The 57,391-nt window shown below is 40.6% G+C and overlaps 2 protein-coding genes and 1 long non-coding RNA gene across 3 annotated transcripts; all 3 read left to right on the top strand.

The window, feature by feature from the left end:
• The first annotated feature begins 9,735 nt into the window (after positions 1–9,735).
• On the top strand, positions 9,736–13,008 carry LOC136714917 (serine/threonine-protein kinase N2-like). The gene is made up of 9 exons (XM_066692544.1): positions 9,736–10,014; positions 10,303–10,394; positions 10,608–10,784; positions 11,147–11,209; positions 11,484–11,560; positions 11,658–11,800; positions 12,239–12,346; positions 12,638–12,715; positions 12,811–13,008. Exons 1-9 carry the CDS (start codon positions 9,742–9,744, stop codon positions 13,006–13,008), a joined length of 1,209 nt encoding a protein of 402 aa, XP_066548641.1. The 5' UTR covers positions 9,736–9,741.
• Positions 13,009–30,850: 17,842 nt separating this feature from the next.
• LOC136714862 (uncharacterized) lies at positions 30,851–41,614 on the top strand. The gene is made up of 4 exons (XR_010805062.1): positions 30,851–30,965; positions 33,610–33,765; positions 38,543–38,691; positions 39,877–41,614. It is a non-coding gene; the product is annotated as an uncharacterized LOC136714862 (long non-coding RNA).
• A 4,775-nt stretch (positions 41,615–46,389) lies between these two features.
• LOC136715007 (serine/threonine-protein kinase N2-like) lies at positions 46,390–51,045 on the top strand. The gene is made up of 11 exons (XM_066692673.1): positions 46,390–46,614; positions 47,319–47,446; positions 47,778–47,853; positions 48,145–48,236; positions 48,476–48,652; positions 49,086–49,148; positions 49,452–49,528; positions 49,638–49,780; positions 49,975–50,082; positions 50,336–50,416; positions 50,514–51,045. Exons 1-11 carry the CDS (start codon positions 46,390–46,392, stop codon positions 50,718–50,720), a joined length of 1,377 nt encoding a protein of 458 aa, XP_066548770.1. The 3' UTR covers positions 50,721–51,045.
• Positions 51,046–57,391: the final 6,346 nt, after the last annotated feature.

Raw genomic sequence — 57,391 nt, 5'->3', positions numbered from 1 at the left:
ATATATATATATATATATATATTCCTTTTTTTTATTTTTTTATTTGACATTGAGTAACTTACAACCAGGGGCGGATCTAGACATTTTCACCTGGGGTGGCAAGCGGGTGGCAGGAGATAGTTGTAGGGTGGCATGGAGGCGTGGAAGAATCCCCACACAATCCAAATCAAATTGACGTTAGTGTCTTCTGATGGGAGATGAACCAAAAACAGATCAGCCAGCCTCAATGTTAATCACTATATATACTTGAAAATAGATTTGCCACATATAGTTAGACTGGATCGATGCCTCGTGCAGCTACAATATCTGCTGGAGAACGGACGATGTGCACTAAAGGACACACAAGTATGACAATGACGGTGATTAAGTAAGATTAAAACAATGACTGCCTGGATGTTGCTCATTTCCCTATTTACATTTTGTGGGGAGACAAGAAAGCACAGTATAATAAAGTTAATCTGAAATAGACCGGTATGTAGAATGCATGGAAGAGTAGCATACTCTTTAATCTCATTAAATCACAGAGATTTTGTAGACATGAAAATATTTACATACAGGAGCCTGTTTTCTTCAAACATAAGATAGCCTTTTTTGATGACGTAAGTCAAGGAAGGTCTAATTACTAGTAAAGCAACACTTTGCTGTAAATAATTCAGTCAACTAAGGCAGATATCTCAGCCTAATTGTTATCTAGACCACAAACAACAAACATAGCATGTGGTTCAGCTGCACTTGGGGCAGGCATGTCAATCTGTCTCTGTCTCCCTTCACTTTCCACCTGTGGGTTCCTGTCTCTCTCTTTATCGCTCTCACTTTCTTTATCCATCTCTGTCTTGATCGTTGCCTGTCTCAGAATCTCTTTATTCTCTGGCGCTGCTCATTCCATCTCCATGTCTCTTGTCTTTATTTCTGTAGCTCAGTTCACCATCTCTCTCCTGTCTCTCGCTCTGCTCTCCTTCTTTCTCCAACTCTCCCTCCTTGTGCCCCCTACACTGTTTTAGGGGAAGGAAGAAGCGGGAAATGTCCCCACTTTTAAATTTCCTTTTCATTTTTTCCCTACACTATTCAAGATGCAAGAAATAGATTTAGGTTCATCTCCGTCATACATGTTTACAGCATGATTCATCATTCATATGTTGCTGTATTGTGAAATAATCATACAAGAAAAATGTAGCTAGCAGTGTGAAAACACCTTGACGAACACTACACACAAATGTATGAAATAAAAACAAATGACAATTACCCCTAAAAACGTTATTGTCAAAATAATGGATTTAGTCATTGGGGACTCCGGTCCTGGCTGAGTGCCAGAAGGTAGAGAGCAGCCTTGAGTATGCCTGGGGGGGTGCGGTCTCCCTGCTCCTGCACTGAGCACAGCAGTGACATCACTGCCTGGAACAGAGCCGTCCCGGGACCAGCCTGCAGAGAGAGAGAGCGAGAGGGACATTTATTAATGTACTGAATTATATTATAATACAATGAGAGAAATGCCCTACTGTGTGTGTTCAGTGTGCACTGTATAATGTACAGTGTGCAGTATTCGGTGTGGTGTGCACTGTTTGTGTAGCGTGTGGTGTATGATGTGTAGCGTAAGTATTCAGTGTACAGTGCGCAGTGTGTGTGCAGTATTCAGTGTACAGTGTGCAGTGTGTGTGCAGTATTCAGTGTACAGTGCGCAGTGTGTGTGCAGTATTCAGTGTACAGTGTGCAGTGTGTGTGCAGTATTCAGTGTATAGTGCGCAGTGTGTGCAGTATTCAATGTACAGTTTGTATGCAGTATTCAGTGTACAGTGCGTAGTGTGTGTGCAGCATTCAGTGTACAGTGTGTGTGCAGCATTCAGTGTAATTCACTGCAATATTGGCTGATCACATGTTCACATATGCATTTAAAATCTGGTTGTGTGCCTTTAAGGCAAATACCATTGAATTTATGAATGTACATTATATTGCTAATGATTAACTATGATATTGTGGTATATGTTGTGTTGGACTTACAATTATTACAGTATATCACATTATTTTACATGTTTTACACATTTAAACAGCTGGGCTGTACTTGCATATAATTTGGTACCCAAACAGGGACTTGAACCCTGGAACCTCAGATCTTACACTTGTATTGTATTATTGCATTGTCTTTGTATTTGTATGTCTTTGTAGTGTATCAGTGTATCAGGGCATGTGGTTTTGAGGAGGATGTGTATTATCCACAGGCCATGGATGAGTCTGGAGTTAAAGAGGAGGGTGACCTCCATCTCCAGTGACTCCTACATTGGGTAATATGGATGAGCAATGCATTTGCAACATTTCTGGGAAACAACCTGATTGCTGCCTTGTAACGTTGGCCGTGCACCAGCTCTGGAGCCCGGAGCCATCTCCAGGACCTGGAGCTGGATCGGAGCTGGACAGATTTTGTAAGTTGTGCTCTGGAGCCGGAGCGGAGCTGGAGCTGGACTCAGGCTCTTCAGAGCGCTCCAGAGCCTGGAGCCAGAGCTGAGGCCATGGAGCTGCTTCACTCTCTCCCCTCCATTAAATCTCCCACATATTAAGTCATGTTTTCTTGAATTAGCAAAATATGTAATGTCATAGGTATTGTTGTGAGCTGGGGGTTATAAAATAAGATCAGTTCTCACTCCAGCTATTATATCATATATGTAATACATTTTTAATTACCTGTAACTCTATGATACGTTACTTTCTCAGTTGAAGCAGTGATTCTATCATCTCAGGGCACATCTCTTGTAAACTACTTGCAAGTTACAGTTTGAATTATCTCCAAATGATTTCATTATAACCAAATTCTCCATCAAGATGAGAAGACAAAATGAAACCTCCCTAATACTTGGCACACAAGTAGCAGAGAGCCTGACCTTTCCATTACATTTGTGTGAGGTTTTGGATGTCCTCCTAATACATGTTTAGCCAGTTTTGGGATTTGCCATAATAACACAGACCAACTTTTGGAAGATTTGTGATCAAACAAATGTACAGTTATTGTTAATATCCTGAGTTTAACCTGAATCTTACTATAGCTCCCAACCCTCCCTGCACAACTAAAATATAGTCTTAAAAATGACTGTGTCTGTGTTTCTCTCAGCTCTAGGCTGTTCATGACCGCTGCTGCCCTCCCCTCAGAGGTCACACTGATGCTGGTGCATAGGATGATGCAATGCATGCTGGGACAGAGGCTGTGAAAAGGTGAGACTGCACACATGAGCCCCTGTAAGACAGGACTAGGACACAGTGTGATGATGACTGGCAATTTGTGGACAGACTAATCGTTGCAGGTGTAGGAACAACTGTCTTATCTTAAGTCAAATATTGCTCCTTCTAAAGCTGCCTAGGAATCTGCAGTTACAACTTGACAAGCTGTCTGCTTATTGCAAGGATTGTTGATCCTTCTGCCAGTGAGTGACTTTAGTCCCAGGGTGAGTCTGGTGTACAGCCCCTCCTGGTGGTAGCAGTGTGTAACGGCACAGTGTATTTGTGGAGGTATGGCGGAGCAGAGCCAGGGGACAGGACCATGGTAAGAGCTTCAAAACAGCAGATGTACGGTGTGTCTGACCCCACTCCCTGGGCAGCTCTGGGGCTGTGGGTGCTGGACCTGTACACAAAGAGCTCTGCTGAGGTTTCCTTGGCTACACGTGTCCTGAGTCTGTCTGCACACTGATATTGTTCAGTGTGGCCCCCTGTTCTTACCCTCACACTCTCCTCAGAGTGCCCTGCTCCTCTTGCTGCCTCTTGCAGGCCTGCTGTGAGAAGTGGAGCACTGCTTTCTCTCTCTGTAACCAGCACTGTGGCTCAGTGTAGTTGCTGTACTCTGTGTGTATCAGTGTTAAAGCCCTTATCCCTGTGTGTAAGTATATGAACCCCTTCTCTGTATCGGTGTATTCACCCCTCTATTCTTTCTTCACTTGTCTGCACAGCTGGGTGCCCTGGGCTCTGCAGTGGAGGAGTTGAGCAAACTGTCTTCAGTGCCGAACGATGGAGAGATTGCAGTGCTGCAATGTGCTGTGGATGTACATGGGTAGCACCATCTCAAGGCACTTGATAAAATGAGGCTGTGAAAGGGCCATTAAAGAGCCACTAAAGCAAAACCAAGTGACACATTTGCTTAGTGACTCAACACAATGCAATTCAAATCAATGTGATAGTGTTACTCAGTGTAACAAGGATTATCAGCCATTTATATACTTTGTTCAGACCAGCAAGGGGTGCTGTTTGGAAATCCATCCGTCAACTTCCACACTGCACACTCACAAGGGAATGAATCCATGTAAGCCAATCACTGTCCTCAATCAGCGGGGGCTGTGCTGGGGAAATGCGTCTGGTCTGTAGCTTGTGCCCGTGTGAACAGCGAGTTTATTCCTGGTTCAAAATGAAAGCATTCCTGACTCACTCTGGAGTGATCATTACTGTGCCGCTGTGTGTGTCTCTGTATTTGCATGTGCACGATTGTGAGTGTGAGTGGCCTTATTCAGCCGTGCTGCTCTCGTACTGATTTTACAAACCCTTCAACACTGGACTTGCACATAAAGCCAAATGATGACAGTGAAACATACATAGTGATGACATTATTATTACTCTTTTTCATTTTCATCAGATTTCTTGGATTAAATGGAAAGCAACTATGAATAAATGCATGATAGTCAGCTGAACTCTATGATTTGACTAAGCAGTGGGCACTGAAGAACAATGCTAATTACTGCTTTAAACAATGATGAGCAGTGCTTACTACAGCAAGACATGTTAGCAGACCTATCTGTTTATTGTGTTATGTCACCACAAATCAATAGTAAACCATATAAAATCAGATAAGCTGGAATTTGTGGAAAAGCTGGGCACAAGCTCTGAGACTATTAGCAAATTTGTCCAATGTTTATTGTGTCTCTTTAGAATGGTATAGTGTTCTCATTGCATTGACCCCCACCTGGGACCCCCAAGTGGCACTGCATTACACAAGAGCCATTCAGTGGGATTTAAGTAGGGGCAACGCAGACTGTCAAGAGTACAATCTATAAACCAATGTCAAACACACGCTATGACAGTCTGATAAATCAATAGGAAGGGTGCTGCTGTGCAAAATGGGTCACTGGACTGTTGTGAAATGACATTATGCAATTTGTGAAGTTTCAACTAATTAGAGAAGTCAACACCCCAGTCAGATATCTTTTTAAACCCCTACTGAGTGTGAATCGACGTGCCAGTCCACAGCACGAGAGACACCTCTTCCATGACTCGATACGTCAACATCCGTCCACAGACGACTGTGAGAGGACCCCACTCCTGACAGCGTCTCAGCAGCCCATGTCCAGCTCCTTATCATCTCATTCACTTTAAGCACATCTCTTTCATCTTATCTGCACTAACTAGCGTTGTTTGGGCTCTATGAGCTATACATGCATAGCTATATACATGCATGCATATACATGCATATACCTGCTAATTCACATCAGGTCTAGGTGGTCTGATCGAATCAGGCCTCACTCTGGTGGTCACACTACGAGCTGCAGATGGCGGTCTCGGTCTAGGACCTAGCAGGACACCATGGTCCTCAGACGTGAGTCGTGGGAGTCCACGCTTGTTCTGGGTGGCTGGTGGTGCCCACTGCCCCAGCTGCATCTCTGGCCATTAAGGTTGCTAATGCGCTCTCGAAACAGACAGGGATTGTTTTCCGGGCCACGGCTCACTGGGGTCAACAATGGTGTTGTTGCAGTCACTGGCCCACGGGCCAAACTGTTTACATATATATGGTGAGCGCTGCTCATTGTGATTGGATGCATTGAGTGCATCTGTCTTTGGTACTACTGATTCAAACCTAGAAACTCATGCGTATTCAAGGAGCGCTGCTTATCTGTCAGAACAAATAAAAACCACGAGCAACAAGAGTGTCACCATTGGGCTCCAACCCTTCTCCAGCCGTAGAATATTTGCATGCTGGTTCACAGTTTCCGCTTGCAAATACATGATTCAATCTCTGAAGGGTGCCATGCAGGCGTTCATACGAGGGCTTCAGGGAAGACGTGGACTTGGGCATTCAAATATCTCAAGACTTTGGAAGGGCATAAACACATTCCCTTGCTCGCCTTACCTGTAGTCAAACTTCTATATGTTCAAGGCCTTTGTCACTGGACTCATGATGGTAAGACAAACTGATGTACAGCAAAAACACAACTTTCAAAAACGGTTGAAGCTCTGTTGTTGTTGCTGGCTTTCAGGGACACTATTTTTCTACTGTAGTAATCAATGCCACCTTGAATTTTTATCCTCCAACTATAGGCCATACAATGCAATATTAACACAGTACAAATATTAGCTTTTTTGTACAGTTCCTACTGTGCCTGTGTATCCTGGATTTAAGATGTGTTATAATAATTATTTTATTGTCATTATTATATCTTGACACTCTTTTATACTATTAGGTCATCAGTACAATTGGATCCAGGGAAGTGGCTATTGGTATTGGAATTTAGCCAGGAGACTGGCTTGATACCGCTACTCTTTTTTTACACGTGCCTTGGGATCTATTAAATCCAGGCATAAGGTTTAACATCTCAGCTAAAAGACTGCATGGAACATAGTTTGGAAATTTACCACAAACTATAAAAATACATTTTACAAATAGTAATATTTCCATACTTGGACAGTATGCTTTTAACAGTATCCACTGGGTTGAAAAAGACCTGTATGTCTGTGTACACATACACATGCCTAATGGAAAATCAGACTGGGAAAAAATGACAATGAAGGTCAGCCATCATTCAATATATCCAAGGAACAGGTTGAATATCTCTTAGAACAGGACTTCACCATTCCTGAAATATCATGTGTGTTGTCTGCAAGTGTGAGACCCATCCGGAGGAAAATGATACGCGATGGACAGTTTGTAAAGGAAACATAACAGAGACAGCTCCGATGATGGACTTCGACGTCTGGTCATGGACATCAGTGCAGAATATGCAGATTCGAGATATAACAAGGTGAATGGAGCGTGGCAGACAGGTAGGGTATTTCTTACACATACACATGCCTCATGGAAAGTCAGATTGGGAAAAATAAAGGCATTTAGGTCCTGAATCATTTGCGCTAGTGGTTATAAAAATAAATAATGAAATATTTGCTATCCATACTATAGTTACAGTCGGTTACAATGCAACTTGAGTATTGTTTGTCTGGTGTCCACTATAAAGAAGATTTACATGTCAATGAAAGTCTGAAATGCCAACGTGAATCAGAAAGCAAAACCTGATATAATAATAATAACAAACCCACTATATATGTATCCCCACTGATCAATTATGGAAATTCCACTATCAGCAATGTGTTGTAACAGGAGAGACGCACACTTTTGAAGCACCACATAGGCTATCCATGCTCATAACTCATGCAATCCACTTCACTCATATTAACTTTGAATGATTTGGGATTTGACATGTCAAAAGCGCTCTGTGGCTCCCTGCGAAGGGCGCTAAACAAATACAAATGTATTGATTGATAGATTTCTGATAGTCTAGTAAATTAAGTTTAAAGTAAAGGTATATTTTTGACCAAGCAAAAATAAATATTGCTCGTTTCCACAGCAGTATGTATGGACTGGTTATTTCATGACTTGGGAACACTGATACAAGTGCAAACATCACCTTAAAATCTAGTAGGATTTCACTGTATTTTTATTGCCTTCAGAGTGAGTTTGAGCTCACAATCTGAGTGCACTACAGGTTTCCATTCTTCATTTCGGTAATGTATCAATGTATTTTAAACGTCATGTTTTTACCACTGGATAGAAATAGACTTACCATGGCAATACACATCATTCCCACTAGATGGAGAAGAAGTATGAATTTCATTTTAAACCTGTAAGACTTACACTTCTGCACCATCAGGCGGATATTATGTGAACTGCACTGGAATGTTTTTGATTTTGTATTCATCTTGGAAAGGCTTACAGTTGATGAAAAACAAAAGCAATCGGATCTTTATAGGTTATAATGCCAGTGCACTTTATGATTCATACTGCTACTTCATTCCGTACTATCACCGTGGGATACGGTGCATTGTGTCATCACGCAGTTGTGACGTCACAATGGTTCAAGAGTTCTAGATCGCTCTACTTATGCCATCGTATTCAGTTCCAGAGCAAACCCACAAGAGAGCGGACATCCCTTGAGTTTGTGGAAACGTCATAGCGAAAGCGGTGTTGTCAGTGTTTTTAGAGTTTGACATCGCTTGACTACAGCATAACGACAGTTGTGTTGTGTCTGTTTTTATTGGTTCGTGTGGAGGAGTGAGCCGGAGACAGACAGACAGACAGACAGACGGACGGACGGGTGTGCGTTGTTTCTGCATCGGCCCCTCTACTATTGACAAGACTACTGCGAAGCGTGAGTATGACAACTCCTATCGGGATGATAACTAACTGCACAGGGGAGTTTTCTAACGGAGACCAACAGACTTTTGCGTCCTGTATCAGGAACTGAAAACGTGTGCTTGTATGTTGTTGTCGGTCGTTGGTGCACATCTGAAACCCAAAGCTGGCCGCTGTGCCCCGGTGGGTTTGGGTGCTGTGGGATGTCACAGGAGTAAGATGTGTGGATGTGAAAGTGTCGCCGCTGACACTGCAACTCATTGGCTCATTTTAGAGGTTACTATTGTAAATGCAGCAGCTGTGTGTGCTGCTGTATGACATGGTGGGCAACTTGATCAGCAAATATACACGGACCCCTCCGTTATCATTACCGAAGGTCCGTTTGGCGCAGATGTCCGCAGTTCGGTGCAGGTCTGCAGAATCCCAGCGCTCCCATTGGTGGAGCCGCGCAGATCCGCGCAGAGCAGCGGAAATCTGCGCTACACGGACGCGTCCTTTGAACATATGAAACGCGCTGTACTGTGCGTTGATGGGTTGTAACTTTAGAAATGTCAGTCTTGTGCATTGTGTTACTCTTTTATTAAATACAAATGTCTAATTGTTAAATGTTTATCATCCAATCAATGCCCCATGTGTCTCTACATTTTTTGACACCTGTTTTACAAAGGATGTAACTGTAGCATCAAATTGCTCAGACTTCTGCATCCTTTGCTTGGCTATATAAGTTCTAAAGACTGCAGCAACACTGGCAGAACTTAGTTTCTGATTTGATCTACATCAGAATAAAACCAGTTACTTTCCATGATTGGAATCATAAATGTCAAAATGCAAACTATCCCCATTGCCCTGAGCCATGAGGTTCTGAAAGGTCAGTCCCTTTAAACTGTTCACGGGAGCTTTATTTGAAACTGTGTAAGTCATTTTATATACAATTTAAGTGATGCTCTGTCACGTGTCATGATGAATTGAATACAAAGTCGGGCTGTGCATTGAGCAGAATGACACCTTTTCTGTTGAATCATTGATCGTTTCCTTACCTAGCCTTAGAGAGCCGAACAGGTGGTAATATGTTGAGTGTTTGATCAGGATGCCAACTTGCCATTGCCATGCAGTATGTAGTTACATGTATATTAGGTTTGGTGGCATTAAATGCTATGCTTTAAAATGCTATTGATTGGCTTTGCACAAATGCTGGCTGCCCACAGGGTGAGCTGTAGGAAGAGGGTTCCAGACACTGTGCTTAAATCTTTTGAGGAGGAAACAGAGATGGAGAACTGAAGTGTGTTTGACAGTTTGATGGAGCCCATTGGAGCAGGATGTCTGTTTGATGTATCTAATCTCCTCTTGCTTTTTCTAACTGCTAGGGTCCAGAGAAGATGGGGTTCAAGTCATTCTTGAGGCTGTCCTACACATTGCCTACAGTGCTGGGGCTCATTTGCTGGCGGTGGTGCACGTCTTGCTGGAAAGAGCGCGGCACCAGTCACCAGGCAGAGGAAGGTGCTGGAGTGGGGCTGCCTGAGGCACACAGCCTCGCTCCCTCTTCCAGCCACGGCATCGAGGAGAAGAGCAGCAGGGGGCAAATGCAAGTGCATTCTGGTCTCGAGGACTTTGAATGTCTTGCTGTTCTGGGCAGAGGGGCGTTTGGAAAGGTAAATCCCAGTAATCAAAGTCATCATGGTTATTATGTGGGGCAGTTCCAACAATCAGTAGTTCAATAGAACATGTGAAGAAGAGATATCTGCTGGACACCAGTTTTCCTAAAACATATATTTGTGGACAATTAAGAAATTCATTTTTAACCTTTAACAAAACCTTTGTGTGTGACTTATTAAAGTACAGCATTAGTGAGGATGTGTTACTAAATGCTTGTGTTGTGAATGTAGATCCTGGGGTTGGGAGTGGAGTTTGACCATCTTGATTCTGTGTTGCTTTGATAGGTGCTGCTGGCTGAACACAAGAAGAGCAGAGAAATGGTGGCCATCAAAGCGCTAAAAAAAGTAGACATTGTGGCCCGTGATAAGGTTGACAGGTGAGGCTTCATTTTTATTTTATTTTGTAAGCAGAGCAAATATCAATAAACCTAGTCATGTTTTAATGCTACACACTAATGCACTGCATTAGCAAAGTCTTCATTGACTTTGTACTTTCTTACTCTGCAGGAAAGCTGCCATTTTGTTGCTTCTGCACCTGAGCTCTTTCTAAATATATACTCACATGCTGTCTGTCTTTTGTCTCACCTCAGGCTCAGGTGTGAAAAGAGGATTTTGGAGACTGTCAGCAGTGTGCGGCACCCCTTTCTGGTGAACCTCCTGTCTTGCTTTCAGACGCCACAGCATGTCTGCTTTGTGATGGAGTATGCGGCGGGAGGAGAACTCTTTGTGCACATTCAGACAGCCAGGTTTTCGGAGCCCCGGGCCGTGTAAGTGCAGAATTGTCCATCTCGGTAGAAAAGCTCGCTCTGCGAACAGTGATGATGTCACCTGAGGGGCATTTCAGCACTGTGCAAATTATTATTCCTAACCATTGGCCTCACCTCCACATAACAAAGCAAAGTACAACTAAATAGGCTAATATGATCATGATCACAAAAGGAATGCAGATGTCGTTTTTGGTGTCTGTTTGTAGTGTCTTTCAGATCCGATGACATGGATTGCTGGAGTTCCTGCATGGACAGGAAATTGGCTGGTTTGGCTCATTTACGTTTGAGTGCAATCAGCTTAAAAACCAGTGAGGACAAATATTTGAACTGTGCTTTTGTCGTTGGTCTCTTTTCTTGAACAGATTTTATGCGGCTTGCGTGGTGCTCGGCTTACAGTTCCTGCATGAGCGCAAAATAGTGTACAGGTAAGTTATCAGACATCAGCAATTCTTACCATATATGAAGATGAGAAAATCTACAGTCTCACAGAGATCAAGCACAGCCTAAACTATTCACCGATATCATTTAATTCCTCTTATGTTTTGATTGTTATGTTATGATTTATTGCGACGCTCACAATAGAATGTCCTAAAATCAGTGTGGACATGTACGTGATTGCAAAACGTTTGAGAATTGTGTTTCTGACAAGTTCTCTCTATATTCTGCAATCCAAGTGGTTATACTGTGTTTTTATTGCAGGGATTTAAAGCCTGAAAATTTGGTGCTGGACTCAGAGGGCTATCTGAAAATCACAGACTTTGGTCTGTGCAAGGAAGGTACGTTATAAATCAATTGTATTGTTTTCCTAGTTTGACTTTTTGTATAATTTCCTTTTGTACTACTAAGTGTTTTTTCCCAACTTTTTCTTGCTAGGCATGGGTTTCGGAGCTCGAACTCATTCAACTTGCGGCACTGCAGAGTACATTGCTCCAGAAGTCGTGGCAGAGAGGCCTTACACCCGGGCAGTGGATTGGTGGGCATTGGGTGTGCTCATTTTTCAGATGCTGGTTGGTGAGGTGGGTATTCTAAATAGAACTTCATTTTTTACCAGTTGATTTAGAAAATTACAAATATCCAACTTGACTCACCTAGGAATTTCAGAATACTATACATATCCTCTAAAATACTAATGCCACCTAGGCAAAGTTAAATCTATACCATGAGAGCCAGTTGGGTTATAATTCAAGCTTCGATTACGTAATTAGAGTATTTGAAAATTGAGTCAGGTTAGCTTCTTGGTGGGATTTCAGTTATTGCAGCGATGAACTGTGTGCTCTATCATTTATCTGCTTTAATAAGTCATGTCTAAGGTGTGCACTGACCATTGTGTTGTGCAGTAGACAATATTTGTGTCTGTGTGGCTCTTGCATTCCCATGCTCTGAATGTGAATAATCAAAGGTTTGGCCTGAAGTAAGCCTTTAATGTGCTGTCCTCTCTCTCATTGTGCCTGTAGCGTCCTTTCCAAGGTGTCTTCAGAAGAGAGGTGTTTCACAGAATTGCTAAGGCTAAAGTGAAATATCCTCGGTTCCTCTCCTCAACAGCCACCTCCATCATGAAAAAGGTCTGTATGCCAGGGTTATTCTTTCTTGTGACAAATTTTTGCCTCCAGCTTGTCCCTCTGTATCCTGCTTATAACCGTAATGAATGGATGTCACTGTTATTGAAATGTTGTGGAATTGCAAAAAGACACAGTGATTGTAGCAGTGGAGTGAGATTCACAATAACAACGCAATTCCAACATATGCTCATCTGTACTTCCAACTACAGGAACTTATTTTTAACATCATGTTTCAATTTTAAGTACATTGATGGAAAATAACGTGCTCTCCTTCTTGTTCTGAATCATCTGCAGCTTCTGAATAAAAGTCCCGGAAAGCTTGGGGCAGGGAAGAGAGATGTCGAGGAGGTGAAGAAGCATCCCTTCTTCAGAGTACGTTGGCGCACACATCCGCTCTACAGCCGCTCTTTCACATGAAGGTGGCACCGCCTTACCCTGACCGTCTTTTTATTCGTCTCTCATTGCAGAGTATGGATTGGCCAGGGCTTCTGGAAAAGAAGGTGAAGCCTCCTTTCATTCCTAACATCCAAGGCCGGGAGGATGTCAGCAATTTCAACAAGCACTTCACCTCAAAAGCCCCAGTCCTGACTCCATCTCACCAGCACCGGGTCCTCACCGAGCAGGAGGAGGAGAAGTTCCAGGACTTTGGCTTCACAGCAGATTGACTGCTTGCAAATTACGTTTTTTTTTTAATATGAAACGGCGGCAGTTAACCCGCAACCCGGATGCTGCTCACCCCAGCTGCTCACCAGTCTGCCCTGGAGGTCTCACCCGCGTGGGGGGCTTCTCTGCCAGCTTCCTCTGCACTACAGCCCACACAAGTGTCTCAAGTTTGGAGTTCTGACCAGTGCCCACACCAGCTGGCGCTGACCACATGTGCGCCTCAATTCATCCCCAACAATTAATCCTGTTACAATTCGTTGTCTTAACATCAATTAATGTTTTTAATTGATACATTAATTTGAGACTATAACCCCAATAATTAAGTTTTATGGAATTAGTCAGAACAGCCGGCAGCGAGGCTGCAGACTACTTAAAGCAGGATTCATGTTAAAGTTGTAGAGCAGTTGGTACAGTGGCTAGAGAACAGCACTGTGAACTTGGTGATCTGGGTTTGATTCCTGATTTGTATTTTTTTTTTAAATTAATTTCCTTGAGTTAAACGGTATCAGAGTAAAACGAATAATTACAAGGTGATTAATACAGATTTTAAATTCTCCTAATTAGAATTTTGTTTCAATAACATGGTTCAGGTAACATGAACTAGTAGCAAATCAGACAGCGAGGCAAATTCACTCATTAATATCCAGTTAGACTGGATCATTATTCGAATTTAACCAAGCAATGTAAGAAATCAATATTAATAATAATAATAATAATAATAATAATAATAATAATAATAATAATAATAAGGAATCCACATATGCACTGAATTTAACGTGTAAGTGAAAAAATAAACAAATTAATAAATTATATTTGTCAGAAGGACTGACCCTCCATATGTAGCACTGTATTTTCAAAAGCCTTGTATTTGTTCATTCTACTCTGATAACATTTAACTCCAGGAAATTAACAAGTACTGATCAGGAATCAAACCCAGATCACCAAGTTCACAATGCTGTTCTCCAACCACTGTAGCAACTGCTATACAACTTTAATGTGAAACCTGCTTTAAGTAGCCTGCAGCCTTTGCTGACAGCTGTTCTGACTAATTCTATAAAACTTAATTATTGGGGTTATAGTCTCAAATTAATGTATCAATTAAAAACACATTATAATAAATAATACAAAATAGTTGTGTGTCTGTGTGTATATATTTATTTATATATATATATATATATATATATATATATATATATATATATTGTGACAAAGAGGCTCCCTCAGGTGCTTCTTACACACTCTTGAGCAGGAAGGATACTGTAGAAGCCTCTAGAAGCATCTCAAAGATTAAATGAGAAACAACTAAAATAGAACTAAGACCACCCTTAACCCCCTTCTCTCTCTCTCTGCCTCTGTTGTAAACATATTGAAATGAGTCAGCTTCCTTCCCGTTTAAGGGGGGGCTCTGCAAAGCTGTGAAGACAAGATGTACTAGATATATGTTTGTTTGTGCCATAGATTATTTGCCTTGATATCATTCTCTTATTCGGTGGGCTGGCACCCAAAATATACGGGTGTAGTCCCCTACCATTGGTTAGAGACACAGGACTGTGTGTGTATAAAACTGTATGCTCTCTGAACTCTTTAAGGAAGTTGAGACAAATACCTGCGTGTCACCAGTCGATCTTCCTTCCGAGCGCTCGTAAATAAAGACTCTGTTTAATTGAAACATCTTGAGTCTGATTTCTGAAAATAACTTAGGGGATTCTTCAGAAACTGTCTGTTCAAAGCGGTTTCTGGGTTACCTGGGTCTATGTCTATAATTTCTGCCTTATAAAGCACAAGTCTCATATTCCAATAGCCAGTCCAAAGTTCAGTACACCAAAATAAGTTCCTCCTCCAAACAATATATATCACGCCAGAAAGAAAGTCCCAACAAGCAAGGGTCATACGCAGTAAGGTCTATCCTTTTGTCTTCCAAACAACACACAAACTCTCACACACAGTGTCCTCCTACTACCACACCTTTCCAGGAGCAGAGATCACTTTATATAGGCATTGCATTAGCCCTTAATGCCTGACAGGTGAGTCTGCTGCCCTTTGGAAACAAAGGACCTGGATGCTTCTTGGGGAATGTAGTTTTTTTAGCAGCTATGATTTTGTAGTTTGTAGCTCCTATAATAGCGCCCATCCACTACATGGCCATGCACTTTGCTACAATATATATATATATATATATATATATATATATATATATATATATATATATTTATATAGCCTGCCTAGTATACACTCACCTAAAGGATTATTAGGAACACCTGTTCAATTTCTCATTAATGCAATTATCTAACCAACCAATCACATGGCAGTTGCTTCAATGCATTTAGGGGTGTGGTCCTGGTCAAGACAATCTCCTGAACTCCAAACTGAATGTCTGAATGGGAAAGAAAGGTGATTTAAGCAATTTTGAGCGTGGCATGGTTGTTGGTGCCAGACGGGCCGGTCTGAGTATTTCACAATCTGCTCGGTTACTGGGATTTTCACGCACAACCATTTCTAGGGTTTACAAAGAATGGTGTGAAAAGGGAAAAACATCCAGTATGCGGCAGTCCTGTGGGCGAAAATGCCTTGTTGATGCTAGAGGTCAGAGGAGAATGGGCCAACTGATTCAAGCTGATAGAAGAGCAACTTTGACTGAAATAACCACTCGTTACAACCGAGGTATGCAGCAAAGCATTTGTGAAGCCACAACACGTACAACCTTGAGGCGGATGGGCTACAACAGCAGAAGACCCCACCGGGTACCACTCATCTCCACTACAAATAGGAAAAAGAGGCTACAATTTGCACAAGCTCACCAAAATTGGACAGTTGAAGACTGGAAAAATGTTGCCTGGTCTGATGAGTCTCGATTTCTGTTGAGACATTCAAATGGTAGAGTCAGAATTTGGCGTAAACAGAATGAGAAACATGGATCCATCATGCCTTGTTACCACTGTGCAGGCTGGTGGTGGTGGTGTAATGGTGTGGGGGATGTTTTCTTGGCACACTTTCGGCCCCTTAGTGCCAATTGGGCATCGTTTAAATGCCACGGCCTACCTGAGCATTGTTTCTGACCATGTCCATCCCTTTATGACCACCATGTACCCATCCTCTGATGGCTACTTCCAGCAGGATAATGCACCATGTCACAAAGGTCGAATCATTTCAAATTGGTTTCTTGAACATGACAATGAGTTCACTGTACTAAACTGGCCCCCACAGTCACCAGATCTCAACCCAATAGAGCATCTTTGGGATGTGGTGGAACGGGAGCTTCGTGACCTGGATGTGCATCCCACAAATCTCCATCAACTGCAAGATGCTATCCTATCAATATGGGCCAACATTTCTAAAGAATGCTTTCAGCACCTTGTTGAATCAATGCCACGTAGAATTAAGGCAGTTCTGAAGGCGAAAGGGGGTCAAACACAGTATTAGTATGGTGTTCCTAATAATCCTTTAGGTGAGTGTATATACACATATATGTGTTCTATGGCTCTACAATAATTTGGTTACAAATGATCAAGTGGAGAACATGTAATGATGGGGGCAAATTGACAGGGACAAATTGTCACGGGATGAATTGTCATGGACCCGCTGTCCACCCTCAGGCAACTGGGCTCCTGCCTGCGTCCCAAGGTGCACACACAGCAGACCCCAGTCAGGGAGAGGGCACGCTCTTGCGGCACATGGTTCCACATGCGGCCACCTCACCCTGCCCCCGGAGGATGGCCACGCCTCCTGCACCACACGCCTGGGGCCAGACCACCTGTGCAGGGCACTGGAGGACCCCTCCTGTGTGAACAGACACCACTGCTTGGAGTGCATCTCTGGGCGGCCCTCCTCAGCACATTTTCGTAATGCCAGATTGTGCCAAATAAAGACTTGATGCTTTTAAAACAAACACTGAAGTGTGATATCAAGTTAAAAGTCAACAACTTTCTTGACTACTTTTGAATCTCTAAATTAACCAGAAAGGTGCATTTTATTCTTTCCCCCCTGTTCTTGTATTAAGAACACTAGTAGGGGACCTCAGGAAATAGATACAGGAACAGGGAGTCAAGTCTATTACCAATTGCTGCAGCTTGCGCCGTTCCCCCTGCAGCGCTCTTCTGCGTCTCGACTGGCTCTTGCGCTCAGCTTCTCACAGACTGCGGACCCAGTGTGTCTCCTTTCCGTCTGACTCCATTCCCCTTTTCACTGGTCAGCTCCCTCTCACAGGGCCAGAGAACAGGTGAGAGCAGTCCAGCTTTGGGGGGCACCTGTGATCAGGGACAGGTGCTTGGCGAAGGGCAGAGGACCATGGTTAGTGATAAAACACACAGCACTCAATAATTCGATTACATCAAGAAACACACGTAAATAATAAACAGTGGTAAAGGAAAGGAACAGTCAATAAAACAGCCAGACTTATTCCAGGTCTGAAGGGAATGTCCTACTGAGAGACTGAGGGAACTGAACCTTTTCACCATCAAACCAGAGGAGCTTTTCCACATCAGCAGGGACACACGGACAGAAAACAGGAGACACTTCTTCACACAGAGAGGCGTCACAATCTGGAAAAAACTCCCCAGCGATGTGATTGATCCTGGCCATAATCCTGTCCAGAATATTTTTTTTGCCTAATAACAAACTACAATTCAGTCACATTGAATATGTTATGTAAGTATTTAGTATTTAGGAAGTACTTATGTACTGATGCCTTGTTTGTAAAGCCACATTCAGACAACCCTCCTACAACACCCTGCTTCCTTGGATTCACAGATAAAAATCTTGACAGAATCTTGTCGGATCCTTTACAATCCTTTAGGATCCTCACTTGATGTATTGTCTGTACTGTTACCTATAAGTGGGTTAATGGAAGAAAGTCAAATACATACAGTATAATATTAATATGGTTTAATGTAACATTTATTGTAATACAAATATACTGTAATAATACCTAATAAGTTTAATTGAATTCTCAAATCATGAATAATTCATTTTTTACATGACAATGATCAAGATCCTACACAACTGTAATTTGACAGTTCAGATCATCTTATTTTGATAGTTCGACTAGTTTATTGCCAGTCTGACAGTTGGGTATAAACATTAAGATTCTAAAAAGTTAGCCTCCTCACACATTCTTGGTCAAAGGTGGCTTAACCTGTTTTTGTTGTGGGCAAAACACGAAACCGTGCCCACGATGTGGCAGCGAGAGTCGAGTGCTACAGGTGCATGAGGAAGAATAAGCTACCTCACTCACACCAGATCACAGAAACTAGGGAGTTCAACTGATGATCAATATGATATATTCTTTTAAGTTGTTCCCTAATTGGGAAATCGGGAAATCACAGATAGATCTGTTTTAGTTTAGTATTACACCTGGCTACATTACAACAGCTCTTACTTTGTGTCTCTGCCATGATGGATCCATGTCAATACAGACGCTGGAATTAAAGATACCCTGCTTCCCAAACATCTGGTTTTGATATCCAAGAAGTGTGAAAAGGCTAAAATTCAGAGGGGGTCATTACCCTGGAAATTGGGTTTAACAAACCATTTAAACAAGAGCAATACATACTTGGAGTTGTACTCTAGTTACAAAAACATGTTGAGCTTGAAGAGGCCCCAAATTCCTCGTCCGTACATGAGGTTACCAAAGAGCAAACCAGCTTCTACCGGTTTGTACCAGATGCATCTCTCTGCAGACTCACAATACAAATTTAGTACAGAACATATGTTCTAGTAAAACCACAAGAAGATGGGGAAATGGGCACACGACCCCCCTTTGCCTATCTAGACATGCGTTAGATATGTGTGGAATATAAATAACAAAATGGCTACATATGTCTCCATATTTGGGCATAAACTAGAAAACATTGTTTTAAGCTTAATCAGGAAGATAGTGAGGATATCATAAGATAGGGAGTTGTCTCCCCCTCATTGGTTCAAACTCACCCTGTCCAGGATAGCGCAGTATGTATATAACATCATACAAGCTCTATGATTTTAGGGAAGTAAGGACAGAGAACTGTGTGTGTGTGTGTTTTACTTTCTCCAAGCAGCTTGACTAAAGACTGTGTTTGATTCAATCTACTCTACAGTCTGATTTCTGTTACAAGTAATTAAAAAGGGGATTCTTCACGCTGAATAATGTTGATATATAGATATCAAATTTACAAATTTACATTTCATATGATATATCGAGATTCATCAGACCAGGCCACCTTCTTCCATTGCTCCGTGGTCCAGTTCTGATGCTCACATGCCCATTGTAGGCGCTTTCAGCAGTGGACAGGGGTCAGCATGGGCACCCTGACTTGTCTGCGGCTACGCAGCCCCATACGCAACAAACTGCGATGCGCTGTGTGTTCTGACACCTTTCTATCAGAATCAGCATTAACTTTTTCAGCAATTTGAGCTACAGTAACTCGTCTGTTGGATCGGACCACATGGGCCAGCCTTTGCTCCCCAAGTGCATCAATGAACCTTGGCCGCCCATTTCGTCGGTTCACCGCTTTTCCTTCCTTGGACCACTTTTGATAGGTACTGACCACCGCAGACCGGGAACACCCCACAAGAGCTGCAGTTTTGTAGATGCTCTAAATCATACCATTTGACAATGTATGTGTTGTTTCATACAAATCGATACAAATGCATCAACTATCCCATCCAAATGTTAGACAAGAGTCTTGTACTATGATAAATGTGGTCGTTATTTATACGTTTACTTTTAGTACATTTTAAAACGTCTTTTTAATTACACTAGGTTAAGAAAATCCAAGATGGCGAATTTGTTAAAGAATTACATGTTTTTGGTGCATAAAAAGTCAACGTTTAGTTTTTTTGGTATTGCACATATCTAAGTTAAGGCATAATCTAACCATTAAACTGTATAACAGCTTTAATAATTATTTTTCATACTTGTCCTCATCGCTCCACAGAGGCCGAGGCTCCTTCTTCAAGTCGGACGGGGAGGCAGAGCAGGGATTGCGCTTCCAGGGCGACTGCAAACGTCTGCTCAAATCTTATTCAAAGTTCACTCATTCCTTGCTTTCAATACATTCTGCATTTGTCCACTGCTAGCTGCTGTGGATTAATGACATGCATTTCTTTGTGTTTTGAACTAAAGAGTGAAGAGGACACACTGAGCTAGGCCACAGACACTGTGAATAGGACACACTGTGAAGAGGACACACTGAACCAGGCCACAGACACTGTGAAGAGGTCACACAGAGCCAGGCCACAGACACTGTGAATAGGACACACTGTGAAGAGGACACACTGAGCCAGGCCACAGACACTGTGAAGAGGACACACTGAGCCAGGCCACAGACACAGTGAAGAGGACACACTGTGAAGAGGACACACTGAGCCAGGCCACAGACACTGTGAAGAGGACACATGGAGCCAGGCCATTATGCTGATGGGATTGTGTGCCAGCTTATCAAAGGGGGAAATGGCTCTCTGTGAGTTTACTACTTCACACCCTGGGCTTGTTGGTCCTCTGACCACTCACAGTATATAAAGCTCTGCCCTGACCCTTCCTGCCCCATCCGCAGTTCTGTGATTTTTTTTATTCAGTTTTTACTGGGCTGCTTTTGCTTTTTACTTTGGAGAGAGTCTCCACTCAGTGGATCAGTGACCACTAGATTCACTGACCACATCACGAAAACAGAGTCGGACAATTTGATGCCCCGACGATGCACTAAAACGCAGCTCAAATTGTACAGTTTACTGAAATACCGCCCTCACTGCTGTGAGAGGCTGACCTGCACCAGATGGGCAGGACTGTATGTGCATGTTAGCTATATATTTAATTTGCTAAAAAAAATATCAAATGATAAATATATATTCTTTAAGAATTGAGATTTAGCATTTATTTAAGTTTTTATAAAATAATATATATATATGCTTAAACTACCGATTCTCTGAAACAATGTGTTTAATTGGAGAGTAATAGTTCATGACCTCTTCCTGTTTCTAAATTCCATCCTTTTCAGCCTGCCAGCAAAATATCATTAAAGAAAAATAACAACTTGCTTATTAATGTAAATGTTTATTCGAGTGCTATAAAACAATGTTTACCATATTAACATGACATTGTAAGATAGGTGAAGTGTGTATACAGTGTCTTCATGTCTTTATACACGAATGGGCTCATCTGAGATGGGGGTCTATGATGAATACAACCAGCAAATGCCATTTTACATATCAAAAGAGAAGCAACAAGGTATTTTTAAACTATTTTAGTTAAAGCTTCAATACATTATAGTTTAATGTACTGTATGTATACATAATAATGATTGTGTTTATATATATATATTAATGAAACATACACATTTGTATTACAGTATTACACTTTAATTACACTACATTCCTATTCATCATAATATTGCAATAGTTATATAAGTCTATAGCTGTCATGGTCCCCTAGCGCTCCCCCTCTATCCCCACTAGGGGCCGCCATTTCCCTGCCTTCTCCCTGCTCTCGTCACTCTGTCTATTAACATTCCGGTCACCCATGTGCACTCCTGTTCTATCCCGCTGTTCCCATTCGCCCTGCACATCCCAAGCCTGGTTCCTGCTTCCCTTATAATCCCCTCACTTCCCTCCGTCGGGGCGAAGTGTTGTCAGTTCCAACTGCAATCCCTAGCCTTGTCCCAGTGCCTGTTCCAGTCTTGGTCACGTATCCCTGTCCTCTTTGTGCCTTGGATTTCCCATGTTCCCTTGACTTCCTGCCTGTCTTCCCGACCACGACTCCGTCTTGCCTTTGCCTGTCTGTACGCCTGATCCCACGACCAACGCCTGTTACCACAACCTCGTCTTCGCTCAGCCCTTGTTTGCCTTGCTTTGCTGGTACCCAACCCACGCCTGTCCGACCATCCCGCGATCCAGCACTGCACTGGGATCCCCTGTTCCCGTGCCCCCAAGGGTAATCGTGACAATAACCAATATAGTAAGTAATTTGATACTCAAAACATGACTAACTTATAATTGATTTGCTTTCGATATGGTTTTGCTCTTAATTATTATGGTATTCATATAAATTACCATTTAAAATATGAAATTCATATTTAAAAATTGCACATTTTTTCAGGTGTTTCAAAGATCTCAAAAGCACCATAGGTGTCCCCTGTGGCAATTCTGTGCGGCAGTGCTCCATTGACCCAGCTACTGGTTACCCAATGCAATCTGCCAGTTTTTCCCAGAAAATAATCAAGAGCCTGCCTGCTGTAAGTAGTAAAACTAAGTTTTAAATGTTCTCATACCAATCTACATGTGTGATATTTGACAAGTCCTCAAGAAACAAAATATCTGTCCAATATCATTCCTTGTTTTCAATTAACATTTATTACTTCCTCTTTGGGTAGTATAGCTCAGTGTTCTCTATCATTCCCAGTCAGTCGAGTAGAGATGCCCAACAACTAACGAATTGGACAACTTTCAAAGCTGTATGCTCCGGTGTACAATTTGAAATTTTAGCACAGACGTGAATAGAAATTGCAGGTACACTAATGCTTGTATTTTATAGATAACTGGATTCTGTAATGACAAAAGACATAACACGGAAGCCCAGAACATGCAGAACAGAATGTGCAACTACAGAAGTGTATGGAGTGTGATTGGCAGCTCTGAGGACTTCAGGAACTCTGGTGTTTTGGTCACCCCTCCTCCTGCACCCCAGTTCACAGTGTTACAGAAGGGACAGAGAGAAATGTGCTTGGTGCTGGATGTGTCAGGAAGCATGATTGTAAGTCCTTAAAGCATTATTGTAATATTGAAATCAATTAACACTGAGACGGATGTATCTATATCTAAATCATAAGTGGAGGATAATAAGATGTACCTAGGAGATTACAAAACACCCTACATAGAATATATAACTCCTGCAAAGGCAATGGACAAAGTCTTAAACAGAACATAGTAAACACCAGCCATAAGATTAGCATGTACACTCACCTAAAGGATTATTAGGAACACCTGTTCAATTTCTCATTAATGCAATTATCGAACCAACCAATCACATGGCAGTTGCTTCAATGCATTTAGGGGTGTGGTCCTGGTCAAGACAATCTCCTGAACTCCAAACTGAATGTCTGAATGGGAAAGAAAGGTGATTTAAGCAATTTGGAGCGTGGCATGGTTGTTGGTGCCAGACGGGCCGGTCTGAGTATTTCACAATCTGCTCAGTTACTGGGATTTTCACGCACAACCATTTCTAGGGTTTACAAAGAATGGTGTGAAAAGGGAAAAACATCCAGTATGCGGCAGTCATGTAGGCGAAAATGCCTTGTTGATGCTAGAGGTCAGAGGAGAATGGGCCGACTGATTCAAGCTGATAGAAGAGCAACTTTGACTGAAATAACCACTCGTTACAACCGAGGTATGCAGCAAAGCATTTGTGAAGCCACAACACGTACAACCTTGAGGCGGATGGGCTACAACAGCAGAAGACCCCACCGGGTACCACTCATCTCCACTACAAATAGGAAAAAGAGGCTACAATTTGCACAAGCTCACCAAAATTGGACAGTTGAAGACTGGAAAAATGTTGCCTGGTCTGATGAGTCTCGATTTCTGTTGAGACATTCAGATGGTAGAGTCAGAATTTGGCGTAAACAGAATGAGAACATGGATCCATCATGCCTTGTTACCACTGTGCAGGCTGGTGGTGGTGGTGTAATGGTGTGGGGGATGTTTTCTTGGCACACTTTAGGCCCCTTAGTGCCAATTGGGCATAGTTTAAATGCCACGGCCTACCTGAGCATTGTTTCTGACCATGTCCATCCCTTTATGACCACCATGTACCCATCCTCTGATGGCTACTTCCAGCAGGATAATGCACCATGTCACAAAGGTCGAATCATTTCAAATTGGTTTCTTGAACATGACAATGAGTTCACTGTACTAAACTGGCCCCCACAGTCACCAGATCTCAACCCAATAGAGCATCTTTGGGATGTGGTGGAACGGGAGCTTCGTGCCCTGGATGTGCATCCCACAAATCTCCATCAACTGCAAGATGCTATCCTATCAATATGGGCCAACATTTCTAAAGAATGCTTTCAGCACCTTGTTGAATCAAGGCCACGTAGAATTAAGGCAGTTCTGAAGGTGAAAGGGGGTCAAACACAGTATTAGTATGGTGTTCCTAATAATCCTTTAGGTGAGTGTATATCCAACATACTACTAAGCTACTACCATGGTTTTTTGTTTGTTTGTTTTTTTCACAGACATTATCACACTTACGTATTTCTCCGATAAACCTACAGAGATGCTAAAACAGCCCTGATCCAGCTAATTGTACAGGTCACTCTAAATCACGAATGTCTAAACACTAGAATAAATGTAGTTTGTAATAAGTTAGTTATTAATCAATTTAGCAAGTGATATGACAGTGGAAGCTCTGGTCCCTGGGAGCTGAAAAGTGTTTAGATGTTTATACCAAATTACCTTTAAATTACATAATTCACCAACACAACTGCTAAATAAATCTTTACAAATTGATAATTTTAAGGTGACAAATAAAATCCTTTGGAAAGAGGGGACCAGTGTTGAAAACAATTGCACTTAAATCCTGGCCAGCTGGGTAAACAAATGTCCTGTAAATTAAATAATTGCCAATTTGAGTGTATTAATATATGGGTAATCATCTCTAGCACATTAATATTCAAAAGCTACACTTGTTGTTATGTGTATGAAACTACATCCAGTAATCTATTCCACATACATGTTGCCTGTGCATGTTTCCCCATGTTAATCAATTTTTTAAAATAAATTATAACAATTATAAAAAGAACATAGATTTATTAACACATTTTCTGTTTTATTTATGTATTTTGTGTGTGTGCATGTGTACTGATCTGCAAGGTTGTATGAGTCATGTAACGCTGTATTATTATTTCCATGTTTTCCATTGAGCTACAGTATAACAGAATAACTCGGCTGAGACAGGCTGCTTCACTCTTCCTGAGAGAGGTTGTTGAAGAGCAGTCCATGGATGGGATAGTTCAATTCCATAGTGTTGGTAGCATAATCAAACATTTAACTCTGGTTCATGATGATGCATCTTGGGAAGAACTGGTCAAAGCCCTGCCCACAAGAGCTAGTGGAGGTACAAGAATATTAAATCTGGTTTTGAAGTAAGATGATTATCTAATCAACCTACCACTTAATAGCTGTTGGGGTAAAATTGCCCCCTATGTACTGTATATACCCACTGTATAACTGTTAGAAAATATAAGAAACTTTCCAGAAAGGTACTAGTTAAAACTTATTTTTATTAGGATTTCTCTGCTCACATTATGATTTCTCTGCTCAGACTTATCTGTGTGGCAGACAGAAACAATTTCTGCTGACGTGGAAATTCCTTGGGTAACGAACCAAAATTATGTATTAATACGTTCTTATTAGTACAGTGTGTCCTTGGTACCAGCGCTTCCATAACTGAACTAATTACAAAGAAAACCTTATGAAATTTTGTTTCCTGTGTCTTTGATATCAACGCCTCCCTGCTTAAACTAATTATAAAGAATACCTTATTAATTATCGCTTCCCATGTCTCGGAACTGCCCCGGACATATGCCAAGAAGATATCCAGTTTCGGGAGTGCCCCCAAACTCCTTTGAAATACTGCTTGTAAATGTATAAAAGGCTGTGTGAAACTTTCAATAAACGAAGATAAACGAACAGACTTCAGTGTCTGTGAAGTTTTCCTTCCCGAGCGCTCGTCTCCTGCAGGAAGGTCTCATCCGTTACTGGAAGCATTCACTGGGGTGCCTGATACACTGTACCTTAACAATAGCAATCATGAGTTTAAAACAATGAATGGTTATTATAAATTATATATATATATAACACTTATATATATAAGTGAGGGAAAAAAGTATTTGAGCCCCTGCTGATTTTGTATGTTTGCCCACTGACAAAGAAATGATCAGTCTATAATTTTAATGGTAGGTGTATTTTAACAGTGAGAGACAGAATAACAACAAAAAAATCCACAAAAACGCATTTCAAAAAAGTTATAAATTGATTTGTATGTTAATGAGGGAAATAAGTATTTGATCCCCTATCAATCAGCAAGATTTCTGTCTCCCAGATGTCTTTTATACAGGTAACGAGCTGAGATTAGGAGCACTCCCTTTAAGAGAGTGCTCCTAATCTCAGCTCGTTACCTGTATAAAAGACACCTGTCCACAGAAGCAATCAATCAATCAGATTCCAAACTCTCCACCATGGCCAAGAACAAAGAGCTGTCCAAGGATGTCAGGGACAAGATTGTAGACCTACACAAGGCTGGAATGGGCTACAAGACCATCGCCAAGCAGCTTGGTGAGAAGGTGACAACAGTTGGTGCGATTATTCGCAAATGGAAGAAATACAAAATAACTGTCAGTCTCCCTCGGTCTGGGGCTCCATGCAAGATCTCGCCTCGTGGAGTTTCAGTGATCATGAGAATGGTGAGGAATCAGCCCAGAACTACACGGGAGGATCTTGTTAATGATCTCAAGGCAGCTGGGACCATAGTCACCAAGAAAACAATTGGTAACACACTACACCGTGAAGGACTGAAATCCTGCAGCGCCCGCAAGGTCCCCCCGCTCAAGAAAGCACATGTACAGGCCCGTCTGAAGTTTGCCAATGAACATCTGAATGATTCAGAGGAGAACTGGGTGAAAGTGTTGTGGTCAGATGAGACCAAAAACGAGCTCTTTGGCATCAACTCAACTCACCGTGTTTGGAGGAGGAGGAATGACCCCAAGAACACCATCCCCACCGTCAAACATGGAGGTGGAAACATTATGCTTTGGGGGTGTTTTTCTGCTAAGGGGACAGGACAACTGCACCGTATCAAAGGGACGATGGACGGGCCATGTACCGTCAAATCTTGGGTGAGACATTCATTTTTGCAACTGACTATTCTCCCCCCTCTCTCTTCTGCAGGGGGCAGCGGCTTCTGGGTTCTGGTGTCAAGGACTATAAATCTGTTGCTGTGCTGGGGAATGGCACTTTTGGGAAGGTAAATCCCAGTAATCAGAGTCATCATGGATATAATGTGGGGCAGAACCAACGATCAGTAATTTAATAGGAAATGTGGAGAATAAATATTTGCACAACACTAGTTTCCTAAGAAATCTCTGTGGACAATTTTGAAATTACTTGCACTTTTTAACCTTTAACAAAAGCAGCATTAGGAAGGATGTGTTACTAAATGCTTGTGTTGTGAATGTAGATCCTAAGGTTGAGAGTGGAGTTTGACCATCTTGATTCTGTGTTGCTCTAATAGGTGCTGCTGGCTGAGGACAAAGACAGATCCGAAAATGTGGCCAACAAGGCGCTGAAAAAAGGAGATATCGTAATCCTTGGTGATGTAGAGAGATTTGTAAGCAGAGCAAAGATGGATAAATCTAGTCATGTGTTTTTATGGAATACACCAATGCACTGCATTAGCAAGGTCTTCTTTGACTTTTTTACTTCCTTACTCTGCAGTAAAGTCGGCACTTTGTTGCAGCTGCAGAATTATTGACCAGTGCTGTTTCTAAATGTATATTCACACGCTGTCTGTCTTTTGTCTCGCCTCAGCGTCATGTATGAAAAGAGGATTGCCAATTAATTCCTACAAGTGCCTCGAAAAATACAAGGTAATGCAGTATTAAAGTGAGAGCAGAGGGCCACTGTTGAAGTAAGAGCGTAATCCTCTCGTGGATCCATTACGGTTAAAACCATTTCATTGAATGTCACCAAAGCAAAGTTAAATCTATACCACCGAGGGCCAGTTAGGATTCATAAGCCTTGATGACTTAATTAGACTATTTGAAATCAGATCTTATAGTTCCAAAAATAGATCTCTCCTGCATACAGAACCGGAAGCACATGCCTTTATTGCCAGGTTACGATGGCAACCCCTTCAGGACATTTTGTTAACCAGGTTAGGTTCTCGGTAGGATTCCGGTTATTGCAGCGATGAATAAGACATGTCTAAGGTGTGAATTTACCATTTTGTTGCGCAGTATACAATATTTGTGTCTGTATGGTTTTTGCATTCCTGGGCTCAGAATGTGAATATTCAAAGGTCTGGTCTGGAGTATCCCTTTAATGTGCTCTCATCCCTCTCTCCTTGTGCCCGTAGCCTCCTTTCCGCGGTGACGATGGAGAGCAGTTGTTTCGCAATATTGTTGAGGCTGAAGTGCGATATCCTTGGTTCGTCTCTTCAAAGGCCGCCTCCATAATGAAAGAGGTCTGTATGCCAGGGTTGTTCTTTAAGTTCTTGCCTCCAGTTTGTCTCTCTGTATCTTAAATGTTAATGTCAATGTTATGGAATTGGAGCAATACCCAGTGACTGTGTAGCAGTGGAGTGAGGTTCCGAACCACAACGCAAACTCACTCAACTTTACTTTCAACTACGGGAACTTATTTTTAACATCGTTTCAACTTGAAGTACATTAATGGAAAATAACGTTCTCTCTCCTTCTTGTTCTGGATCATGTGCAGCTTCTGAATAAAACTCCAGCCGAGCGCCTTGGGTCAGGTGAAGGGGATGCTGCAGAAGTGAAGAAGCATCCCTACTTCTCGGTAAGTTGGGGCACAACATCCGTTTACATGAAGGTGGCACCACCTTATCATGACCGTCCTTTCATTCTTCTGTCTTGTTTCAGAGAGTGGATTGGAATGGGCTGCTGGAAAGGAAGGTGAAGCCTCCTTTCATCCCTACCATCAGAGGGCACAAGGATGTCAGGAATTTCAGCAGCGCATACGTGTCAGAAAATATACCAGTCCTGACTCACCGAGGAGGAGGAGGAGAACTTCTGTTAACCTTCAGACACTCGTAAAAACAGAAAACAGACACACACCTGGATTAGTGAGGTGCAGGCCAGCGAGACACACGTAGGGAAGAAAAAACCAGCAACACACTCAGTAGCTCCGATTTAGAATCATTTAATAAACCAACGATCGTCAGGGTTTTGAGGAAATGCAGAGAAAAACTAGTAACAGGAAATTAGATACTATGTGAGCAGTAAACATCTTTAGGAGGAACTAATTACATCACAAGACATTTGACATGCATTTACTTTTCATAATCAAATTAATCATCATTTACATTATGAATAAACAATCATAACAGCAAGAACAAGACATTACTATAATGGTGCAGTCAATACAAGAGATGGATTGATTTCTGGCTCTACACATGTATAAAAGAAAAAATAAGTTATTAACACAAAACAAGAATAGTTGATTTCTTCTGAGAAAATGCAGGTTATTATGCATTTCATTTGCTGCAGTTCAACTAGAAATTAGTGCCAATAATTGTAACCATCGATCAAAAACCCTCCTAGGAGTGAGAAGCAGGGACTGTGTGGCAGTCTGCAGTCGACACAATATTTGTATTCCTTGAACCGCACACCTGCTTCTCTGTGCTGGATCCTACCAGCTGATTGTATTGTCCTGTGATTCAGGAGAAGACTTTAATAGGAGGCTCACAGAACAGGTTCTCTCTCGACTCTACCAGGTGCTCCCTGCGTGTCGTCTTGAGTTCGTTTTCTCTCCTCCTTGTCCCTCATCCCTCCCATTGATTGAAAACTGACTTTGCAGCATTAGCTGTTAATGTACAGTTCACCACCTAGTTGCAACCAGTCACTCTGGGTGAAAGTGTCTGCTGTGTGGTTTCTTATAAGCATTTTGGTTTCAGGGTTGGAAAATCTCGGTTTCCTTTAGTTTCTAAAAACAAAATAGTGTGACAGTGGTCTGAGAGGAACTCCAATCCTCACTCACTAAGAGATCTCTTATGATTTGTGAGTCGAGGCCATCGTGTCTCTGGTATAGTGTGTAGTGTGGAGTGCCCAGTATTTTTGGGGCATATGCTAGTCATATTAACTATAACGTATGTTTTAAGTCTTAAATATTCTGAAATGTTGTGAAATGATGTCCATCTACACTGTAAAAAAATAAAAATAAAACTCTAAAAATATATAATTAACTATATTGTTCCAATGTTAATATATATACGCATTTTAAAATATGGTTAAAATCCACTGAATAACCTGGACATTTACTATTAAAAAACAAAATGTATGTAGTTTTACAAATATTATCCATAATTGTTTTTAATGTACAGAACCATTTTGTAGAACTGCCATTCCCCTGAATTGAATTGAAACCTTTAAAAATGTAATCTGACTGCAAAAATACTGTTCTGTTGTAAAGTTATGGTAACAACTTAAACGTTTTTTTTTTTAATTGTATTTTACCTTTGCTTTACGGTAAAGCTATACTTAAACATTACTTTTTATTTTCCTTTGAAGAGTAACTTAACTACTGCCCTTACTATGGAGGGTAACCCGTGCCAAAATTAAAACAGGATGTAAATACATAAATCACGAAATTAATAAAATAATAAAATACGATATTAAATCTATAAATATTCGATTTAATTTTTAACTGCATTTATTTATTCATTTCGTATTTATTGATGTATTTCCTATTACATTTATTTATAGTTTAATGTTGGCACGGATTACCCTCCTTAGCCAACTCTCTTTTGTTAACAATAGGTCCGGAGCATACTTTCAGATGTGATATCCATGCGCTACAAGCGAGATCAATAGTAGATGGTTGCTCTGGTATTCTCACAGCACACACACTATTATATATATATATATATATATATATATATTACACACACGCGTATGTGTGCCAGCTATTATATAAGCGAACATTTAAAAAAATTGAATTAAGTAGAAAAAGTAGAATTAACAAAGGAACTACTTTGTGCTTCTGACGCACCACACTCTCAAGCTGCCTACGCCGCTGCTGCCACCCGCTCCTGGACGCCATTTTGTGTCGCTGCGCTTAGGGAGCGCGTGTGTGCAGTCACGTGATTCTGATGACGCGCGAAATTCAGAAGGAGGCCGGGAGTGAAAAGCAAAATGGACGAGATGAAGGACAGTCCGTCCTGTACTAGTTTAGACGCTATTGCGAGAGAAAGGTATGAACAGAAAATCACAACAAATGTTGGGCGTGATCCTTAGGTTATGAAGAGGAGCGATTTTCCACTTGAATTGAAAGACTTGCCTGCTATCGAGGCGGTAGATACAAGCGACTGCCCTGTACTCCAGACATCCGTCTACTCAAGGAAACAAACACACGCATGCACACACATGGAGAGATACAACTTGTGCGTTAGTGGTTGGGTCCACGGTACCAAGGGGCTCCACAATGACTGTCGTTTGGTTTTCGCCGGGTGAGTGGCATTGATTTTTCTGTCCTGTGGATGAACCCAGCAAGACATTCAACGCTGCTGCGCCTCTCGGGGTTGGCGACCCGGTTGTTCACTAGCGTTCAGGTTAGACTTCTGCTCCCCAGTAAGTCCGGTCTGGGAACACTGTTCGGGACCCATTTCTGTTCAGTTTCTTTAGCATATATTTGGTTAAGAATGCATGGTTGTTCTTATTATTATCACAGACTAAATAGAAAAAACTCAACCGGTTTTCTTAGTCAGTCACAATGTTGGCTCCGTCCTCAGAACCGGTGTAGTACCGCGGGGCAGCGGATCAAGGGCCAGGCAAAGACGGGCCGTGGCCACAGGCAAGGAATCCAGGGAACACGGCACTAATCAAGGCCCAGTCAGTAAAGCTCAGCAATGTAGTACAAAACTTCACAGTGGCTGGGAGTGAGTGGAGGGTTTATATGTGGAGCTGAGAACCGGGATGGGAGGTGCAGAGGGTGACTGAACAAGTGCAAGGGTTGCAGGAATGATAATTGAATGATTGAAGAGCTGGGAGAAGTGACTGCTAAGGCAGCGTGATGGCGACATCTAGTGGGGAAAGTGGAAGCGCTGGATGGTAGCCGTGACTGATGCTCTGAATGCGGAAGACACTCCAGGTGAAAGCATGTTGGAAAGCCAGTTAGGTGTGTTGCCACAAAATGTGCCAGAATTGTACTTAAAAACCTGTCTGTTTACAACAGACATTGTAATTTGCACTGAAAAATGACAAGTCAGTTTCAGATATTGAGGTTTCTAGGATTGTGAGTTACAAATGGTAACTATACCATGCATGTTAATTTCCTTAGTGGCTTTTATCCATTACCAGCTTTCACAACTTGTGGGTTTCAAGTAATTTCTTTAAAAAAACACTCCAGTTTCAGTTTAAGCCCCCCCCCAGTTAAGAGCCTGGTTAAGTGATTAGCCATTGCTTAAATTGACTAGATTAAGTGATAGTAGTTTCATAATTAGCTGTAAACAATTGACTAAATCTAGGTGTATTCTTTCTTCTATGAAAAGGCATGGAAAATGTCAGGGAAGAAACTCATACATTGCTGAGTTGTATCCAGTCAGTGTTGCCAAACCTGAGAAATTAAGAATTCAATTCAGTAAACACCATTATGACCTTGGGTGTAGATACTGCTGAAGATTTGAAATTCATAGAAGAGGAGGATCTGCTCACGGTTCTTAAACCAGAAAACTGATATCCAGCTTTACTGTGACATGTCAGTATGTCCCCTTTTGTTTTATGTAATTTGACATTTTTGATTGTTGCATTCTAAGTGGAATTGTATATTTCAGCATTCATCCTACAAATTATTTTACCTGCACTGAAAGGAAAGAATAAGTACAGTATGCTTTTAAGACAACAAATGTGTTATCTGCCCTTGCCTAAACCTTTCCTTGTCTGTTTTGCATTTTGTTTTGTGTAATGTCTAAATTAAGCTACTCATCAGTTAGTTGTCCCTCCCCCCCTGATATCAGTGTTTTCTGTTGTGGTTTATAGCCAACATGATTATTCTTGTTGTAATGTTTTAGTATATAACAATGAATTGTTCAAAGACCAATCTGTAAATGCACTTTAGGTTTATTTAAAAGTTTTGAAGTGACTACATGTATCCCCCTGTGTAAATTGTAGTAATCCTACATACGTACAAACATGTATATTTTGTTTATTAATATTTGGCCTATTTCTTAAATTGTAACGGTGACTCTTTGACTCCCTTGTTCATTCAGCTCCACTGACGAAGAGAGATTTATAAAGCTCCTCTTCTTCAAGCAGTACACCACAGAAGTGCAACTATGAAGGACTGTTACACCTATTATTCCCAGGGAAGGGATTTCTTGTGATGCATGCCAGTTGAAACCCAGTTGAGAGATTGACCCTTTCTATTTGAGATGACAGGCATGCTTATTCATTTCAAGGAACTTATGGGGAAACATTTTGAAGACACTCTGACAGAGACATTGTCATCTAAAGGGAAGAGACTTATTGCCTACATTAGAATAATTGGTAATGGAAAAAATAAAAAGGTAACTGAAGTAAACGCACTACTGGAAAATGCTGAAAAAGCAGTGAAAATCAAGTTCCAGAAGTTCCAGGGACAATATTACTTATCCTTGCATACTTTCACAAAGATGACGGGCTGATGTTTCTTGAGGCCAGTGACACTTGTTTAGGAGATGAAATACCTTCACCAAGTCTTCCAGTCTCACATAATAATCGCATAATGTTTTGTGTTGAGTTATTTAACATTCTGTATCATCTGAGGTGTCATATACATATTCTGCTGTTCAAAATGTTCCTTAAGAAATGAACATGACCGTTCATGCAGAATATTAATTATTCTTATTCTTATCATCTCAGGAGTCTCTCTGTTGACAGCGACATGCTTCATGCTAAGCATTGACAGGATTGTTGTGAAGGAAAACAGTTTTCACTGTGATGATGGCATCCTACTACATCAATCTTCAACATCAAGTGCCCTGCAGAACTGGCATCAACGCTGGAATTCATACAGAGGTAACTTTGCAAAACAACTATGAAAGATGTAGTTTGTAATTTGTTGGCATTTTAATCAGGGGTGTAGGTTTGAATTCAAATGTGAGGGGGACAAATATTTTTCTGCAGGTAATACCTTTAGGTCAGGTATTTATTTCTAGATATAAAAGGTAATAGTACTATAGGCCTACATTATTATAACATGTATAAAATAGCCCAAAAGTAAATGTAAGATATCAATATGTTTGTGTATATTTAAAAACCAGGTTCATATGCTACATTCAGTAATTTTGATACATTACTAAATCAAAGTACAATAACTTACTTTTGATGACCTTTATTCAAATACTTTCTTTAAAATAATTATAAAAATGAATATACAATAAAATACAATTATTTAGCCTACACTATATGCAGACCTCTCCTCCCAAAAGAAAAAATATTTCAATCCTTAAGCTATCTTCTCATCCATCACCATAATTTTTTCTTTAACCCTAATTTCCCACTCCTAATTTTCTCTTCCTCCTTTTTGTTCTTTATCTGTCACCCTTCTTTTATCAACTTTTCTTTCCTTCTCTTCATTTTCTTACATCCTAACATTTTTCTTTATTAATTGAAAGCTCCAAACGCCAGTTTTCTTCGTTCATTTGTAGAGACAAACTGCTGGCAAATAGTTTTTCTGTCCAATCCATCCAACTTGTCCTGATGGACATGACAGACTGCTGCATGGTTTAAGTGGCTTTGCTTCATTGTACTTCGGAGCCAGGACTTAAGCCTTCTTAAAGCACTGAAACTCCTCTCTGCTTCAGAGGAAGCAGGGACAACCAAAAGAAGTCTAACAAGTGCTTCTACTGGGCTGAAAAGACCACGGACCTCAGGCAGCTGGTCTCTGAGGATAGTTGCAGCTTCAGTACTTGTGCTATACTGGTGGTGAATTTGTAACATGGACAACTGCACATCAATCAATCTCTTGTTCAGCTCTGGGTACTGGTCCACCACAGTATTAACCTCTCCTGAGAGGAGAATCCTTGCAAGTTTGTCAAGCTCTTATAGGCAGGCCTGATTGAAGCGCTCATTCAGCTGCACATCCACAGTGTCAAGCATCTTATAAAACTCAGCCTGGTAGTATTCCTGAGAAGATGTGGGAGAATAAGAAGCAGCATTTCCAGTGAAGTGCTTAGATGGATTCCAGATGTGAGGCATCTGAATTGATTGTAAATTGAACTTTCCAATCACCTCTGTTGCTCTGTCATATATCTGTTTAAATGTATCCTCTGACCTCTTTGCCTGTAATGTGTTCTTCACACACTCAACTGCAGCAAGCATTCCAGCCACTGCAGCTGTTCTCTTCTGTAAGCTGCTATTCAGGCACTCCAACTCCTCTGTGACCATAGAGGCTAAATATTCTGCCTAGGGCCCCTACAGACTCTAGAATCTCTCTGTCCATGCTTCCCAATTCTAAATATTTAAAAGTATGAATAAATGTGTTTTAAACATTTCCTTGCGCTGTGTATTTGTATGAAATAATATGACCAGAATAAGTAATAATGCCCACTTATTAACGTAACAATTAATATAATAACTGCATGCAGCACCCGCTCCTACCCCACTGAGGTTGAAGACATTTTGGTGTAACTATAATGAAACGAAAGAAAAGCCTGTTGTTGTGGTGGAAAATGAACCAGTATCGACTACCTGTCCTTGCAAGATTGGCTGAAGTGCATCTTTCTGTACCACCCTACAAAGTGAATGTATTTTCAGTGTTGATGGCGTCTATGGCAGAGTTGACTTGTGTGTTTTAACCACTAACTTGCTCACAAATCAGCTCTAGTACAGTTTTTGCAGTGGTCTAGTGTTTTTTGCAGGAAAGTGCCAGAAAGGCTGGTTTACACGCGTGAGAATAACACTTAAAACACTTCCATCCCGGAATCCATGGCTGTCATGTGACAACGTGTTCAAATTAAACCAGTAGATGTGCCTTGCAGCTTTAAAACTTTGTATTAGTGTTTTAATGGTAGGATTACAACACGATGTAAAGTATCTTAACGGTACACAGCAGACCCACAGGATAGAAAACAATGATCATAGAAAAAAAAAAAGCTTTGCCATTATTAACATAAAATACAACATTGCTAACAATGAAATGTCCATCAGCATCTTCCTTTACCTTGAAATCTTACACTTTTATAATGCGGTCATTTAAGGATATATAAGATTAATACTGTTTATATTTGGAATGGGCATGGTTTGTAATTTTTCCTAATTTTTACATCAGTTACTCGAGTGTTTGGGTGTGATCCTTCCTTCTGCTGGTTTTTGTTCCAAACGAGGTCTTAATTACTTAATTGAATGGTATATTGCTTTTTTAGGTCAATTAAGGATTCAATTAAGCAATTAAAACCTCGGTTGGAACAAAAACCAGCAGGGCAGGGGGTACTCCAGGACCGGTTTGAAAACCACTGGACTACAGTGACCTCATTCATGAAGACAGCTTAATTTTGTTTGTGGATTTGTATAAAGCCTTTGTCACAGAAGCATGAGTTTGTTTAAAACACTGCAAGTTTTGGGGTTTTAAGTATTTAGGAGGCTTTTGATAGTATCAAAATAGATTTCTTCTGTATGTGGATTATTGTTAAATGTTAAAGAATTTGAATGATTTGCCTTAGAAGATTGTGAGTTAAGCAACATCTGTGACTGAAGAGCCAGTATGCTTTATATAAACTGTATAATGTTTTATATTAATAATAGTATGCAGACTGAGCAAATTTCAATAAGGTACATTTGTTATAATTTCCTGTCAATGATATAATGATCACATAGTGGAGAGAGAGTCCACAGCTGTTTGTTAAAAGTCTGTTAATTGGTTCCCCAGATTGGCAGGAAGTGTTTTAGTTAATGATTGGTTGACAGTTGCTAATGATGACCGTGGGATCGGACCTCTCCCAGTACATCAAGGGAAGCCATCTGGTTTCTGCATCCCTCAACTTCCACCAGGAAGACAACCTCTTTGCAAAGGTCCACGACCTGACCTTGGGGCAACGCTTCTTGGAAGCATGTGACTGACCCTGCCCACAGAACCATGCGTCATGCATTGTATAAAAGGCTGTTAAATTGTGTTGTTCAGAGAGACTCTGCTGAGGTGGAGAGCTTCCAGGCCGGGCATGTTAAATAAATACTGTATCCTCTGTGCTTCAAGACATAAATTCTTTACTGGGCTTTTCAGTGACATTCCTATTAAAAGGTGATTACACATTTTAATTCCAAGATATGTTAAGATCTGGAAGAAAGAAGTAGTCTGAACTTCATGCCCATTATAGAAAAAAATAATAATTGTAATTCTTGGTTTGTGATATATATAGCATGAGGGGGGTTCCTGTCATGTCTACATTTCACCACCAGAGGTCTTAGTTTTCCCCAGTGTTATGTCTCCCCTGTCTCTTTCATTCCTCTTCACCTCATTATTGAATTATTGCCCCTTGTTCCCCAATCCATTAGCACACCTGTTCCTCATTTCCTTGCTTCACCTGCTTCCTGTATATATACCCCTTTGTTCTCTGTGAAGTCTTGCCTTCTCTAGGAGTTTGCTTTTCTGAATGTTTAGTTCTGTAGAGCGCTCTGTGTTTTGATCATCGCTCTTTGGATTACCTAGTTAGTGTTGTTTGTCTGATCCCATGACCTACACTGTACTGTTCACCGGCCCTTGACCTCCTGCTAGCCTGATCTGCCTTGTCGCTGCGCACCTGGGTTCACTAACCCATCACGAACAAGGGATTTATCTGTATCAGACCATGTTCTATTATGGAAGAATGAAGGAATATCTAGATCAGTTATGTATTCACTAGATTTATCTTTCAGAAGGTTGGTGATATTGAATTCTTATGTAATTTTGATGTGAATAAAATCCCTGTTAAACTTGCTACTGTTCATAAACGGGTACAATTGACTTGGAAATGAATATATAAACATAATTATTAAATTAAAATATAATTATTTAATTACTCAGAATTCTTCAATGCATTTAAAAATCCAGTTAATTTGCAATAGTTTTTGTTGCAATTCCCAGAGGGACTTTATTACTGTTAAGATTATATAAGGAGGTTTGCCAGCTAGAGACTGTTGTTCAGACATCATCCTTATTGCTGGAGGACGTGGATATTTTAAATAGGAAATGTGACATTAAACAAACTAGGAAATGATGTATTTCTATTCCCCCTGCAACATTTTACTGGAATGCAATTTAAAAAAATATAAACTGATTTAGTTTTTTTAAGATTTCTGTTAGGTATCATCTCGCCAATGAAGTTAAAGAAGTTTCTTCCAAAACAATTCATAGGATTTATCCTGTTATAAGATGTTTTAGCAAAATTTCAAGTAGAAATGGTTGAAAAGACCTGAAGTGGCCCACAATGCTGTTACCGGTGTTTGTGGACGGACAGGATAGAGGGGTGTGCTGTAAATGTTGGGCTCAGGTCAAACAATATAATGGCAAATGTAATTAATTAACTCAGTCTCTTCCAATCAAGACTATTCCTAGAATGGATGCTCTAACTATAGTATGAGTATTTCTTTCTTTTACATGTCCTGGACCCACAACAAGGGAGCAGGAACAGACTACTCTTGCTTATTATGCGATCAATGGGTACAAGCCATTTCTGGACGCCTTTTGTCTGATTTGTATGTGTTGTCTGTTGTCTGTCCTAGGAACTGTCCTATATTAGAGATTACACAATCAACACTAAATATGCATAATGTTTTTTTGTAACTTCTGTTTTGAATGTTTATTGTTTTTGCGTATCAGATTCTGTGCAATGGTTGCAATCACGATTGTCAAACCTGAACTGATACCATCGAGTGCAGCCCATGCAGACTGTCAGGAGCCACAAGCAAGACGTGTGTACGGACGGGGATATGCAGAACGGATAGCATGACCTTCAGCTTCGGGACTCTGTGAGTTAGCAAAGGCAACAAGCAGCACAATAGTGGCAATTTAAACATACTGACAAAACAAGCAGGTCAGCCAATAATGGGGAGCAAGCATGTAAGAATGCCTATGAGGATTTAAAAACTTGCAACTAACAGAGATCCTTAAAAGCTTTTTAAAATAGGTGAATTTTAAGACATTTCTGGAAGCTTCAGCTGCGAGGCATGTCTACAGAAAGCTCTGTCACCTGACATGTTTTGAGGTTACAACGGGGCTGCTGAAGAAATCAGGAGCTTTTACATCATTTAGAAATATGTAAAAAATTAAATAATAAAGATTTCACTCAGACTACCCTCACCATAAAGACACAAATGCAGAGAGCATGTTTCAGTGTGTTTATTTGAAGTTGCAAATCTTTGTAAGTAATGTAAGTCTCCTTTTTGTTGTTTATCTGTGCTTACCCATTTCCTAGGAGAATTCTAGCTACATCAGTAGGCACCATTCATCCCCAGCTCCTCCGCGATAGCTTGTTATATATTGTCTGTCTATATTTATTTGGTTTGTTGTACAGTTATTTGCGGTTAGACACGCAGATAAGCTTTTCCACCAATCCAGGTCTTCCTCTCGTGTTTCATTGGTCATGTCACTTTTAGTGCACGTAAAATATAAGAAAGTTTACAAATGAGAGGAGGCCATTCAACCCATCTAATCAATCAATCGATAGAATCAAACTAATTTCACCGTCGTATGACAATCATGGACTGACTGTGCAAGGTGGAATAGGGAATATGCACACGCTCTTTTCAGCCTGCCAGACAGCCCCCAGGGTAAATAAGTGCCACACTCCCTCAGGGAAGGAGATGGGCTCCCCACTGCAGTCTCACACCCCAGCAATAGAGATCAGAGGACAGCACTCACAGCCAGGCTGCTCCCGATGTCAGAGCATAAGTTTGAGGCACTTTTGCTTTTTTGCAGTCAATGGCAGGGCTGTGGTCAGAGATAATGACCTGCAGGAAGAGCACTGATCTGAAAAATGAAATTGGTGTGAAGGACAGAACTTAAGAACAAACCCCCCATTTGTGTCTGATCTTTTTCAAATGAAACAAATCAGTGGCTGATGGAAGACCAGTGGGGTCAATGTGTTTGACTCCTCACGGGCTGTGTTTAATAACTGTGGCCCCTGTGTCTCCCCATCTGTGTCTCTCCTGCAGCAGCGGAGCTGCACTTGTCTCCTCAGAGGCCTCCCCCCACCGGGCTCTGGACCTCCTCCTTCAGAGCTCCGTCCAGGACTGCCTGCACCGTTATTTCAAGGTCAGTCTCAGGGATGGCTGCTGCTGCTGGAGGAGGCTGTATTTTTAAGATTTTTTTCATGATAAAAATTTCTCACCTCAACAGTGCGGAGTGTGTTGTGTAGATGAGTGGAAAAAATGAATTAATGAAACTCTGAGGCTCTGACACACCAAAATGTGAATAAAGCTCAAGGGGGTGTGGACTGTCTACAGGCCCTGAATGTATTCACTAGAAAGGCTTTTTCCAATGTTAAAATAGATTTTGCATTTATTTTTGAAGATCTGTCTCTTGCAGCTTTCAACCTGTATTTATCATAAAATGTCCTCTTTTAAATGCCATTCCCTGGAAACCCACAAACCACATGACCTCAGAATTATTCCTAAATCTACATGGCCACAAAGCCTGATATGACAGTCACTCATACAGTCCTTACAAACTGCTTACTGGACATTAAGACATGGATGCAACACAACTCTTATCTTTTTCTAGACTTGTAGCACCCTGGGTGTGAGAAGAGCACATTATCAATAAAATGCATTAAAATATCCACCGACAATTAGTGATGTGACACTCGAAGCAGGCTTCACGAAGCAGTATCGACACTTCTGGTTTAAACAAGCATGTCTCTCTGTACTTCCCAATATAGTCTTTGCCCTCTGTTATATAAACCATCACTTTCCCAGGTGCACAATATCTGTCATAAACAAAATGTAGGCGATACTCTATATCAGCATCACTTGGATCATCACACAACCACATCCCTAAATATATGAACAGGAAATACATGTAACTGTTGACTATATCTAGGCTATATGAAATGTAGACTATGCTTATAGTTAATTGCATTTATTTGGCGTGGCTACTTAACATACGACATTAATCAGGTAAATGTGACTGCCTACTCTAAATTCATCATCTAGTCTTGAGTCTTTATATTGATCACAGAGAAACTATTACATAATGTTACTTATACCTTGCTGACAAAGCAGGTTTAATGACCGAATATTTGTGGACATGATGACGATGGGTTCATTTGTATATTGCCTGGCTGATGTCCGAGGACTATTGTCTTTCCAGTCACTCGATACAGTCGCAATACCATGTATTGAGCAGCTGATGTCACTATGGAGAGCATGTGTCCAGTGCTTCGAAGCAGTGCACGCATGGTAACGCTTTATTTGAACACCCCTCTATGTAGCCTACATAAAGGCTACATAACACAGCCATAATACATTCATAACCAGCCATAACCATTTTCCAACTGACATAACAGGCACATAAGTATTCACAACACTGATTGTAGCATTCCCTATGAAATGTTTGACATAACCATGCATGCCACATGTCATAAAATGATTCGTCCTGATTTTGGGGGTAAAGCGTCATAATGCAGGTATAAATACATACAAGACATAATGTTATAACACTCTGCTATGAAACATGGGACATAACATCTTGCCATAGGACACCAAAGAAAATTGTAGATTTCAATTGAAGAAAATGTATGCACAGCTTGGTACATATTGTTCTCATCATAATTAATATTGTGTTCTGTTCATTGTGGACCTAAATGGATTATTGATGTACATCTGTATCTTATTGTTTGATCATGTCACTGTTTTCTTATTTTAAAATAAATATATACCTTTGTAGCTCAAATGAAGGACCATGTCAATCTTTTACTTGCTGCTCTTTTTTGTGCTGCTTAAATGGAAGTAAGCTACTCATTTCAGTATGTAGATTAAGTATATTCAATAAACCAGGACATTAACATGTATTATAACACTGGTATAAGGTGCTGCAAGAGTTATAACACTCACATTACATTGCTATGAAGGATTTTGTGCAATTCAAATAAAGTGACATAAATATTATAGGTCGTATCACTTTCATAAACCCTTCTTCCTGTGTTATTTGCTTGAATACAGAGTAATAACACACTCAACACAAATGACAGTAAACAGCTTTATTACAAAATAAAAAGGCTAGTTTGCCATAGGGAAATGTACAGCTTGGCCTTTTCTGTCAATGTAAAAAATACAAACAAAAATATGCATATATAGATTTACATGTTGCTGTATTTCTTAGATACATTCAGTTTTGTGTGTAGGTGTGTCCTCATATTTAAAACAAACAAACAGAAAAGATTCTGTAGGTCAGAGTCACTGCACTTTTAATCAAACCTCACAAATGTTTGATCAATGTTTTTCTTTTCTTCTTTTAAAGTAAGATAAGTTAAACACTCAGAATTTGAACCTTTTCACATCATGGAAAAGTCTGCCTAGAACACCATTTGATGTCTTCTGCCTAACCAATGACTCCACTCAATTATTTTTAAATGTCGTCGAGGTTCTTTGTGAGGTTCCCTCGATGGCGCCATACCTCCAACTTAAAGGTTTGTGTATACATATATATATACACAGTGAGGGGAAAAAAGTATTTGATCCCCTGCTGATTTTGTACGTTTGCCCACTGACAAAGAAATGATCAGTCTATAATTTTAATGGTAGTTGTATTTTAACAGTGAGAGACAGAATAACAACAAAAAAATCCAGAAAAATGCATTTCAAAAAAGTTATAAATGGATTTGCATGTTAATGAGGGAAATTCGCAAGGCATTATAAGTCTCTCACTGTTAAAATACACCTACCATTAAAATTATAGACATTTACTCATATATATATATATATATATATATATATATGGGTCAGTGATGAATAAGGATTTTAAAATGGTAAAAAAAAAAAAACAGTTTAAAATACAAATTAAAGCTCTTCATTATAATGTTATGCATATATTTCAAAGGTTTATTTCTGAAAATAATGTATACTTTTGTATTATAAATCATTATTTCTAGTATCAAAAATGTCATACCGGATAACATAGATAGATTTGCAAATTATTTGACTTTAGTTTTTTGTCAGCATAGAGTGAGTTATGAGTATTCATATGTATCTCAACAAACATATTCAGCCCAGAAAAAAACAAAAAACACAATTAATCTCACAAATGTGGGCTTTTCTATTGACAGCGGCACATTTTGTGAAGTTAGTCACTCAAAACATAACGCTGAATAGTGGAAAATGCTGGGAAATGTCTAAAAATGCTTTCTAGTAAAAAGTATATCATTATTGTTACTGACTTCTGTATTTTTACAAGAATATTCAGTGTTGTCCTACCTGACTGATATTGTTACTCAGAATGACATACTGTGAGATTTCATACGGGATGATATCTCAAGATAGTCTCAGCAACAAAGATGTAGTTAAAAAATAATTCTATATTTAACTGAGAGTGAGAGTTACTAAATGTATAATTTATTTAAATTAACAGCAAATAATCAGAGGTGAGCAATACATTTCCACTCAAGGCATATTTGATAAAGCCATAGCAGTAAAACATAAGATTTCAAAACATTAACTTAATAATTTTCAGCACATTAAGTATTTTTAGGTTATACAACAAACATGTAAACATTTGTGATGTAAAAACAAATTGCGACAACAATGTTCTAAGTCATTAATGACATGAAGTCAATTCAGTAATATTTCAACAGATTAAAAAGTATATTGAACATTTTGATATCATACCATATTAAATATATAGGAATTATGCTATTTTTGATCTTGGATTTTTATATTCTCTTAAAACTTGCAAATGACTTCATGACATAAACATAAATTAAAACAAAACAATAATGACCATGTTGCCATCTTGTTTCTTATTTAAGGACATCCACACAAAATATGTACATTAAAACTACAGAAATAATGTTATAAATATTTCATTGTGTTATTTAAACAACATGACAATGTAAATGTGATGCCTACATGCTTAATAATACTCCTAAAAACAATACAAGTATAAGCAAGTCACTCCAGATAATGAGTGATATTGTTAGATAACAGAAAGTGATCATTTCCTGCTAGGACAAAATACAAGTTTTAACTTATGAATCAGGCAATTACTTGACAATTTATATAAATGTATTACTATGACCTACAACTATTCAATGCCATCTTTCACAAATAAATATACATATCAAAAAACTATATTATAAATGATTTTTAAGTGTTGCCCTGTATGACACAGAATTTTGTACCCTAGTGCACCAGTGATCGAAAAGGTCAAATTATCAACATTTTAGGAGAGACTTACTAAACTTTCTGCACAGCCTGGGGGTCCTTCATCATCTTCTAAATGATAATGTCCATCACATGGCCAGCAAAATGCAATGATGTAAAAATGCTCCTGAGTGTCTGTTGTCCGGAATGACAAATCCCAATATGGGGACAAAAGTATCTTTCATGTAAAAATTAAATGAAATTAAGAGTCTTTGCAATATTTTTATACAACAATGCAAACACTCACACAATTATGTCCAACTGTTAGATCTAAGGTTTTATAGTTTTCTTAATTCGTTTTTGTAATTTGTAATTGTAGTTTTTGAATTTTCATTTTAGGTGTGGACAGTATGACATTTTGGATGATTGGAGATTAATAGATCCTAACATTTTAAATACTCGTGAAAAATACTCCAATCAGTGAATAAAGATAGGAGTGTTGAGACATATTATTTAATAACAAATAAATACATCTAATATTTGTAATATGCTTGGGACTCCAGAATGCATGTGTCACGTCATTGACCCATATATTGCTGTATGTTTGTATTGCTGTACATTGTGTCCATTGCCACATAAACAATGCATTGATGAAGTATAATGTTGATGGCTGGGTTTAAAGCGTATTTCCACAGTCGTGTTGAGGTGCTTTGTGTGTATTTAGCGACAGTTCACAGTATATGGACTCTTACACTGCTAACACAATCACCGGTATCTGGTGTCCAATCCAGTGTGTACTTCACCATACACTGAATGTGATTTGTTTGCATCTTTGGAAAGCAAATGATTAATGGATCATAATAACTCAATCAATAAAAGCCTGGTCTATTATCTTTCCAGGCTCTTCTTACCCTGCGTGTGTCCGCGGTGTCTCTTTACTGATGATTATTAATACAAACGCTGGTCTAATTGACGCCGCGGCTCCTCGCAGTTATTTGGATTAAACGCCAGGCGTGTTAATTGACGTTTTACGGCACGGGTAGTCAATTACTTTTTGCCAGGGTGCAAATGTCTTGGTCAAGGTATAGTCAAGGTCCAGACACCAGGGATACACCTCCAACACACACACACACACACATATTTATTACTTTCATTTGACAAAGTGCAAAATAAAACGTTTACATAGATGTGCATATAAGTATTACAGCGCTTTCAGACCACTTGTATTGTTTTAATGTGTTAAAGATTACTGTAGGCAGATAGATCAACTTTCAAGCATTTCGTGTCTTATTACATTCAAGTCTTAACACTTCCCTTGATCACTGTCTGTTCAAAATTAATGCTGCAAAATGAGGATTGAGGAATTCATTTCGAAGTCAATAAACTCGCCTCAAAATCTCCATGCGATCCATGAAATCAGGCGGATTTGGACTCAAACACATCTTTGCTTCACAACCACATACAGCAGCGAAATATCCCATTTGAACCGCCATTATACTGCAGACGAGGCGCGCTTTCTCGTCAACCAGCTGTTTCGGTGCAGCTGTGATTGTATCGGCTGAGGCGCCGTTTTCTATTCGTGCGCCGCTACAAATATGCGACCTCATTGAAAGCAGCCGCTTCCAGCCCTGATGGAGGAGTTTCTGGTGAACAAGCTGTGGCACCGTGAGCCCCCAGCCCCCCTGCCTGCTCGTGTGCGCACTTTTATATTTTGGACGCGAGGTTGAAATATGTCCACAGGTCAGACGATCCGCAGTTTAGCTGTTTAATTATAGAAATCAGGAAAACAAACCCAGTACCTGTGCTTGACGAGTACAAAGTGCCGCTCTTGCCCCAGTCCGGACCGGGAACCTGCGAGCAATCAGCCATGGGACATCCCATAATACTAACGTCCTACTGGCTAATAACCAGGAAGGGCTGCTACTGGGTTCCACACAATAACAAGCACTGAGTGCAACAAACCTCCATAACAATACATTTCAAATAATAATAATAATAATCATCATCATCATAATAATGATCATTTTATATATATATATATATATATATGTATATACATTTTCCCCATTGCCTGCAATTAATTAACATGAATGACAAATATGCGTACATTAATATTTGTATATAAAGCAGGGTCTGCGCAGTCAACCGTAACCATGGAGACGTTAAACAGACATACTTTGCTGGCTTGCACGGCACGCGCGTCATCCCATTGTGACATCACAGGGACTCCAGAACCTTGAACGGCTCTGCTTGTGCCAAAGCCTTCATTATTGAGAAGAGCTCACAGACAGTGCACATCCCTTGACATTGTGGAAGCCACCTGGCAAGAGTGAATCTCTTGGCCAACAGGTGCAACTGCTTGCAGACAAGATGGGATTGAAGGCGATCTTGAGGAAGTCCTACGTGTATCCTGTGGTGCTGGCACTCATGCTATGGAGGCGCTTCACGTCTCCCCCGGAAAAGCCCGATGCTGGTGGGCAGGTAGAGGAAGGCGCTGGAGAGGGTCTGCCTGAGGCACAGGGCCTCACTGCCGCCTCCAGGCACGACATCTCACCGGCGACCAGCACGACGGCCGTGGAAAGACCGAGTCAGAAGGTAAAGCAAATGAACCAGGTGGAAAAGCAAATTTATAGCAGAAATTCATGTGCCGGCGCCAGAGTTGGGGGAGGCGTCAGTAATAACAATGTAATAACACTGCATTTCTTAATAACAAGTTCATGTAATGCGTTAGAGTTTTAATTTGAGTGATAATATTACAGTTTCTCTAGCAAACGCATGGGTGTTTTGATGCTATATTATATGTTCTCCATGTGAATGATGAGGTGTTTATATCGGAAGTAGCTGTAAAGCCAACAAGACTCATTTACTCATGTGCGCCATATCAAAATCAGCATGTAATGTAATATATGACTTTTTATCAGTAACGAGCCCTACACAGCGGTGGCTGCGCCGATGGCAGAGGTGCCGGGCCAAGCATGTTTCAAAGCAAATGGATATTCTAACTTACTTTTATGCAGACATTTTACAATCAGGAGTCATTTGCTTTACTGCTGTTTCACTATTCAAAGCCCTACACAGGCTTCTAATTAGTTTCAAGTGTGTTTGAAGTGATTATAGAGATCAGGCAATATAAATGACCCTGTGAATTGACCATTACATTGGCCAATAACTATATATGTATCTATGTATGTATTTTATTTTGAAATAATATTCGTCAGTAATATCCCTAGGGAACAGAACTTTTCTAGGGCCACAGTTTTGTTGTTCCTCCTCTCAACATGAAAGTGCTCAATTTGCAGGATGTAGTGGTGACTGACATCCCGACTGACAGAAGTAGTGATGTGGCAAAACCAGACGCCCACCGTCGAGAGGAGATTGACGTTCCAGAGCCGGGGAGCTTAGCTGTTCCATCATCTACAGATATGAGGTACTTTTTAACATTTTACTCCATTGTGAAACTTCCTAAAATACAAGAATGACAGGATATTATATATTAAATTAAATTAGCACTTCGATCTCTTAAACGTTGCATAAGATAGTGACTGGAGTGCAGTACAACTCATGGATTTGGTAAGAGCTCTTGGAGAATGCAAAATACATTGAAGACGTTCCTGTGATTTTAAAATAAATTCTGAATGTCCATCTATGATAATGCAATATGTCAGGAGTTACGACACAGTAACTCTTTGGATTATTGAATTAAGTGAATTGTCCTTTATTTTTGCAACTGACTATTCTCCCCCCTCTCTCTTCTGCAGGGGGCAGCGGCTTCTGGGTTCTGGTGTCAAGAACTACAAATCTGTTGCCGTGCTGGGGCATGGCACTTTTGGGAAGGTAAATCCCAGTAATCAGAGTTATCATGGATATAATGTGGGGCAGAACCAACGATCAGTAATTTAATAGGAAATGTGGAGAATAGATATTTGCACGACACTAGATTCCTAAGAAATCTGTGTGGACAATTTTGAAATTATTTGCACTTTTTAACCTTTAACACAAGCATTGCGTGTGACTTATTAAAGTGCAGCATTAGGAAGGATGTGTTACTAAATGCTTGTGTTGTGAATGTAGATCTTGGGGTTGAGAGTGGAGTTTGACCATCTTGATTCTGTGTTGCTCTCATAGGTGCTGCTTGCTGAGGACAAAGATAGATCCGAAATGGTGGCCATTAAGGCACTGAAAAAAGGAGATATTGTAATCCTTGGTAATGTTGAGAGGTAAGGCTTCATTTTGACTCTAGTGAAGCTGCTGGATTTGAAAGCAGACCAATGATGGATAAATCTAGTCAAGTGTTTTTATGGAATACACCAATGCACTGCATTAGCAAGGTCTTATTTGACTTTTTTACTTTCTTACTATGCAGGAAAGTCGGCATTTTGTTGCAGCTGCAGGATTATTCACCAATGCTGTTTATAAATGTATATTCACATGCTGTCTGTCTTTTGTCTCGCCTCAGCGTCATGTGTGAAAGGAGGATTTTGGAGACCGTCAGCAGTGTCCGGCACTCCTTTTTGGTGAACCTCCTGTCCTGCTTCCAGACGCAAGTTCACATCTGTTTCGTTATGGAGTTTGCGGCAGGGGGAAACCTCTCAACACACATGCAGGCAGCCAGGTTTAAGGAGCCCAGGGCCATGTAAGTGAAACTTTGAGTCGTGTGACGTGTGCAGAATCGTCCATCTCAGTAGATAAGCTCGCTCTGCCCGCAGTAGTGATGTCATGCCTGAGGTGTGTTTCAGGACTGTGTACCTATATGGTCAGACATTATTGCAGGTTATGATTCCTAAACATCAGCACACAACCTCCAAATAACAAAACTAAGTACAACTAAATAATATGATCATTATCACAAAAGGAATGCAGATGCACTTTTAAAAAATGACCAAATTGGCAGTTTGTGGTGTTTGTATTTTGTGTTTAAATCGGATAACATGGATTGCTGGAGTTCCTGCATTGACAGGAAATTGGCTGGTTTGGCTCATTGACATTTGAGTGCAATCCGAGCTTAAGAACCAAAGAGGAAAACTATTTTAACTCCTTTCTTTGTTGTTGATCTTTTTCTTGAACAGATTTTATGCGGCTTGCGTGGTGCTGGGCTTGGAATTCCTGCACGAGCGCAGAATAGTGTACAGGTAAGTTATCACACATCAGCAATTTCTAGAAGCAAAAAATCTACAGTCTCACTGAGATCAAGCCTAAACTATTCACACATTTAATGTAATTTCTATTAGATTGTGTACATGATTTATTGTGATGCTCACAAATCCTCATAATAGACGTCATGTCCTAAAATCAGTGTACACATGTACCTGAATACAAAAAGTTTGAGAAATGTATGTGTCCTTTAATGGTTGACAGTGAAATAGTTCTTGTGTTTCTGGCAAGTTCTCTCTATATCCGGCAGTCCAAGTGATTATACTGTGTTTTTATTTCAGGGATTTGAAGCCAGATAACTTGGTGCTGGACTCAGAGGGCTTTCTGAAAATTGCAGACTTTGGGCTCTGCAAAGAAGGTACAAAAAAAAATGTGTATTTGTTTCCTAGTTTAGCAGTTTATGTATAATTTACATTGGTACTACAATGTGTTTTTTTTCCCTGACTCCTCTTCATTATTCTTGCTAGGCATCGGTTTCGGAGATCACACCAGTTCACCTTGCGGCACTCCCTCGTATTTCGCTCCAGAAGTCCTGACCCAAGCATCTTACACCCGGGCAGTGGACTGGTGGGGCCTGGGTGTGCTCATCTTTCATATGCTGGTTGGCAGGGTGGGTATTCTTAACAGTTATTGCAGCGATGAATAAGACATGTCTAAGGTGTGAATTTACCATTTTTTTGTGTAGTATACAATTTTTGTGTCTGTGTGGTTTTTGCATCCCTGGGCTCAGAATGTGAATATTCAAAGGTCTGGTCTGGAGTATCCCTTTAATGTGCTCTCATCCCTCTCTCCTTGTGCCCGTAGCCTCCTTTCCGCGGTGACGATGGAGAGCAGTTGTTTCGGAATATTGTTGAGGCTGAAGTGCGATATCCTTGGTTCGTCTCTTCAAAGGCCACCTCCATAATGAAAGAGGTCTGTATGCCAGGGTTGTTTTTTAAGTTCTTGCCTCCAGTTTGTCTCTCTGTATCCTAAATGTTAATGTCAATGTTATGGAATTGGAGCAATACCCAGTGACTGTGTAGCAGTGCAGTGAGGTTCCAAACCACAACGCAAACTCACTCACTGTACTTCCAACTATGGGAACTTATTTCTAACATCATGTTTCAACTTGAAGTACATTAATGGAAAATAATGTGGTCTCCTTCTTGTTTTGAATCCTCTGCAGCTTCTGCATAAAACTCCAGCTGAGCGCCTTGGGTCAGGTGAATGGGATGCTGCAGAGGTGAAGAAGCATCCCTACTTCTCGGTATGTTGGCGCACCCATCCGTTTTATAACCACTCTTTCACATGAAGGTGGCACCACCTTATCATGACCGTCCTTTCATTCTTCTGTCTCGTTTCAGAGAGTGGATTGGAATGGGCTGCTGGAAAGGAAGGTGAAGCCTCCTTTCATCCCTACCATCAGAGGGAACAAGGATGTCAGGAATTTCAGCAGCGCATACGTGTCAGAAAATATACCAGTCCTGACTCCACCTCAGCAGCCCATCATACTCACCGAGGAGGAGGAGGAGAACTTCTGTGACTTTGGATACACAGCAACATGGTGTTAGCCTTTATGTAGCTGATGCGGGTCAGAGCTCCACGCCCTGGGATTCGAGCCACACACCACCGGCGCTCCTCCGAGCGCTCCGCACCGCAGCGGCTCCAGCGCAGTACAGCGTTAAGCCCTCTATGCCAAAAGGCCGGGCCCCCTACCGTGGGAGGCTTAACACTGTACTACTTTTACCGAGGGGTTACGTCACTTTGTAACGGGCTCATTATAGTACGAATGAGCCCCGGTTACATTCAGACACTCGTAAAAACTGAAAACAGACACACACCTGGATTAGTGAGGTGCAGGCCAGCGAGATACAAGTAGAGAAGAGGATACCAGCAACTCACTCAGTATCTCCTATTTAGAATCATTTAATAAACCGACAATCATCAGGGTTTTGAGGAAATGCAGAAAACAACTAGTAACAGGAAATTAGATACCATGTGAGCAGTAAACATCTTTAGCAGAAACGAATTACTTCACAAGACATTCCACATGCATTTACTTTTCATAAATTCATTACACTATGTAATACAATTTTTGTTCCTGGGTAGTAAGTGTTATTTCCTAATTGCTTATGCCTCAAAAGAATAGAAAATGGCTATTATTCCCCACAAACTTTGCTGTTGTGACCAGGACAGTGATATTTTGAAATGTAACTATTTCCAATGAGAAAACGGGCAAATTTGTGTCTTTTCGTTCACATAAAGTCAGAAAATAACAACATATGAATCCAAACTAACATGTATTTATACTAAAGCAATACAAAAATGACTACAAAAGATTTAGAAGTCAGTCTTTTTTCGAGATTTACAATTATACTGTAAAGACATAAATTCGCCCATTTTCTCAAAGTTTCATATTTTTAAATGTAACAATTTCCAGTGAGAAAACAGGCGAACAGGGTCTTTACAGTATAATCCTAAATCTCGAATAATGACTGACTTCTAAATCTTTTGGAGTCATTTATTTCTGACTTTATGTGAACGAAACACCCGTTTTCTCATTGGAAATAATTACATTTCAAAATATCACTGTCCTGGTCACAATAGCAAAGTTTGTGGGGAATAATAGCCATTTTGTATTCTTTTGAGGCATAAGCAATTAGGAAATAGCACTTACTACCCAGGACCAAACAAACAAACAAACAAACAAACAAACAAACAAACAAACAAACAAATAAACAAATAAATAAATAAATAAATAAATAAAATAAAATAAAATAAAATAATGGTGCAGTCAATACAAGAGATGGTTTTATTCCTGGCTCAACATATGTATTAAAGTGAAATAAAGTTAATAAACAAGAATGGTTGATTTGCTCTGTGAAAATGTGGGTTATTATGCGTTTCATTTGCTAGACTAGAAATTAGTGCCAATAATTGAAACCACCAATCAAAAACCCTCCTAGGAGTGAGAAGCAGGGACTGTGTGGCAGTCTGCAGTCGACACAATATGTGTATTCCTTGGACTGCAGACCTGCTTCTATGTGCTGGATCCTACCAGCTGATTGTATTGTCCTGTGATTCAGGAGAAGACTTTAATAGGAAACAAATATTGTGTTAATTTTCTCATGAAGACAACTAACCATACACCAGCAGAGAGAAATACAACATTTGATTTTATTTAAAATATATTTTTTGATCTGCTAGGACAGTGCATCAGATAGTAATTCTATCTAAGTGACTCTTCAGTGGCAGAATTTCATTCACTAGTTGCTTGAAGAGTCTTATAAAGAAAAATAAATAAAATCACCAGATGGTGCTATTGGTACAGTTTTATTCACCAGAGACAGATGCCAGTCCTGCTAATTTTTTCATAATTGATAATACTGAATACTCTTGGAAAACCCAGAGGCATATTTATTTGTGTGCATGACAGGAAGGCTATGACACATCACGTCAGGTAGTCAGCATAAAGTTAGCACAACAGTCTGGTTGAGGAAAGTTGTCACATGACATTTGGGACTGGTTGTCACATGTCGAGATTGCAAAAAGATGTAGAGGACATACAGGGAAGAACGGCATAATTTGGATACATTAAGAATAGACAGATCTTTCCTTTTGAGATGGAGAGGCAAATAGTGGAATACATATCCAAGGTGTCTGATATTTATTTTGGTATTTTTCCAAATGAAGTACAGAAACTTGCCTTCCAGTTATCTGCGCCTCACACCCAGTCAAATAATAAAACCTCGTTTGCTCAATTGTGCACCATGTTGTATTCCATGTTTTCTTGGTGAAACCACACTACAACATGTAACCTAACCTCCTCACTATACATCTGTATAGTTCCTTCTTCAATGTGTTTTGCCTTAGGAGGCACCAGAGAAGCTTCAGTAAAGGAACTTTCATATTGACTTGCAATGCTTTCAACACAAATATTGTAGATCATTGTCTGTAAAACTCACTAGCGCTTGTTGTTTTGTATGATGATCAGTGAGGCCGAATGATTAAACTAAGTGAACATGTTCAGTAAATTATTGTGTCTGTTGAAGATTTATGCCATTTCAGTGTTGAAATGTACATAAAACACAAGCATTTAAAACAAATAGGCTACCGTTCTTATTATTGAAGTGCAATGTCAGATCCCCAAAAGATAAGTATACATGTGATCAGATCAAACAGGAATTGACTAGCTCCTGTTCGTTTAGAAATACTGTACACTTCCAGGGGAATGGCATTTAAATACATTGCTTTATTTTAATCACAATGCAACTACATTCAGGTTATCTTTTATTACCATGGAACTGTGCATCACTTTAAAATACAGTACACTTCCAAAGGAACTACATTGAATTACAAAATTGATAATCATCAAGATACTCATTGTAATTACATTTGCAAATGTTTTTCCGTACCAGGTACTGCTGGTGTGTATCTTTCATAGAGGAATAAGCTTCTTATTAGTGCGTTACACATTCCCACAGGCAGAAGTGTGGAGTAGCGGTTAGGGCTCTGGACTCCAGTATGCAGTGTGGTGGGCTCAATCCCAGGTGGGGGACATTGCTGTAGTACCCTAGAGCAAGGGACTTTACCTAGATTGCTGCAGTAAAAACCCAGCTGTATAAATGGTTAATTGTAGATATAAAACATTGTGATATAGCATAATTTGTGGATGTCATGTTGTTATACATACATGCAGTGTAATTACTGGCCAGCTTAAATGATTTAAACATGAATTGCATTCACCATGTAATACAGTGTAAGTACAGTATATTTAATGTACCTGTAACTGTGGTGTCTTTAAAACAACTTAGTCACAGTGTGCATGTCTCGCAGTACAGCAGTACAGTAAAGTAAGCAGTTAGTCCTGTGCCATTCATTGGGGATTTCATCTCCTCTTTCCTTTTCGCTCCTCTGTCTCGGTCACCCTCTCTTCTTGTTGTTTACGTCCCTCTTGCCCCTCTTCCATTTCTATCACTTTCTCCTCACACTGACCTTCTCCTTCATCAGACTCTCCCGCTTCTGTCTCCACCAACTGTGGAGGTTTGCATTGACAGTAGGAGATGGCAGTTCAATTTCCAGCATTCAAAATCTTTCTGAGACATATTGTTCTCTCATTTGCAAAACAGCTCTTGCATGATGAAGATAATCTGGGCCAACACTAAGACTTTGTTCACAGCCCTTTCCATTGAGACACCTTAAAGCAATTGCACTGAGCCCCATTCATTGATTACTGCTGAACATCAGCATGGCTCTGAACAGTGAATTTGCATGGCTGTTTAACTGCAGATTAAGTCCACAAGCAGGCAAATTATCCATAAATAATAAAATGCCACGTTTACAGATTCTTTCTTGCCCCGTGTCAGCTGTGGTAGTAGTGGCATTCAGTGTTGCTTAAGCCTAATGTGATGCTAATGCTAGTACAGCTACAGCTTTGTGTTGACTTTTGAGTTTCATTATATTATCAGTATAATTACAATATCCTAAAAAAATAATTTCAAACATACGGGTCTCCATTAAGTAATACATTACGTTATCATTAAGAAAATGTTATTACGTTATCTGTATTTTTGTTACAACCGCTACCCATGATCACCGGCAGAGGCTACCCTTGCCACAGTGTTTTCCCATGATCATCACTTCACTCACCTCATTATTGATTTATGAGACCTCGTCTCTCGTTTCTCAACTTACCTGCTCCTAGTTTCCTGCTAATTACCCCTTGTGTATATATAGCCCTTTGTTCCCAGCCTTCATCGCGAAGTCTTGTCATCTCTATAGTCACATTTCCGAGCCTTATCTCTGGTATTGTTTTCTCGTGTACCAGTCCTCTGCTTTTGTCCTTCGATCCCTGATTCTTGGATTCTCCGGACCAGCCAGCTAGTGCCCTTGACCTGGAGTTTAGCTTTGCCCTTGTTGTTCCCATTTGCCGGCATTCGACCCCTCGCCCAAATTGACTTGTTCATTGTGCTCTGCATCTGGGATCACCACACCCAGCGATCCCCATCCTTACAGCCAACTTCCCCGTAATAAACTATGGACCCAGCAGAGTTGTTACAAGTACACACAACCTACAACAGTGCGTCTGTCTGTACTGTGGCCATGCAGGTCATTTTCGTGAGGCTTGTCCAGTCCATCAATGTGTTTCCCCAGACCCCACTGTGAACACTGAATTATGCCCACTTCTGACTCTTTCTCAAAGTTTAATACGAGTTAGGGTCATGTGGGATTCTAAGAGCATCTTTGCTTCTGCCTTGTTGGATTCGGTTCGGCAGGGAACTTTATCCACCGTGCTACAGTCAGACGACTTGGACTCCCTCTTCTCCCCTGCGAGCCTCCACTCCAGGTCAAAGCTGTCAACAACCAGCCTATAAGTCCTGCTCTTCCTTACCCCATACATATTCCCTCAAGTCTGCCATTAACTGGGCCTCAAAGTTGGCTCCGCGATCACTAAGGAACTTTTCTGGGCACCCAAGCAACTGAATTACAGCATTCCTTAGGGCTATTACTGTAGCTGCGGTTGTTGAATTACGAACTGGGATGGCCCAGGCGTAGCATGTTTGCCAAGGAGCACTGGGTGCACTTCCACAAGATGGATAGAGTCCAGAGGCTACTTACATGAATAGCCCACTCATGGTATCTTATCCACAGCTCCTTCCTGAGGCTCCATGGAATGATGATGTGGGCTGTTCCTTTGCGGAGAGATGACTTTCCCCATACCAGGAGGCCCTGGTAGACTCAGCTCTGGCCACTACTGCAGGATCTGTTTGGTCTCGGTGGCCAATGACTGCTGGACAGCAGGGGAGGGTCGCCACCTAGCGACTACCCACTCCCTTACCTGCTATATTGCCCAGTCCTCTTGTTGCCACTGGACCCAGGGGAAATCCTTTCCCTCCTCTGCCCTTGTTAGCACTGTCCTATTCACTGCTGCCACAGCCTGCACTTGGTCAAAGCCCTCATACAGCACTTCTCCCGGCAACCTAGACAAAATGTTGGTGTTCTGGTTGTTCCGGCCCGGACAATATTTGATTTCAAAATCATGGTTGGATAATTGAGTCATCCACCTCTGCTCAACTGCCCCCAGCCAGGCTGTACTTAGATGGACTAGGGGATTGTTGTCTGTGTACACCACGAAGGAAGCTCCCCAGAGAAAGTCCTTAGTCTTTTGGCCATTTTAGGACCAACAGTTGGAGCTGTCATTTTTATCATTCCTTTCGGGAGGGTGCAGGCTGCAGCTTGTGTAGGCAATAATGTGCTCCATTCCTTCCTGAACTTGTGACAAGACTGCTCCTAGACCATCCAGGCTGGCATCTGTATATAAGACAAAAGGCTGAGAAAAGTCTGCATAGCATAAAATGGGTGCACTAACTAGCCTACCCTCAAAAGCCTCCAGACATTGGGGAGTCCAAGCTAGTGAGGCATTCTTCTTCATGTGCGCAGCTCCCACCAAGAATATGTATAAAGGAGCAGCTTTCTTGTCAATGGCAGGAGTAAAATGATAGAAGGAATGAGTGTCACAGACGGTGTGACAGCTCATTATCAGAATGATGTTGTTTTTTACAATTTCTTTCTATTTATTTACTGGTTTATTTTCTAAATTCATTATTCCTTTTTATGCACTTCATGTATTATTGTTTATATATTTATCAATTTTCACTATATAGTTTGTGTTTCACAAATTGCTTTATTATTTCATTATTATTGCCACATGTTTGGTTTATTCAGTTTACAATTAGCCAATCACCTGTTTCCCCTGGGACTACCTGTACGCTTCTTACTGAAATCAGTGCAGCTGTAATTAATTCAGCTAATTTGCAAAGAAACGCCATATTTAAATGAGGCATATGCGCTCGGGTTTGCAGTGGATGGAAGTCAAGACGTAACACCGCCCGATAAACGTGTATGTTTTGTTGTAGTCCATTAATCCCATGACCTTTGGAATTCCAGACATATTGTACAACTCATGTTGGGTCTTTACGTGATCTCTGTCTGAAATGGGAAAGTGAATGTATTGAGTCATGTTGAACCGAATTTCAGAATCGGTTCATCAAAGCATCCGTGACTTCAGTGATACATTTTGATAAGTTTATACTGCACTTCGACTAAGGAGAGGACAGCAACAGCACAAATAGAGTGAGGAAGCTGAGTGAGCTGGAGACTCAGGTGGACAGTGCGGAAGAGATCTTTGGAAAAGACAGGACTGAGAGCTGCGAGGTCCACAAGTGTTGGGTTGCTGAGCATT

The sequence above is a fragment of the Amia ocellicauda genome, chromosome 19, assembly GCF_036373705.1.
Source record: "Amia ocellicauda isolate fAmiCal2 chromosome 19, fAmiCal2.hap1, whole genome shotgun sequence".
NCBI lineage: Eukaryota > Metazoa > Chordata > Actinopteri > Amiiformes > Amiidae > Amia > Amia ocellicauda.
This window is presented reverse-complemented; position numbering and strand designations above follow the sequence as displayed.

Excerpts from the sequence above, each read along its gene's own strand:
- LOC136714917 (XM_066692544.1), top strand. The coding sequence starts at position 9,742 with ATGGGGTTCAAGTCATTCTTGAGGCTGTCCTACACATTGCCTACAGTG. Across the intron at positions 10,015-10,302 it reads GCAGAGGGGCGTTTGGAAAG|GTGCTGCTGGCTGAACACAA; the intron begins GTAAATCCCAGT and ends TTGCTTTGATAG. Across the intron at positions 10,395-10,607 it reads GCCCGTGATAAGGTTGACAG|GCTCAGGTGTGAAAAGAGGA; the intron begins GTGAGGCTTCAT and ends GTCTCACCTCAG.
- LOC136715007 (XM_066692673.1), top strand. The coding sequence starts at position 46,390 with ATGGGATTGAAGGCGATCTTGAGGAAGTCCTACGTGTATCCTGTGGTG. Across the intron at positions 49,781-49,974 it reads TTCATATGCTGGTTGGCAGG|CCTCCTTTCCGCGGTGACGA; the intron begins GTGGGTATTCTT and ends TTGTGCCCGTAG. Across the intron at positions 50,083-50,335 it reads CCACCTCCATAATGAAAGAG|CTTCTGCATAAAACTCCAGC; the intron begins GTCTGTATGCCA and ends AATCCTCTGCAG.